General features: G+C 43.7%; 3 protein-coding genes across 5 annotated transcripts in view; 1 reads left to right on the top strand and 2 right to left on the bottom strand.

The window, feature by feature from the left end:
• Nucleotides 1-8795, bottom strand: part of LOC139552366 (pyrin domain-containing protein 1-like) — a 10973-nt gene extending 2178 nt beyond the window's left edge. The window contains exon 1 of one of the 2 annotated variants that reach the window (XM_071364031.1): nucleotides 8600-8795. The gene's annotated coding sequence lies outside the window, so the exon portion shown is untranslated. The remainder of the gene's footprint in view (nucleotides 1-8599) is intronic. The other variant, XM_071364030.1, reaches the window with a different exon arrangement.
• A 15873-nt stretch (nucleotides 8796-24668) lies between these two features.
• LOC139552363 (gelsolin-like) lies at nucleotides 24669-47239 on the top strand. Of its 2 annotated transcripts, XM_071364027.1 has the most exons (17): nucleotides 24736-24874; nucleotides 31448-31645; nucleotides 32110-32264; nucleotides 32671-32832; nucleotides 33205-33354; nucleotides 33539-33628; nucleotides 33783-33915; nucleotides 34286-34590; nucleotides 34938-35071; nucleotides 35154-35244; nucleotides 35443-35469; nucleotides 37103-37273; nucleotides 37394-37568; nucleotides 37669-37796; nucleotides 37873-37950; nucleotides 45478-45538; nucleotides 45736-47239. In XM_071364027.1, exons 2-17 carry the CDS (start codon nucleotides 31453-31455, stop codon nucleotides 45903-45905), a joined length of 2223 nt encoding a protein of 740 aa, XP_071220128.1. In that variant the 5' UTR covers nucleotides 24736-24874; nucleotides 31448-31452; the 3' UTR covers nucleotides 45906-47239. The 2 variants fall into 2 exon arrangements, with proteins under 2 accessions (XP_071220129.1, XP_071220128.1); XM_071364028.1 differs by lacking the exon at nucleotides 35443-35469 and having other exon boundaries at nucleotides 24669-24874.
• Nucleotides 47240-48747: 1508 nt separating this feature from the next.
• Nucleotides 48748-66313, bottom strand: LOC139552365 (stomatin-like). Its single transcript, XM_071364029.1, has 7 exons — nucleotides 66126-66313; nucleotides 56374-56483; nucleotides 55963-56035; nucleotides 52123-52205; nucleotides 51836-52039; nucleotides 50427-50561; nucleotides 48748-49819 (listed from the first exon to the last, which is right to left on the bottom strand). Exons 1-7 carry the CDS (start codon nucleotides 66184-66186, stop codon nucleotides 49628-49630), a joined length of 858 nt encoding a protein of 285 aa, XP_071220130.1. The 5' UTR covers nucleotides 66187-66313; the 3' UTR covers nucleotides 48748-49627.
• Between the last annotated feature and the right edge of the window lie 5776 nt (nucleotides 66314-72089).

Raw genomic sequence — 72089 nt, 5'->3', positions numbered from 1 at the left:
TATCTAAAACAAATCAATCAATGTAAATTATACATAATATACTAATTTACCTATAAAAAAAAGGGTGGGGTGGAAATGGCATCTGGGTAAAAAAAACACATGAAAATGTGTTTTTATTGCAAATATTTTGAACAACAACCATTGTTAAACATGTAATCAATATAAGACAAAGTAAGATTCCAAATGTAGCCAATGGGCAAAGCTCAAGGAAGTAGGCCAGTGTTTTTGAGAGATGGGCCCAGATAGCAGAGGGGTCATGCCGCATAGAAGAGCTCAGTGAGCAAAGTGAAACTGTATCATTTGTGGTATATCCATCACAAGTGTGGAGGGTCACCTGTTTGTGAGAATCACCAAAGTGAACTGCCTGGACTTTACTGGTATATTTACACAGATTGTTCTCTGCAAAGTAAATATGCACTATGATCTCCTCTTTCTGCAGATTCTCTTTTAATTCTCTCAGTTTGGAGTATTGGTTTCAAATGTTGTACACGTTTCCCCAACTTCTCTTTCAATCCTTTGGAGAAGTCCTCCAATAGAATCTGCAGTGTGACACACGCCTTTTCTTTTACTGTCAAATGTACAGTGAACTTCTCCACGTTTCCCTCTTTATTTTTCCTCTCTCTCGCCTCAGGTTTTTTTCCACTCAAACCATCATGTCTGCTCACCAGCATCAAAGTCAGATATTTAAGCTATTTTGTTTGGCGAAGGGAACTCCTCTGTACATGCACTCTTTCTTCAGGGCCTCACAGCACAACGACTCAACTAGGTTCTCATAGCACCTGCAGCCGATCACTTTGTGATGCTGTAGTTTGTCCGCCATGAACTGGAGGTTGGCGTGGGTTTTGCAGAGACGTGTCCCTATCCTGGACTGTTGGCTTGACAACCCTAAAAGGACATATTTTACAGAATTAAAAGTAGGACATTTTCATCTCTGAATATTCCCCTCTTAAACTTCTGATAAAGATTCTGAATTGTGCCATTCAAGAAGCTCTTCTGTTTTTTTGTTTGTGTGTCCTTTTTCCCTGTTGTTGCTCTGCTGTTCATAGAACGTTCATAGAATCTAGTGATTTTCTCTTCTGTGGCTGTGCTAATTCTGTTACACTGCCTTTTCCTGTGGAGTATTGAAGACTTGTTGGCCTGTTTTCATTTGCCCTCATTGCTTTTACCTGAAAATCCAAATACTCTGTTTGCGGCTTTGACCAAGCCATACTTTCTCAGGATTTTGCCTCTGGCGTTTTTGAAGCCGCTTGTTTGTCCTTGACACTGAGCATTTTTTGATACTTTTGCCTTAACTCTGCAATGATGGCATTTTGAAAGAATAAAATCCTTTTCACGTTCTTCGGAGTTCCCTTCATTTGCTGTTTTGTCTTTGGGGAATCTTGTCTCTCTATTTTCTTCATCAGTTGATCATACCTTTTTTTGTATTTCTCAGCTTTCCATAAAGTTTTATCAAGTTTGACATTTGTCATGCAAAGATCTCTGTATGTTTTTGAGCGACCTCTTCCAAACTTCTCATTCCCGTTGCAGATGATGAGAAAGGGGTATCAACGCGTGCATCTGGGGCAGGTAAGTTAGGGGCAGGTATGTGGCCTCATGTTCTGGCTGCAAGTCATCTGGTGGCTGAGGTGGTGTGTTGCCTGATAGTTAGGTCTCCATTGCAACTGTTCTCTTTAAAGTCTGTTTTGGTTGCATTTCCATTGTCTTCTCTTGTTTCTTTGTTCTGGCTTTGTAAGCTCAGAGATAGATTTCACTTCTCCCTTTTCTTTTTCTTCTAGTATCTCTCCCTGTCTTTTTGCAGATGTTCCTGGTATCATATAGGATCATTTTAAAATGTTGTTTCTATGTCTGTGACCTCTGTGCTGCTTATGTGCCATCTTCTAAAAACAAAGAAAAATACTACTTAAGTTTTCAACTTGTGCACACCTTGGAGCATTTTATAAACAAATTTAAAACATGATTAAATAAGTGTCACGCCCTGACCATAGAGAGCCTTTATATTCTCTATTTTGGTTAGGTCTGGGTGTGACTAGGGTGGGTAATCTAGGTTGTTTTATTTCTATGTTGACCTGGTATGGTTCCCAATCAGAGGCAGCTGTTTAGCGTTGTCTCTGATTGGGGATATATTAGGCAGCAATTTCCCCACAGTTTTTTTGTGGAATCTTGTTTTTGTGTAGTTGCCTGTGAGCACTCCAGAACGTCACGTTTCGTTTGTTCTTTATTGTTTTTGTGCGTTTCATTGAATAAACATGTGGAATCCATATCGCGCTGCGCTTTGGTCCGAGTATGCTTACGACAACGATCGTGACAGAAGATCCCACCACACCTGGACCAAGCAGCGTGCCCAGGAGGAGAAGGTATCCTGGGCTTGGGAGGAGAAGATATCCTGGACTTGGGAGGAAATAATGGGAGGACACGAAAGCCTTCCTTGGAAGCAGACGCAAGGAGAGAAGGGAAGACAGCGACGGCACCGGGGTTCCTGGCCACAACGAAAGCCCAAAGAACAGCCCCAATAAATTTTTTTTGGGGGGAACACGGGGTGGTCGGCGGAGCCGAGGAGTGAACCAGAGCCAATCTGGGAGAAGATGGAGAAATTGGAGGAGAGTGAACGGAGAGTCAGAGACCGTCAGTGAGCTGATGGAAAAATTGGAGGAGAGAGAAATGAGAGAGTTGTTGTGTTTGTGTATGATGCACAACATTCGCCCTAAGGAGCATGTCATCAGTTTGATGCCACCTGAGTCAGCTCTCCGTACTCGTCCTGAGGAGCATTCTAGCAGTCTGGTAAAAACTGTGCCGGCTCCACGCACCAGGTCTCCAGTACGCCTCCACAGCCCAGTACGTCCTGTGCCAGCTCTCCGCACTCGCCTTGAGGAGTGTGTCATCTGTCCGGTACCATGTGTGCCGGCTCTACGCACCAAGTCTCCAGTACCCCTTCACAGCCCAGTACGTCCTGTGCCAGCTCCCCGCCCTCGCCGTGCGAAGTGTGTCATCGTTCCGGTACAATTTGTGCCGGTTCTACGCACTAGGTCTCCAGTGCGCCTCCACAGGCCAGTACGTCCTGTGCCAGCTCCACGCACTAGGCCTCCGGTGCGCCTTCCCAGTTCGGTACGTCCTATGTCTCCTCCTCGCACTCGCCCTGAAGTGCGTGTCACCAGTCCGGTACCACTTGTGCCGGCTCCACGCACTAGGCCTCCAGTGTGCCTCCCCAGTCCGGTATGTCCTGTGCTTGCTCCTCGCGCTCGCCCTGAGGTGCGTGTCACCAGTCCGGTGCCACCTGTGCCGGCTCCACGCACCAGGCTTCCGGCGACGGTCCCCAGTCCAGAACCTCCTACGACGGTCCACAGTCAGGAACCTCCTGCGACGGTACACGGTCCGAAAATCCTCTGCGCCGATGCCCAGTCCAGGCACGGCGTTCAGTTCAGCTCCAAGGCCGGAGCCTTCCTCTACGTCGGGGCCCAGTCCGGGCACAGCGTCCAGTCCAGCTCCAAGGCCGGAGCCTTCCTCTGCGCCGATGTCCAGTCTAGGCACGGCGTCCAGTCCTGCTCCATGGCCGGAGCCTTCTTCTGCGCCGATGCCCAGTCCAGGCACGGCGTCCAGTCCAGCTCCAAGGCCGGAGCCTTCCTCTGCACCGAAGTCCAGGTCAGGTCCGGTGTCCAGTCCCGCTCCATGGCAGGAGCCTTCCTCTGCGCCAATGTTCAGTCCAGGCACGGTGTCCAGTCCCGCTCCATGGCAGGAGCCTTCCTCTGCGCCAATGTTCAGTCCAGGCACGGCGTCCAGTCCAGCTCCATGGCAGGAGCCTTCCTCTGCGCCGATGCCCAGTCCAGGCACGGCGTCCTGTCCCGCTCCATGGCAGGAGACTTCTTCGGCGCCGATGTCTAGTTCAGGCACGGCGTCCAGTCCCGCTCCATGACAAGAGCTTTCCTCTGCGCCGGTGCCCAGTCCAGGCACGGCGTCCAGTCCCGCTCCATGGCAGGAGCCTTCCTCTGCGCTGATGCCCAGTCCAGGCACGGTGTCCAGTCCCGCTCCATAGCAGGAGCCTTCCTCTGCGCCGGTGCCCAGTCCAGGCACGGCGTCCAGTCCAGCTCCATGGCAAGATCCTTCCTCTGCGCCGGTGCCCAGTCCAGGCACGGTGTCCAGTCCCGCTCCATGGCAGGAGCCTTCCTCTGCGCCAATGTCCAGTCCAGGCACGGCGTCCAGTCCCGCTCCAAGGCCGGAGCCTTCCTCTGCGCTGGTGCCCAGTCCAGGCACGGCGGCCAACTCAGCTCCATGGCCGGAGCCTTCCTCGGCAACGGTGCCCAGTCCGGGTGCTGCGTTCAACCCAGCTCCATGGCTGGGGCCCTCCTCTGCGCCGAGGCCCAGTCCGGGCACGGCGTTCTACCCGGCTCCCCCGGGCGGGGGCAAAGTCCCGCACCAGAGCCGCCACCGATGCTGGATCCGCGGGATGAGCGGGTTCTTCGTCCCGCACCAGAGCCTCCACCGATGCTGGCGGATCCACTTCGCCCCACACCGGAGCCGCCATGGACGCTAGATGCCCACCCAGACCCTCCCCTATAGAGTCAGGTTTTGCGACCGGAGTCCGCACCTTTGGGGGGGAGGGGTACTGTCACGCCCTTACCATAGAGAGCCTTTTTATTCTCTATTTTGGTTAGGTCGGGGTGTGACTAGGGTGGGTAATCTAGGTTGTTTCATTTCTATGTTGGCCTGGTATGGTTCCCAATCAGAGGCAGCTGTTTAGCGTTGTCTCTGATTGGTGATCATATTTAGGCACCCATTTCCCCACTGTTTTTTTGTGTGATCTTGTTTTTGTGTAGTTGCCTGTGAGCACTCCAGAACGTCACGTTTCGTTTGTTCTTTATTGTTTTTGTGCGTTTCATTGAATAAACATGTGGAACCCATATCGCGCTGCGCTTTGGTCCGAGTATGCTTACGACGATCGTGACAATAAGCCTAAAGTTTAAAAAAAGTTAGAACTAATAATATCATGGATTTTTGTCATTTCCACCACGTTCTGTCATTTCCAACACAGTTAATTTTGTGATGAAAATGACTGTGATGGAAATTATGTTTTGGAGAAACATGACAGGCTGCTTAGCATATAGTTTACACTAAAAACATAAAATATATACATTTATTTTCTATTCTACCACAAATTAAAGAAATTATAGCCTGTTTGGAAATGACTGACAATAAAAATATTCTCTACACAAGCAATATTTACCTAGATTTTACTTCAGCTTCTGCACATCACATCTGGAACAACTGTCTGCTGCAGCCATGTGCTTCAGTGTCACAATATGTTTCCATGGTAAATAACATTCTCTTGAAAAAAGGATATTAATGAGGAATGTACCATCCTCCTTCCTTACCTCTTCAATTAATATCTCATAGGCCTCTACATTATGGACAAGGTATGTGTATGAAAACCAGTATCAAAACTGTTATTTTCATTCACCACAAAAACCAAGTTACGAATACTGTTGTGTGCATATTTTGTTAATCATCTTTATAATTACTATTTTTTGGATTCACAGACTTCACCCTCCCTACACCTCTGATGAATAAAACAGGAAACCTGTTAGATCACCATGCACTGCAAAATCATTCTGGCTATGGATACAGAAAACATCAACACATTAACATCAACACGCCAGAGGATATACCCATTGGACTTGGGGCTCTGCTTGGAGTTTACATCATAGTTCAATTTTTTATTCTGCTTTGCCACTAAAATCATAATAAACACTGAGAACTAAAATATTGTGTTATTGTTGTTATTGTTATGTCTTGCCTGCTCCCGCTCTCTCCCCCTGGCGCCCTCAAGCTGCCCAGCACTGTGCACTCCTGCCACCATCATTATGCACACCTGCTTACCTCGTCACGCACATCAGCCATTATTGGACTCACCTGGACTCATTCACCTGTTTTATTACCTCCCCTATATTTGCCAGTTCCCCAGCTCTGTTCCCCGCTGCTGCATTAACTGTTGTATGTCCTTATGTTACCCGGTGCTGACGCCGTTCCTGTCCTGTTCTATGTCCGTTCCAAATGAAATGTTGACTCCCCGTACCTGCTTCTCATCTCCAGCGTTGGTCCTTACAGAATGCAGCAGCAATCAAATTAAGCATCGGTGAGGGCTGGCTTATCGGTTGGTGGTGACATCGGGTCCGGGGGCTAACGCCGATGGAACCGGGGGTGCCTTAGCTGGATCGTCGGGCTTCCTTGCCCTAGCCGGCTCGAGAGGTTTCCTTGCCCCAGTTGGCTCGGCAGGCCTCGGGTGCATCCCACAGGCGCATCCCACATCAGGCCTCAGCCGGAACGTCAGGTTTTTACGCCTCAGCTGGCTCACAAGGCTTCCATGTCCCAGTGGGATCGTCAGGCTGTCACACCTCAACCGGATCGTCAGGCACCCACGCCTCAGCCAGTTCGCCAGGCTCCCACGCCTCAGCCAGTTCGCCAGGCTCCCACGCCTCAGCCAGTTCGTCGGGCTCCCACGCCTCAGCCAGTTCGCCGGGCTCCCACGCCTCAGCCAGTTCGCCAGGCTCCCACGCCTCAGCCAGTTCGCCAGGCTCCCACGCCTCAGCCAGTTCGCCGGGCTCCCACGCCTCAGCCAGTTCGTCGGGCTTCTAAGCCCCAGCTGGCTGGTCCAGCGCAAAGGCCTCGGCCGGCCCATCAGGCTCGTCCAGGTAGGACGCCAGGTGGCCACCCCGGCGCTCGACGGCGCCAGGCTGCCCAGCACTGCGCACTCCTGCCACCATTATTACGTGTAATTATGTGTAATTATTACATTATTACACCTGCTTCCCTCGTCACACGCATCAGCACCTGGACTCATTCACCTGTTTTATTACCTCCCCTATATTTGCCAGTTCCCCAGCTCTGTTCCCCGCTGCTGCATTAACTGTTGTATGTCCTTATGTTACCCGGTGCTGACGCCGTTCCTGTCCTGTTCTATGTCCGTTCCAAATGAAATGTTGACTCCCCGTACCTGCTTCTCATCTCCAGCGTTGGTCCTTACAGAATGCAGCAGCAATCAAATTAAGCATCGGTGAGGGCTGGCTTATCGGTTGGTGGTGACATCGGGTCCGGGGGCTACCGCCGATGGAACCGGGGGTGCCTTAGCTGGATCGTCGGGCTTCCTTGCCCTAGCCGGCTCGAGAGGTTTCCTTGCCCCAGTTGGCTCGGCAGGCCTCGGGTGCATCCCACAGGCGCATCCCACATCAGGCCTCAGCCGGAACGTCAGGTTTTTACGCCTCAGCTGGCTCACAAGGCTTCCACGTCCCAGTGGGATCGTCAGGCTGTCACACCTCAACCGGATCGTCAGGCACCCACGCCTCAGCCAGTTCGCCAGGCTCCCACGCCTCAGCCAGTTCGCCAGGCTCCCACGCCTCAGCCAGTTCGTCGGGCTCCCACGCCTCAGCCAGTTCGCCGGGCTCCCACGCCTCAGCCAGTTCGCCGGGCTCCCACGCCTCAGCCAGTTCGCCGGGCTCCCACGCCTCAGCCAGTTCGCCGGGCTCCCACGCCTCAGCCAGTTCGTCGGGCTCCCATGCCTCAGCCAGTTCGCCGGGCTTCTAAGCCCCAGCTGGCTGGTCCAGCGCAAAGGCCTCGGCCGGCCCATCAGGCTCGTCCAGGTAGGACGCCAGGTGGCCACCCCGGCGCTCGACGGCGCCAGGCTGCCCAGCACTGCGCACTCCTGCCACCATTATTACGTGTAATTATGTGTAATTATTACATTATTACACCTGCTTCCCTCGTCACACGCATCAGCACCTGGACTCATTCACCTGTTTTATTACCTTCCCTATATTTGCCAGTTCCCCAGCTCTGTTACCCGCTGCTGCATTAACTGTTGTATGTCCTTATGTTACCCGGTGCTGACGCCGTTCCTGTCCTGTTCTATGTCCGTTCCAAATTAAATGTTGACTCCCCGTACCTGCTTCTCATCTTCAGCGTCAGTCCTCACAGTTGTGTATTATTATTATTATATAAGGACATAGGACATAGAAGGGCCCGTAGTTGCAGAATCACCCAAATATACATGTAAGGTAGTCTGCAATCCAGGTCTGTTTATGCTTAGGTTCCACTCCTTGTACTCCGTGTCATACGCCAAAGATGAGGGATTACAAGGAATGGCAAGCAGTGAAAGGATAGCCCAAACAGACTGATACCCAGGCTACATGTAAGGCAGGTATCTTACAACGACAGTTGAAGAGAAAATTATTCGAATAGAGGGGCATATTGTAGGTGCTTTTTATTTCAAATTACGAACTGATTACTGATTACTAATCATGGCGCATGGCTTACGCGCAGGAAAAAGCCATCGAACACCTTCACTCAAGACTTTTGCGTGATTATAGACTATCCATAACGAATTCATATCGCACTCTAAGCAACACCGAACAAACATTTTAAGAATATCCCAAACATTCGTTGACGTCCTCTCTCAGAATGTGTAGACAACCTTTATCTGTCTGAAATGGTAACTTAGTCTTCCCATCAAAAGTTACAAACTTGTCTATATCATACAAAATACTATTTTCACTTTCGCTTTATGATGCGTATCACCTATAGACAACAGGCACGTGCAAATAAGAGCTCTGCTTACCTTCCGAAGTGGGCTTTTGGGTCGCCAAAAATGTTTGTTTTAAATATATATATAAATTTTATTGTTGTTCGGGACCCACTGTCTGCCGCAAATCGTTGTGACGTCGTCAAATTCGCCACCCCGTCCGTTAGTTGCCTCTGCTAATTTGCGCTGTAGGCTACAGACCTCCTGCGCGTCCTGTTGCGCCCCTTTTTATTAAAAAAAATAAATAAATAAATTATAATGTAGAATAGTCTGTTTACATACAAGAAGTACAAAAATAGACAATGATAACATATGCTAGGGGGTACAACAAATTACAGATTATACAAATACCTTAAAAGAAACACACATATTGATTGCTTTAACAGCTTTCTTATTAGAATAATGTTGAATGGTCTTAATGTACTGCTGTTTTTTTATTAGTGAATTTACATTTATGAATATGACATTTTTCCATCAGCACAATTAGATTTATGAGGTAAAATTGTTTTTCTTTATCGTTATTATGGTTAAGGAAACCGAGCAACACATTCTCCCATAAAAAAACAAGTCATCAAGAATATGAACAATTATAAAACTGTGAATATCTTTCCATAATTGTTTTACATGTAGACAATGCCAAAATAAATGCACCTGTTGCGCCATTTTCCTCTGTGCACCCGATTAGACTGCGTCATCAGCCGAGTTTGTGTAGCTACCTATATATACTGAACAAAAAACTATATACGGACATGCAACATTTTCAAATATTTTACTGAGTTACAGTTCATATAAGGAAATCAGTCAATTGAAATAAATAAATTAGGTCCTAAATTCAGGGGTCCACCCACTGGTGAGCCAGGCCCAGCCAATCAGAATGTGTTTTTCTCCCACAAAAAGTGCTTTATTACAGACACCATACCCCCCCCCCCCCCCCTTCAGACGATACTGCGAGTGAAGAAGCAGGATGTGGAGGTCCTGAGCTGGCTGGTTACACGTGGTCTGTGGTTTTGAGGCCGGTTGGATGATCTGCTAAATTCTCTAAAACGTTGTTGGAGGCAGCTCGTGGTAGAAAAATGAACATTCAATTATCTGGCAACAGCTCTGGTAGACATTCCTGCAGCCAGCATGCCAATTGCATGCTCCCTCAGAACTTGAGACATCTGAAGCATTGTGTTGTGTGACAAAACTGCACATTGTAAAGAGGCATTTTATTGTCCCCAGCATAATCAATCAATCAATGAAATGTATTTATAATGTATTTTCCGATGTCAATCGTATGTTTAGGAGGCACTGTAACTAGCTTGCTAACCATTTGTGATGATGAGTGACTGAGTGTGTTGTTACAGAAATCCGGTACAGAAGCATTTGGTATTGTAACGAGACTGTTCAGCCACCGAAACTCACACATACAGGTTGTTTGTGAAAGAGATTCTTCTGTACTTTTGTATGCTTTTTATCCAGTAGGCTTAAAAGTAGATCTCACGAGCCAAAAGTAGTCCCAGAAAAGTGAGTACTACACCAGTCACATATGTGCAAATATGTGCACCACATCATTGCTCTCGCTCGGGACATACTCTTTTCACAGCACTTTGATACAGCTACGGCCAGAAGTGATTTTCGTAGCAGGTTAAGACAGCATTTTTCGCTAACCATAACCCTTTTCCTAATCTTAACCTCAGTCTCCTAATCTGCTATGTTAATTATCCAAACCTGCTGCTTAAATTATTTTAACCTGCTACGAAAAAGACGAAAAAGCCACTTCCGGTCTTAGCAGTATCGAAGTGGTGAGAATAGAGTGTTCCTCCTCTCGCTCTGCTATGTGTGAATCTTGCTAGCTGTCAATCAAATGGCGAGGGGCTGAAACTCATTGGCTAGAACTCAAATTGCTAGGGGGCTGGCTCATGTGGAGGGAAATGTATAAACTACTCATTGACACATCCAGCCCAAAGCGGGAGGTTACAACAATAATTAGTAGTCACTAAAGTTACGGAGCATGTCTTTAACTAGCAGAAACAGTCCAGCATAAAGATTATTGTCCCCCAAGATGAAATCGGGATCTGTCTCTGTCTGTCCATCTGTTTGTACGTTACACGGAACCCAAACCGGCTGCGTGTGTGCGCCATCGTGCATACATTTATTTTGTCCCCCCACACCAAACGCGATCACGACACGCAGGTTAAAATATCAAAACAAACTCTGAACCAATTACATTGATTTGAGGACAGGTCAAAAAGCATTAAACATTTAAGGCAATTTAGCTAGCTAGCTTGCACTTGCTAACTAATTTGTCCCATTTAGATAGCTTGCTGTTGCTAGCTAATTTGTCCTGGGATATAAACATTGAGTTGTTATTTTACCTGAAATGCACAAGGTCCTCTACTCTGACAATTAATCCACACATAAAACGGTCAACCGAATCGTTTCTAGTCATCTTTCCTCCTTCCAGCCTTTTTCTTCTCTGGACTTTATATTGCGATTGTCAACTTTCATAAATTAGGTGCATTACCGCCACCAACCTCGTTCGTCTGTCAGTCACCCACGTGGTTATAACCAATGAGGAAATGACATGTGGGTACCTGCTTCTATAAACCAATGAGGAGATGGGAGAGGCAGGACTTGCAACTCGATCTGTGTCACAAATAGAACTGACTTCTATTTTAGCCGTTGGCAACGCAGACGCTCATTGGCACTCGCGAGCAGTGTGGGTGCAATAATTGAATAATATAGATTTCTACATTTATTTTGCAACGCTCGCGCACGCGACACGAGCGGTGTAGTCAGCCTGTTAGTCACACGCGATATCTCAGACAGCACTGGCCCGATTTTAACAAAACATGGGTGAATGATGCGTTTTGCCATAGAGATCCGGCATTTACAAAATTACACTGATTGACCCAAGGTGGGAGCTATAGTAATTAACTGAAATGTGTTAGTCACACGCTATATCTCAGTTGGCCCAAGGGGGGGGGGCTGCATCATTTGTGGGCGACGACATTTTTACCGTTGCCTTGTTTCCCATTAAATAATCAAGTTGTCATTTATTTGGATGAACATACCCTTGCAAAAAAAACATGTCAAATTTGCAGTTTCCCATGTAAATATCAAATTTTCAAATGTGAAATAGCTGTTTTCACATGTTGAACTTGAATTTCCCACGTGAAACCATCTTTCACATTTATTACATTTAGAGTTTGCATGTTAACACTACCTTTTCACATGCTATGAAACCACACACTTTTGTAGAGACATTGATATTACCGGCAACAATTGATATGTTGAAAACAATGTGTGGGGAGGCAGAGGCACAGAAACTCACATTAATACCTTTGTCCGATAACTGTGAAACTAAGAATTGATGCTATAGTTAGCAATCAAGAGGAAACTCTGACTGAACGACTTAAAAACTCCCCACCTTATGCTCTCCAAATGGATGTTAGCTGTGAGGGCCGAGATGCATTGACTTTTGTTCGCTACATGTTGGGGGATGTTATTCACAAGGACATATTGTTCTCTCTCACGATTCCCAAGCATGAAACGGAAAAGGGGATGTTCAGCTATATTGGCAAAAAACAGATTCCAGGATCGAATGGTGGACTTTTGCACAGATGGGGCTCCATCTATCACAGGACTGCGGGCAGGCCTCTGCACTCTAGTTATGAATGTGTCTCCCTCTGCCATATGGAGGCATTGCATGTTACATCCACTGAGCTATAATGGATACACCGAGAGCATCTGGTGGCAAAAGAGCTGAGCCAGAATTCTGAGATATGCAGCAGGTAACTTTGAATGTAAACTACATCGCGCACGCCTGTTTGCAAAACTATGTAGAGATATGGGATCAGAGCATGACAATGTTCTATTTCATACCAAGGCTTGGTGGTTATCGAGGGGGAGTGTTGGAAAGATTTTTCAAATTGATAGAGGAACTGTTGTCATTCACAATGGATGTAAAAAACAGACTTTGTTGACTTTCTGTGTAATGAAAAGAAAATGTGTCTCCTTACTTAAGTAACAGACATACAGTTTTTGGGAAACCGAACAAACTGAACGCAAGCATGCAGGGGAAATATAAAAACACAGATGCAGGGGACACTACAGATGAGTGACTGAATCAGCTAAATCTGTTTGACTGTGATCCTGGCTGTCTCGGTTGACATGCTGGTAACTGAAATCGAACAGCTGATTGAGCTGTCACACGACCGAAGCATTCATGAGTCACTCTGCAGGAGTTTTGGTTTCTGACTCAAAGGGAATACTGGGCTGCCTCCCTCCAAGCATTAAAACTTATCGTACGCTGATTCAGTTTTCTCGTCTCCATTAAAAACAAATTTCAATCCAGGTTGGATGTGACAGGAGAAATGAGGGGCGCACTGTCGACCACACCCGCTGACTTTGAGAAGCTCCGACGTGACATGCATCAAGCACACCCATCTCATTAGTGTTGGTGAGAAAAGACAAATTATGTCAGACCAATTTGCAATTGACTGTCATAGCCCCACATTAAAAGTATATGATAGTGAGTTGAGAATACAATCAAAAATACTGTTTGAATGTTTTGCAGTTGACTGCCATAGCCGCAATAAAAAAGTTACAATTGGCTGTTTATTACATAATTTTTTTTCACATGGTTTCACGATCATTTTCAGATATCAAAATGGGGTCGTGGGCCAAAAAGGTTTGGGAACCCACGCCTTAGCTGCTACATTCATTTTTGGACTGTAGGACTATAAATTAATAATATGTACCCATTAATTCTTGAAGAATATAACGTATAAATGCCTCATAAGCTTAATTCAACTGTCATACCCCATCAGAACCCAAAATATAAGCTTGTACTACTCCAATGTTTGTAAACAAAGTAAATGTAAACAACCAATGTATAGCCGAAAAACATAGATAAAACTATAATTTGTATATAATGGATGGTCAGTCTTTGCATCCATAGCATAGTGTATGGATTTGATAGTAGTTGCATTTCTCAAGCCCCATCCTTCAGCTTTTTACTGAAACTGTAGCGAGGAAAACACTTTGTTAATGTTTTAGGCCTTTGTTCAATCAGATCGCTTTAGATCACTTTACCATTCACATATCAGTTATTTTGCGGTGTCGGATGTGGGACTGCATTAGAGCTGTCCAATCCAGAAGTGGCTCCAGGCATTATACATAAAGCAGACATTTCCATTCACGGAGTCACATGAACAGAAATCCCATGCAGCCTTGTTTACAAGTTTGAACACTGGAATGTGAGATGTAATCTACACTTTGATTAGTATAATATAAATCCTAATTATTTTGTTTGATGATTTTTCAATTTGAGCGTGATTATTTCTATATATCCTGTACCTTCTCATTCTGAACTTCTAATGCAAGTTGTGGTAGGTGTGGCTTCCTGACAATGATCTCAAGAACAGTTGCTCACTGATTTGATGGCTCCAACGCAGTTCCACCTCCTACACAGTCAAAACTTCCGCTATGCGTGTGTCTGCTGTCACCAGTTAATGCTTGATCTGATTGAATCTAGGCCTTAATTAAGGATTACTGATTTAAACACTTTTAATAATATTTAAATAATGTTTACATTTTTAACTTGAATAATGCTTACATACTGTTTTACTCACTTCTTATGTATATATTGTATTATAATCAAGGCTCACACCTTTTCTATCCATATGCTGTCCACATACTGTCCACATACTGTCCATATACTGTCCACATACTGCCCATATACTGCCCATATACTGTCCACATACTGTCCACATACTGTCCATATACTGTCCATATACTGTCCACACACTGTCCACATATTGTCCATATACTGTCCACATACTGTCCACATATTGTCTATATACTGTGACGTCAATAAGGGATCCTAGCTTTCATCTGGATTCACTTAGTTAGTCTATGTCATGGAAAAAGCAGGTGTTCTTAATGTTTTATAAACTCAGTGTATGATGGTGTGGACAGTATATGGACTGTATATGGACAGTATATGGACAGTATGTGGACAGTATATGGACAGTTAAATCCACTTTAATCAGTGTAGATGAAGGGGAGACAAGTTAAAGAAGGATTTTTAAGCCTTGAGACAATTGAAACATGGTTTGTGTATGTCTCCATTCAGAGGTTGAATGATACCATACCCCATTCCTTTGAATGGGTTATGGTACATCACCAAGCTTAGGACCCTGGGACTGAACACCTCCCTCTGCAACTGGATCCGGCACTTCCTGACGGGCCTCCCCCAGGTGGTGAAGGTTAGCAACAACACATCCACCACACTGACCCTCAACACTAAGTCCCCTCCTGTACTTCCTGTTCACCCATGACTGTGTGGCCACACACGACTACAGCACCATCATTAAGTTTGCTGACATCACAACAATGGTTGGCCTGATCACCGACGACGATGAGGCAGCCTATAGGGAGGAGATCAGTGAGGTGGTGTGGTGCCAGGACAAAAACCTCTACCTCAATGTCAGCAAGACAATGGAGCTGATCGTGGACTACAGGAAACGGAGGTTGACGGGGCTGTCGTGGTGCGGGTCAAGAGCTTCATGTTCCTCATCACTAAGGAATTATCGTGGTCCACACACCAACACAGTCGTGAAGCAGGCACAACAACGTCTCTTCGCCCTCAGGAGGCTGAAAAGATTCGGAATGGGCCCTCAGATCCTCAAAAAGTTCTACAGCTGCACCATTGAGAGCATCTTGACTGGCTGCATCACCACTTGGTATGGCAACTGCTTGGCATTCGACTGCAAAGCGCTACATAGGGTAGTGCGTATACGACCCAATACATCACTTGGGCCGTGCTCCCTACCATACCAGGCGGTGTCAGAGGAAGTCATAGACGGTTCTCTCTGCTGCCGCAGGGCAAGCGGTACAGATAGGACCCTGAACAGCTTCTACCCCCAAGCCATAAGACTGCTAAATAGTTAACCAATAGCTACCCGGACTATCTGCATTGAACTCTTTTGACTCATCACATTCGCTGCTGCTACTGTTTAATATCTATCATGTTGCCTAGTCACTGTAACCCTACAGTACCTATATGTACATATCTACCTCGATTACCTCGTACCCCTACATATCGACTCAGTACTGGTACCCCATATATATAGCCAAGTTATTGTTACTCATTGTGTATTTATTCCTCGTGTTATTATTGTTCTATTATAAAAAAAAATTCCCTTTGCATTGTTGGGAAGGGCCGATAAGTAAGCACCTGTTGTTGACGAAGCATGTGACAAATTACATTTGATTTGATGTGTCCGAAAACAACGTGTTTTTTTCACAATTAATTTGTTCATGTTTTTTTGTAAGGGTAGTGCACACCAGCACCAATCCAACGTACAAAAGCGCCTCTCGAAACTGAAAGACCCAGCATGCCCCAGCATCATCACATACAGCAACTAATTTGCGTGATAGACTGAGAGACACTGAAATATACACACACGTTACATGACCCCCTTCTTAGACTGAAACACACTCTGTGTTACATAGCCTGGATAAACACAACCTCTGAGACATTGTACAGTAACATATACATGTACAATGCATTGAGAGTGTTGAGAGTGTTTAACACAAAACCCTATTGGCAAATTGGCATCCTAAGTTATTTGGGGTCTACCCCCATGACCCATGTGACCTTCTGCTGCAATTGACTCAGGTGCCCGACCCATCTCACATCAGACACTGGTTATGAGTCTCTGTGTCTTCGACTGAGATTTTAGTCCTGACAGTGTCGGATTCCCTTTCATCCGTTGGAGCCCAGTGTCACATTGCCGTCCACCCTTCTGCTGAAGGGTAATCTAGGCTACACTGGTTGCTTTATCCTCGGAGCACCCTGTTTCCTTGAGGAGTTGTATGTCTGACTAGGCACAAATGAGTCAGTGCTCAACTCATTCTCTTGTTCCGTACCAGTGTCATCTTGCTCTGAAACAACCCCAGAGTAAGGTTTGAGCCTGTTGTAGTCTACAATGGCCTGATAAGGCCCATTACACTGTACTACTTCATACAGCACATCTGACAGTTTCTTTAGAATTTTTAAAGGACCCTTGAATTTCTTTCTCAACTTCCTCTGGTAGTCTCTGAGCCACACATTTTCATTTTCCTCATTCCTCTAGAGTGTCACCTTTAGATCTAAATATTGCGTTTGTTTACCTGTAGCTTTTAGGTGATTTCTCTTCGCAGCTTCCCTTAGAATGTTTTTTATTTTGAGCACCTGCCCCCTGAAAGGTCTGTACACGGGCCTGCTAGCAGATGTTCCTGTATAGTTCTTGATAAGAATGCAGAAACGAAATGTGCATTCAATTTTAAGCCTAAATTGCATGCCCTTTATAATCACCATAATGAACTAACCTAATTTGTTGTCACCATTGTCACGCTCGTCTGAATGAATGGACCAAGGTGCAGCGTACTTAGAGTTCCACATGTTTAAAAAATATTAAACTCACCAAAAACAATACAGAAGAAAACAAAACGTGACGTTCTGGGCTGCTCACAGGCAGCTACACAAAAACAAGATGCCACAAACAACAGGTGGGAAAAGGCTGCCTAAATATGATCCCCAATCAGAGACATTGATAGACAGCTGCCTCTGATTGGGAACCATACCAACAAAGAAATAGAAAACATAGATTGCCCACCCTAGTCACACCCTGACCTAACCAAATAGAGAATTAAAAGGATCTCTAAGGTCAGGGCGTGACAACCACGGTAAGGAAATCATCCTTTTCATCATCCACCTCCATTGAAGAGGGGGGCCTGGGGAGCTGGGATGGTACAGCCAAAGGGCCTCCAAGAAGAGAGAAGAGGACACATTGCACAATATATATTACCAACTGATAGATGAAGTGGAGATCATGTTGCTGTCCTACACACATGCCGGTGTGATTGGGATGTGTGAGTGAATTAGTGATATAGCAATATTTGTAAATAGAAAAAAATTGAAAAATGTATTAATAATAATGTTTAAGTCTAAAACTATGCCCCCATACACATTCCCCTTTCTAATGGTTTACATTGTTCTGCCAGCCTTAAAAACAACTCAGTAAATAAGTGCGGTAAGAGAATCAGATCAAAAGTAGAGATTGTAACATGGTTTTAGACAGGGAACACACACTCTACACATCTTCAAATGTATTATTTAGCCTCTGAGCGAGATTGTTTTGGCTCATCCTTTTAAGTATCTCCAGTGTGATCTTCACAGTGCCTGGTCCATGTAAGCTGCTATCATCTTATCCACGGTGGTGTCATGAGTGTCATCATTCTCTACCTGGCCCTTTGGGATGGAGCGAAAGCCTTCCAACGCCTCCTGCGTCAGGTGTCACTTAAATCTCTTCAGCTCTTTTAAGACCAGCTCATCCAGAATTCCCACCAGCAGATTCGGAACAGATGCCATTGTAGGTCACTAGGCAAAAAATATTTGAATAGAAGGGGAAATCGTTTGATGAAGACACAATGGACATGCATTGGTTTAACTTTACATTACAGTGACCTTATTACTTTGTCATTATTCTTGTAATTACAATGTAGCAAGTACTGTCATTACTCATTGCTACAATGTTACTGTAGGCTACTTAAAGTTACTTAGGGTTACGGTTACGGCTTGGGTTACGGGTTAAGGATAGGGGAGGTTATGATTACTTTTGCAAACATTGTAACTCTTTTCAACAATGAGTAATTACAATACTTGTTACACTGTAATTACACCCAAAGGTAGCGTTTCTGGTGGGCAGAGACTTTAATGCGGGGAGACTTAAAACCGTCCTACCTCACTTCTACCAACATGTCTCCTGGGCCAATAGGGGCGCTAGAACTAGACCACTTTTATTCTACCCACAGAAATGCATACAAGGCCCTCCCTCGTCTCCCTTGGGCAAATCTGACCACGACTCCATTCTCCTGCATCCTGTTTACAACAAAAGCTCAAACAGGAAGTACCAGTGATGTGCTCAATCTCTCCTTATCCCAGTCTGTAATTTCAACATGGTTCAAGCTGCCACCATTGTCCCTGTTCCCAAGAGCTCCAAGGTAACCTGCTTAATGACTACCGTCCTGTAGCACTCACATCTGTAATTATGAAGTGGTTTGAAAGGCTGGTCATGACACACATCAACACCATCATCCCAGATACCCTACACCCACACCAATTTGCATATGGCTCAACAGATCCACAGACGACGCAATCTAAATTACACTTCATACTGCCCTCTCCCACCTAAACAACAAGGGAAATAACTGTGTGAGAATGCTATTCATAGACTACAGCTCAACACCATAGTCCCCTCCAAGCTCATCACCAAATTAGGGACCCCGGATACAACACCTCCGCCATGTTGACTTTCAACCCGGGGGCCCCTCTGGGGTGTGTGCTTAGTCCCCTCCTGTACTCATGACTGACACTCACGACCGAGTTCCAAACTGCCTCTGGAAGCAACATCAGCACAAGATCTGTTTGTCAGGAGATTCATGAAATGGGTTTCCATGGCTGAGCAGCCGCACACAAGCCTAAGATCCCCATGGGCAATGCCAAGCATCGGCTGGAGTGGTGTAAAGCTCGCCGCCATTGGACTCTGAAGCAGTGGAAATGCGTTCTCTGGAGTGAGGAATCACGCTTCACCATCTGGCAGTCCGACGGACGAATCTGTGTTTGGCGGATGCCAGGAGAACGCTACCTGCCCCAATGCATAGTGCTAACTGTAAAGTTTGGTGGTGGAGGAGGAATAATGGTCTGGGGCTGTTTTTCATGGTTCGGGCTAGGCCCCTTAGTTCCAGTGAAGGGAACTCTTAACGCTACAGCATACAATGACATTCTAGATGATTCTGTGCTCCCAACTTTGTGGCAACAGTTTTGGGAAGGCCCTTTCCTGTTCAGCATGACAATGCCCCCGTGCACAAAGCGAGGTCCATACAGAAATGCTTTGTCGAGATTGGTGTTGAAGAACTTGACTGGCTTGCACAGAGCCCTGACCTCAACCCTATCGAACACCCCTTTGGGATGAATTGGAACGCCGAATGCCAGGCCTAATCGCCCAACATCAGTGCCCGACCTCAATAATGCTCTTGTGGCTAAATGGAAGCAAGTCCCCGCAGCAACGTTCCAACATCTAGTAGAAAGCCTTCCCAGAAGAGTGGAGGCTGTTATTGCAGCAAAGGGGGGACCAACTCCATATTAATGCTCATGATTTTGGAATGAGATTTTCGACGAGCCGGTATCCACATACTTTTGGTCATGTAGTGTACACTGGAGTTGCTTACCAAGATGACATTAAATGTTCCTGAGTGGCCTAGTTACAGTTATGACTTTAATCGGCTTGAATATCTATTGCAAGACTTTAAAATGGTTGTCTAGCGATGATCAACAACCGACTTCATTTTCAATACATTTCTAAAAACATGCTTTCACTTTGTCATTATGGGGTATTGTGTGTAGATGGGGGAGAATTTCAGACTGTAACACAACAAAATGTGGAATAAGTCAAGGGGTATGCATACTTTCTGATGGCACTGTACCATGTACACATTCACTCACACACACTACATTGACACTCCCACACACATTCACATACATTTCATACGCACACACACACACACACACAGTACGTATACCGCCCCAACACAAACACACATACATAAACATTACTCACACAGTTTTACACTCATGATTTCTGCTGCTTCTTTGTTCTATATTTTACTCTTATTATTATCTATCCTGATGCTTAGTCACTTTACCCTGCCTTCATGTATCTACCTTGTACCTCTGCACATTGGTCTGGTACTGGTACTCCCTGTATATATCTCCACATTGATCTGGTACTGGTACTCCCTGTATATAGCTCCACATTGATCTGGTACTGGTACTCCCTGTATATAGCTCCACATTGATCTGGTACTGGTACTCCCTGTATATAGCTCCACATTGATCTGGTACTGGTACTCCCTGTATATAGCTCCACATTGATCTGGTACTGGTACTCCCTGTATATAGCTCCACATTGATCTGGTACTGGTACTCCCTGTATATAGCTCCACATTGATCTGGTACTGGTACTCCCTGTATATAGCTCCACATTGATCTGGTACTGGTACTCCCTGTATATAGCTCCACATTGATCTGGTACTGGTACTCCCTGTATATAGCTCCACATTGATCTGGTACTGGTACTCCCTGTATATAGCTCCACATTGATCTGGTACTGGTACTCCCTGTATATATCTCCACATTGATCTGGTACTGGTACTCCCTGTATATATCTCCACATTGATCTGGTACTGGTACTCCCTGTATATAGCTCCACATTGATCTGGTACTGGTACTCCCTGTATATAGCTCCACATTGATCTGATACTGGTACTCCCTGTATATAGCTCCACATTGATCTGGTACTGGTACTCCCTGTATATAGCTCCACATTGATCTGGTACTGGTACTCCCTGTATATAGCTCCACATTGATCTGATACTGGTACTCCCTGTATATAGCTCCACATTGATCTGGTACTGGTACTCCCTGTATATAGCTCCACATTGATCTGGTACTGGTACTCCCTGTATATAGCTCCACATTGATCTGGTACTGGTACTCCCTGTATATAGCTCCACATTGATCTGGTACTGGTACTCCCTGTATATAGCTCCACATTGATCTGGTACTGGTACTCCCTGTATATAGCTCCACATTGATCTGGTACTGGTACTCCCTGTATATAGCTCCACATTGATCTGGTACTGGTACTCCCTGTATATAGCTCCACATTGATCTGGTACTGGTACTCCCTGTATATAGCTCCACGTTTATCTGGTACTGGTACTTCCTGTATATAGCTCCACATTGATCTGGTACTCATTGTATATAGCTCCACATTGATCTGATACTGGTACTCCCTGTATATAGCTCCTCATTGATCTGGTACTGGTACTCCCTGTATATAGCTCCACATTGATCTGGTACTGGTACTCCCTGTATATAGCTCCACATTGATCTGGTACTGGTACTCCCTGTATATAGCTCCACATTGATCTGGTACTGGTACTCCCTGTATATAGCTCCACATTGATCTGGTACTGGTACTCCCTGTATATAGCTCCACATTGGTCTGGTACTGGTACTCCCTGTATATAGCTCCACATTGGTCTGGTACTGGTACTCCCTGTATATAGCTCCACATTAATCTGGTACTGGTACTCCCTGTATTTAGCTCCACATTGGTCTGGTACTGGTACTTCCTGTATTTAGCTCCATTCTTGAGTATTATATTTTATTCCTCGTGTTACAATTCATTTTCTTGTCTTATTCTTTTTAAACTGCATCGTTGGGAAGGGCTCGTAAGCAAGAACTTCACAGTGAAGTCTACACCAGCTGTATTCGGTGCATGTGACAAATAGAATGTGATTTGATTTGATAAGAGGGCACTGTAATGTAGTGCTACCCATTAATGCCATGGTGGAAATGATCAATGCATACAGATGGGGACACAGCAACAGCATACACACAGTTTGAGTCACTGCTGATTTGCTCTACAAACATAAAAAGATGACAATATCGTATTGATTGTACCTAACTTCCTTTAACTGGAGAGATGGATGTTAAGCATACCAGGGATCATGGGCATGAAGGTCGGGGGGGCCAGGGGCACATGCCCTGAATGCCCGTTAGGGAAACCGGCAGTGTTTGCATAACTGCACCACGTTGGGGAGGCTATTGGAGCTCGACAATGTCATTTAGAACAAAAAAATACAGGTAGTCTAATGCGAGTCGAAATCAAGGTCATGTCAACAGACACCTATTTAACTACAAGGGGGCATACTTTAGGGTTTTGGTTACTTTTAATGAAACATTTCACACTGTTCATCATGGCGCACTGCCGGTTTACAAGTGCATAAAGACCATCAAACTCCTTCAAAGACTTTTGAGGCTACTGATTATATATAGTATATTCATATAAGAATTCAAATCGCAAACAAATACCACCAAAACTGAGCCTAAACCTATAGTAATATCTCAAACACCCTTTTACCTGACTTGGCGTTCTAGCTGCTGTCTGGAATGGTAGTCTTCCAAAGTTACAACTTTCCTTCTAGTTTATCCTAAATGAAGCTACTTGTACAGTCGTGGCCAAAAGTTTTGAAAATGACACAAATATTAATTTTCACAAAGTTTGCTGCTTCAGTGTCTTTAGATATTTTTGTCAGATGTTACTATGGAATACTGAAGTATAATTACAAGCATTTCATAAGTGTCAAAGGCTTTTATTGACAATTACATGAAGTTGATGCAAAGAGTCAATATTTGCAGTGTTGACCCTTCTTTTTCAAGACCTGTCTGCTGTCAATTAACTTCTGGCCCACATCCTGACTGATGGCAGCCCATTCTTGCATAATCAATGCTTGGAGTTATTCAGAATTTGTGGGTTTTTGTTTGTCCACCCGCCTCTTGAGGATTGACCACAAGTTCTCAATGGGATTAAGGTCCGGGGAGTTTCCTGGCCATGAACCCAAAATATCAATGTTTTGTTCCCCGAGCCACTTAGTTATCACTTTTGCCTTATGGCAAGGTGCTCCATCATGCTGGAAAAGGCATTGTCCGTCACCAAACTGTTCCTGGATGGTTGGGAGAAGTTGCTCTCGGAGGATGTGTTGGTACCATTCTTTATTCATGGCTGTGTTCTTAGGCAAAATTTTGAGTGAGCCCACTCCCTTGGCTGAGAAGCAACCCCACACATGAATGGTCTCAGGATGCTTTACTGTTGGCATGACACAGGACTGATGGTAGCGCTCACCTTGTCTTCTCCGGACAAGCTTTTTTCCGGGTGAACCAAACAATCGGAAAGGGGATTCATCAGAGAAAATGACTTTACCCCAGTCCTCAGCAGTCCAATCCCTGTACCTTTTGCAGAATATCAGTCTGTCCCTGATGTTTTTCCTGGAGAGAAGTGGCTTCTTGGCTGCCCTTCTTGACACCAGGCTATCCTCCAAAAGTCTTCGCCTCACTGTGCGTGCAGATGCACTCACACCTGCCAGCTGCCATTCCTGAGCAAGCTCTGTACTGGTGGTGCCTTTAGGAGACGGTCCTGGCGCTTGCCTGACCTTCTTGGGCGCCCTGAAGCCTTCTTCACAACAATTGAACCGCTCTCCTTGAAGTTCTTGATGATCCAATAAATTTTTGATTTAGGTGCAGTCTTACTGGCAGCAATATCCTTGCCTGTGAAGCCCTTTTTGTGCAAAGCAATAATGATGGCACGTGTTTCCTTGCAGTTAACCATGGTTGACAGAGGAAGAACAATGATTCCAAGCACCACCCTCCTTTTGAAGCTTCCAGTCTGTTATTCGAACTCAATCAGCATGACAGAGTGATCTCCAGCCTTGTCCTCGTCAACACTCACACCTGTGTTAACGAGAGAATCACTGACATGATGTCAGCTGGTCCTTTTGTGGCAGGGCTGGAATGCAGTGGAAATGTTTTTTGGGGATTCAGTTCATTTGCATGGCAAAGAGGGACTTTGCAATTAATTGCAATTCATCTGATCACTCTTCATAACTTTCTGGAGTATATGCAAATTGCCATCATACAAACTGAGGCAGCAGACTTTGTGAAAATTCATATTTGTGTTATTCTCAAAACTTTTGGCCACGACTGTACTTTCGTTTTCTGAGTCTACTTTAGTCTTACCAGCAGATGGTGCCATGGTCTCTCCAACAGGCAGACTTCACTGGCCTTCATAATGACTCTCCAACAGTGAAGAGGTATTTTATTTTATTTTAATTTATTGTGCCTTTATGTAACTAGGCAAGTCAGTTAAGAACAATTTCTTAATTCTTATTTACAATGACGGCCTAGGTCAATCAAAAGGGGATATTTGATCTTTTTTATCAAAGTGTTGTCAAAATAAACTGCAACATAAGCTAATCGTTGTTCAGTGTTTTATGGGCACGTTTGAATGCATGACACTGAGAAAAAGCGGAGTCATTTTTATTATGTGCTTTCAAACAATCCATTAAAAACAGAATCTGCAAGACGCAGCTGTAGGCCTACTCCATCCAATTCATGCAAAATTGGTGGGCTGTAATAGTCAACCATCATGCTGCGTTGTCATCTGTCGTTGTCATCCAGACAGGGCGGGGTTAAATGCCAGGTTACTCCACTTGTAGGTGGGGGAGGCCCTGTTAATGACATAGACGGGAGTTGCCCGGGCCAGACCAGACGCACCCTTCCAAGCAACACAATCCTGTCGAATTAAACCCTCTCCTGTCCCGCATCACCAAAATACCCGCCGCGGCCTAGAAAACGTCTAAATCAGACAGCATAAGGTAAGAAATGCCATTTTGTATGTTAGACATTGTGGAGCGCCACTCCGGTGCCTTTGTTACAATGACACATCAAGTCATTGCAGCAATGTATAAGCCATTTAAAGCTCTGATTTAACCAGAACCGGACCGCTATATTCTTTCTATTATCATTATAGGCTACGTAGACATTGTGGACCGCCCTCCGGTGCCTTTGTTACAATGACGCATCAAAGCAATGCAGAAATGTAGAAGCCATTTAAAGCTTTGATTTAACCAGAACCGGACCGTTATATTCTTTCGATTATCATTATAGGCTACGAGATATATTCTGAAAACGACATTTGCAGTCAGTTCTATACTACCTGGGATGTTTCGTTGGTTGGACACTATTTGCAGCAACTTTAAGTGGGGGGGGTCGAGTATTTCCCTCCCCCTTCTGTTTATGGGTCCCCTATTTCGTCAATGTTGCTTTGTTGTTCGTAAATGTGCGTAATTGGAGTAAAACAGCCATCGTTATGAATTACCAAATGTTAACATAGACACAATGATTTAAATTGAGCTATGCCACATCATGATATCTGAGGATGCCATATATGGACAGAGACGAGAACGTGGATTAAATCATAGGAAAAGCAATGACATTTGCCAATAAAAGAGAACAAAAAGAAAAGCACGTCAAACTGAGGTCGGATTATATTTCCACGCACAATATATTTGATAACACCATTATTATATTAAGTATGTTATACTTTCATGCTGCCCCTGTAGTGTAAAGTAAACTATATTTTAAGAAACAGTAAATATTTTTTTTCAACATTATTTACATTTGTAAAGACATTTTATATGTACAAACTCTAGAAAGATTTTCTTCTTACATTATTTCTGGTCACTTTTCATTTTGGAATATCAAAATATTCCTCTTGTTAATGTATATTGTTGGAAAGGCTGAGAAAGGGTGTGTCACACATTGCCCATTTGTTTAGGCCTACTGGGCATATCCCATCAACAGCTGGGCATTCTCTTATCTTTAAATGGACTTCGTAGACACCATAGTAGCACTCACAACTCTAACAACTGGTTTTGCGTGTGTGAGACAGAGTACTCTGGCACTCAGTCAGCAGGGGAATTGTTGTGTCTAAATCTTACACACACAGCTGTGAGAGGGCCCAGACCAAGGCCAGCTGTCTGACACCACAGATTTCAGCACAGCTAATCCCCATGTGACTCACTTTATCAAACTTTATCCACTGTTAGCTGGAACAATAACCAATCATTAGTGTGTGTGTTGATCTATGTGTGTGTGTCGATTCTTTAATCCGAGAGAGAGAGACCAGTATGTGTAGCATGAATGTGTGTGTGTGGATGAGTGGATATCTGAGGGAGAGGCCTGAGGGAGGAGCCTGAGTGGAGAAAATGAGTCACCCCTGAATCCTCCACTAAGTGCTGAGAAATTTCTCTTGCAAACAGAATTTTAGATTATCAATGCATTATGCATTGATTTGATTTTAAGACGTAACACTTGAACTCTAAGATCTGATCGATGAGCAAAAATTAGGGAACATCCAAGCAGAAAAATTCTAAAACATCCTCTCCTCATTTGTTTAATGTAATCAGTCACACGATTGGTTTATAGAAACAGCTATTAGTCCAATGCAGTGGATCAAATACAGCATCCCCACTTCCCAGTTTGAAGGCTTTGCAGCAGCCAACCCAGAAGACATCCCAAGCTTTTCTTCAGTTCATCTGATACTGAGGAAAGGGCTGGTTCACGGGGGAGGGGTGCACCGTGCATGCCAGCAGCAAGCCTCTGGGGGTGAGAATCCTGGAATGACTGACTCACTTTTACGTGGTTGTGGAGAAGAGGGAGGGGTTATGACTTGCTGAGGTCCTGAGATTTTGCATGGAGTAACTCAGTCTCTTTTTCCCATGTGCCAATGAGGCTGGGACCAGCAGTCACATGACCTGTTCTATTTATACTCCCTCCTGTGGAGTGTGGAGTCTACTAAACTACCCCCTCTGGGTCTCTGGCCAGTACACAGAGCAGATTATCATTAAAAAAGTGACTGAGTGTAGTTTGTGTTGAAACATAACATGCACATAGTAACCTCTGCTAGTATAGCCTAGCTAGCAGTGGCATAGTTACTTCAATTCTTTAATCATATGTTGCACAACAGTAATTCAAATATTTTTGCAGAATATTGACAATCTTAAGGGGGTTAGCCATCAGTGACGGAGTTGAGAAGCCACTGACAGAGTTGATAACATAACATGCACATAGTCTATACCTCTGCTAGTATAGCCTAGCTAGCAGTGGCATAGTTACTTCAATTCTTTAATCATATGTTGCACAACAGTAATTCAAATATTTTTTTCAGAATATTGACAATCTTAAGGGGGTTAGCCATCAGTGACGGAGTTGAGAAGCCACTGACAGAGTTGATAACATACTCAAAACAGCCCCAGACCATTATTCCTCCTCCACCAAACTTTACAGTTGGCACTATGCATTGGGGCAGATAGGGTTCTCCTGGCATCCGCCAAACCCAGATTCGTCCATCAGACTGCCAGATGGTGAAGCATGATTCATCACTCCAGAGAACACGTTTCCACAGCTCCAGAATCCAATGGGGGCGAGCTTTACACCACTCCAGCCAACGCTTGGTATTGCCCACGGTGATCTTAGGCTTGTGTACGGCTGCTCGGCCGTGGAAACCCGTTTCACGAAGCTCCTGACGAACAGTTCTTGTGCTGATGTTGCTTCCAGAGGCAGTTTGGAAATCTGTACTGAGTGTTGCAAGCGAGAACAGATGATTTTTATGCGCTACGTGCTTCGCGGTCCCGCACTTGGCGGTCCCGTTCTGTGAGCTTGTCCACCACTTTGATGACGTTTCCACATCACAATAACAGCACATACAGTTAACCGGGGCAGCTCTAGCAGGGCAGAAATTTGATTAACTGACTTGTTGGTGGCATCCTATGATGGTGCTACACTGAGCTCTTCAGTAAGGCCATTCTACTGCCAATGTTTGTCTGTGGAGATTGCATGGCTGTGTGCTCAATTATTATTATTTTTGCATTTAACCCTCGATCTTATCGCTGCGAAGGTCATCGCTGCGAAGGTCGAGTCATGCGTCCTCCGAAACATGACCCGCCAAACCCCGGTTCTTAACACCCGCCCACTTAACCCGAAAACCAGCCGCACCAATGTGTCAGAGTAAACACCGTTCAACTGACGAACCGAGGTCAGCCTGCAGGCGCCCAGCCCTCCACAAGGAGTCGCTAGAGGGCGATGAGCCAAGTCAAACCCTCCCCTAAACCGGATGACGCTGGGCCAATTGTGCGCCACCCTATGGGACTCCGGATCACGGTGGGTTGTGATATAGCCCGGGATCGAACCTGGGTTTGTAGTCATGCCTCTAGCACTGCGATGCAGTGCCTTAGACCACTGCGCCACTCGGGAGACCCTTGTGTGCTCGATTTTTATACACCTGTCAGCAACGGGTGTGGCTGAAATAGCCAAATCCACTCATTTGCAGGGGTGTCCACATACCTTTGTGTATTTTTGCTTCTAAAAATAAAAGTTCAATATAAACAGTATGGAAAATTATTATTTTAAAAATCTCCAATAAAAACAACCATTCTATGAGATCTTTCAGCTCTCTAACAGAGTCAACTCTGTTGACGTTAGAAAGAAATCTGACGGAGTCAGCAAAATGTAACCTATTTGAACCAAAATGTATATTCTATTGTAATCTATCAGGCAGATGGAATTGACATTTTATGGTTGTGACCATGGTGATTCCAATATTGTTTGTTTAAATCTATCAAAGGTAGAGAACTTTATAGACCATGAGTGGTCTTGTTGCACTACATGTAATGAGGATATGAATAAGGGGTCCTTATGGTATAGATGACCTTGCTCATTCCTTATTCATTTAGGATTTTAGACAAGTCTTTTAGGAATCCCAGTTTTTAGAGAAATATTGTTTAAAGCCACAGAGGGCTATTGCAAGAAACTACATCAAATCATTTTTAAGTTAATATCCATTATTTCCAGTTTTTAGAATTTTAAACAGTTTTTTGGAGTTTGAAATTGGCATCCTTTGCTCCGGACAAAGGCATTTCCAGGCATAGTGTCTACACGTAAAATTAATAATATTGAAAGTATTTAGAAAATTCCCCAAAAAAATCTTTTCCTCATAAGATTCCCCTTAATGTAAATGTTAAGCTCAAATAATGCAATTTTTTTTAATCTACTATAAAAACAAAGTTTCCCTGCTGAACAAGGATTGTCCCAACTTTCAAGAATCCCTGAGCTAATTTCCTGCTTTTCTACACATTTTGCCATGAGGAATTTCCCGCAATGCAAATAGATGGAGGCATGGAAACACAGTGAGCTGCAGCTGTTGTTCTCTCTATCTGAGACATGATAATGCTTGTGGTGTTGGACAGAGTTTCAGCTAACAGCTGTTGTTCTCTCTATCTGAGACATGATAATGCTTGTGGTGTTGGACAGAGTTTCAGCTAACAGCTGTTGTTCTCTCTATCTGAGACATGATAATGCTTGTGGTGTTGGACAGAGTTTCAGCTAACAGCTGTTGTTCTCTCTACCTGAGACATGATAATGCTTGTGGTGTTGGACAGAGTTTCAGCTAACAGCTGTTGTTCTCTCTATCTGAGACATGATAATGCTTGTGGTGTTGGACAGAGTTTCAGGTAACAGCTGTTGTTCTCTCTATCTGAGACATGATAATGCTTGTGGTGTTGGACAGAGTTTCAGGTAACAGCTGAGTTGGGCTGATCTGTCAATATAGATCACTGTGCGCTTGCTGTAAATCTGACTTTATGATCTGGTGTTTATGAAATGGTTATATATTAAACTGAAACAGGAATGTATATGTTGTTTATGATCCAGGGTGTGTTCCCTGTTTGCTCTCCACAGTGGCAAAAAGTGTAAAAGGACAGATACACGTGTGAACGAAAACAACATCAATATTACATTTTTAGATGATCATGATGGTTAAGAGACTTACTACCATGTCTTCATGTCAGAAAAGAGGGTAGAAATAATGTGTGGCTGTTTGTGAAATAAGTCAAAGGTTTAAAAGAGGAGACCGATGAAAAAGGAACCCCAGATTCTTTGGGTCAGGGTTGCATGAATTTTGAACCAACGACTTCTGTCTCCCAAAAAAGGTCACGAGCGGATTCTTTCCATGGTTGTGGCCAGTGGGCTGCCAAGAAGAATGGCAAGGCCTGCTCTGATGCTGACGGTTAGTCATACAAACTGAGAAGGAGCCTGCTCAAACCGCAGTCTTTTTCTAAATAAATGACTTGGAGTCTAGAGTCGACAGGCACGCAGATTGGCCGCGGTGCAGAAAACGCAGTGTTTTTACTCTCTAGAACACAGCCTTATTTAGGTGCACAGAACAGCCTGTGTAAGCTGTCTGGAACGTTAAGTGTGGATCTAATTGATTCAGGGTGTGTTATGCTGTACGTATGTGGGCCTACAGTAATTGTCATTTTATGTATTATTATTTGAACTGTTGTGTTTTAGAAAATGGATGAAGTCACCACTTATCTTGATTAGTCACTACTTACAAAAGCTGAAAAAATATAGATGTCTGACACTTTCCTCTGTGGGCAACAACTTACGGGTCTGGGTGCTGTGGAAACAATGTGTGGCAGGGCTACTGTACAGGAACCAACTGAGGCATGATTGCCTGGCAGCTAGACAACTGGCAGACATTTTGGAAATGCTTTTCTATGGTCATTATAGTGACCTGCAAAGAGGATAGGAGGAAGGAGTTGTCTGCCAGTTAGACATTAACAGGATATGCTGCTAATGTCTTCAAAATCAAAAAAATGTCCACATGCCAAAATTACCTCAAGTACAGTAGGTGGTAATCTCACTGAGCGTAGGCACCCACTTGAATCTTTTAATAGAGCTCCTCTTGGCTTTTTGTTTTTTGATATGAATGAAGTATGATATTTGTGGACCTGTCTCATTGGGCTGTGTGTGTGCACTGTGCTGTAGTTCATCTTTGGTCTCTCCCGGGGAGTCTCCCCTCTCTTCTCTACACACACTCATCCTGCAGTGGAGGCTGCTGAGGGGAGGATGGCTCATAATAATGTTTGATACCATCCCACTAATTCTGCTCCAGCCATTACCACAAGCCCGTCCTCCCCAATTAAGGTGCCACCAACCTCCTATGTCGTCCTGTGGTAGCACCAGTGCTGGGGCTGTCTGTTCCAAACTGAGTCACAGCACTTCCTGTTCAGAGAGAGAAGGAAACACCCAGAGCACAGGGTGCCAATGAGTCATTACACCAACTGGACATTAATAACTCACTACTTGAAACATTATATCCATGGCAACATCTCTGAGTAAAGGGAGTGGCTCCCCTCTGCAAACTATACCCACAAACACTAAAGATTGACGTTTATTGTTTTTCACAAGATCGATTTTGAAAGAGTCCTCACGGAATAACCCATTTCTTAGCAGTAACTGTCTTATCCTAACTATAATTGGTTAACAACGATCTTCTATACATCATCCATACCTTCTAACCCAGTGTGTGTGATTTCTCCATGCAGGCAACATGGTGTACCATCCTGAGTTTGAGAAGGCTGGCCAACAGGCGGGCCTGCAGGTGTGGAGGATTGAGAAGTTTGACCTGGTGGCAGTGCCAGAGAACCTGTATGGAAGCTTCTACACGGGAGACGCCTACCTCGTCCTCAACACCATCAAGCAGCGCTCTGGGAACCTGCAGTATGACCTGCACTTCTGGCTGGGTGAGGACAGAACCAGGAGAAGGGTTGCATTACAAAGCCTGGTGGATATGATTGAGGTCATAGAAATATAATTACTAGAACGGGAATTTTTCTTGATGTCAATGTACTGCGATGGGTGGTCCGGCGGCCATATTGAGTGTAATTCTATCTCTATGATTGATGTACACAGGCAGAGTGCTGAGTCAGGCCCATTTTATTGTATTGATCATGCCTACTTTTAAGTAGCCTGTTAGATCGAACCTTGCAGAATGTTATGGGAAATGTACTGAGTGAGTGATGCCCAAACTAGGTTCATTCATTGTACCGGTATGTATCAATTGGGTTTTGCTTTAGGGAAATAGTAATCCGTGACATCTGTGAAATCTAGCAGACTAACCAGCCATTGGGGGTTGGGCCTCCATTGACAGACCAGAGAACAAAACGTTGTAATTCAGTGTATAACGTCCGTGGTTTCTCTGCTCCAGGCGATTTCTGCACCCAGGATGAGAGTGGAGCAGCAGCCATCTTCACAGTCCAGATGGATGACTATCTGGGGGGTAAACCCATCCAGTACCGTGAGGTCCAGGGACATGAGTCCAAAGTATTCCTGGGTTACTTCAAGGTTGGACTGAAGTACTTGGTGAGATATTATTTGAGATCATTTTCTTTTGGCATTATTGCTACAATCCTGTCCATGACACATGATATTGCTTTCATACCTCAGGCGGGGTTATTGCTATGCACTATGCAGTAGTCTATACCTGAATGGTTTTGGAGTAACTGACCTACTCAACCTTTTAATGGGAATAAAGTATAAAGTATTGTGTCCTAGAAATGTGAATGACTCCATTAAATGTGTTTATTTATTTAACCAGGCAAGTCAGTTAAGAACACATTCTTATTTACAATGACGACCTACAGGGGAACAGTGGGTTAACTGCCTTGTTCAGGTGCAGAACGAAAGATTCTTTCGGTTTCTGGCCCAACGCTCTAACCACTAAGCTACCTGCATAATAACTGTACCATATAATTTGTCACTGTTTTAGAAAGGAGGTGTGGCATCTGGGTTCAAACATGTGGTCACCAACGAGGTGGTTATGCAGCGGCTGCTGCAGGTCAAAGGTCGCCGTGTTGTCAGGGCAACGGAGGTGCCTGTCAGCTGGGACAGCTTCAACCAGGGAGACTGCTTCATCCTGGACCTAGGAAGCGTGAGTTACCATCAGCCTGAGGGAGACAGTGTACTTTTAAGTTTCATATAGGACATGGCGTCATCAAACATTGGCGTCACATTTCAATAATAAAACGGAGAAGCATGCCTGTCAGCTGGGACATGTTTTTACATCTTGCTTACAATAAAATATAAACATTTAATAGTACAAGTACCCTTAGAATTCTTGCAAACTAATTCCTGGTCGATGCTGACCACATAATAATAATATATCGGATTTTATGCGTCTTTCAAAAAAAACAAGAACACTGTACAGCAAAGAGTATAAAACAAAACAAGAATGATCAAATAAAATGAATAAACGCTCCTTAGCTTATTCCTGTCTTTGTGTTGTGTATCCCTCATCCCACAGGAGATCTACCAGTGGTGTGGCTCCCAGAGCAACCGCTTTGAGAAGCTGAAGGCCACCCAGGTTGCCAAGGGTATCCGTGACAACGAGCGCAGTGGGCGAGCCCGCGTGTACGTGTGTGACGAGGGGGCGGAGAGAGACAAGATGATAGAGGTGAGATCATAAACAACTAAAGAACAGGAGGGTCTTCCTACTCTCTTTATCTCTCTATATGTCTGTGATTTGTTGACGTCTATTATGGTGTTTAATGGATGTTTGAATGAACTCCAGCTGTGGTAAAATTATTGTTTTCTTTTCTGAAGTATATCTAAAAGGGATTTTCTCTGTGCATCTTCAGGTTCTGGGAGATAAATCAGACCTGCCTGAAGGATCCTCTGATGACATCAAAGCAGATGCCTCAAACAGGAAAATGGCCAAACTGTACAAGGTTGGAGAACAGTGAACAAACCACTGAAACAAACATCCAACTGGTCTAGTTGCATTATGAGGACTTTTCACATACACCTGTGCCTAACATAAGAAAAACACATCTCTGATCTCTCCTCTACAACTCTTCTTCTGTCTCTCCTCCTCTCCCCCAGGTGTCCAATGGCAGTGGAGACATGGCCATGTCCATGGTGGCAGCAGAGAACCCATTCTCCCAGAGTGCACTGGAGTCCAGTGACTGCTTCATCCTGGATCATGGCTCTGATGGCAAGATCTTCGTCTGGAAAGGTCTGTTGGGGTCACCCAATATCAAATATTATCATCAGCTGATTCAGCAAGTCAATTAAAGCACAATAGCTAGACTTGTTTTGGCATGGTATGGTTGCTTTCATGTCCATTTGGTAACACTTAAAGTGTAGCATTACAGACCACATTTAAAGAATGAGACATTGAACAGTGTCACATGATGAACTCCCACAGAGATAATGATGGAACTGGAAGGGGGTTCTTCTTTAAAAAGATAATGGTCCTCTGTTATCAACCATGCTGATAGTTATACATAGAAACTCTAAAGACTGAAAATCAACATCTAAGTGGTTTAATTAATTAAACCTATTTTTTTGTATTTCTCTTCCCTCTCCCGCGCACTCTCACCCAGGCAAAGAAGCCAACCTTGAGGAGCGTAAAGCAGCCATGAAAGCAGCAGATGAGTTCATCAAGAAGATGGGCTACCCAAAACACACCCAGGTGCAGATCCTGCCGGAGATGGGAGAGACGCCGCTCTTCAAGCAGTTCTTCAAGAACTGGCGTGACAAGGACCAGACAGAGGGCCTGGGCGTGGCCTACGTCTCCAACAGCATCGCCAAGATAGCGAAGGTGTCCTTCGATGCCGCCACGCTCCACGACTCCCCTGCCATGGCTGCCCAGCACGGCATGGTGGACGGCGGCAACGGAGAGAAGCAGGTGAGCGGACGAGAGGAAGGGCTGGAGGGGCTGGAGCATGTGTAGACAGCAAGCCTTCCCATTAATCTTTCTTAGAGTAACTATCATGAGTATTGCTATGAGTAACTATCAACTTTACATAGTAGGTCTATTATACAGTAATAGCATTCTGTGAGCTACTGTGAGACAGTCATGTGTGGGTTTCAGCCCAATGCAGTCAAAACAGGAAGGATATTAAATAGTAAAACATATCGCAATCAAATGAGTGGGACATGATTATGCATGATACACGCTGTATTTACATATACAGCTTTGTTTCAGTAGCCTGCCACAACTAGGGGTTACATCATGTGTATGTTTATGTACAGATCTGGCGTATTGAGGGATCAGACAAGGTGGAAGTGGACCCCTCCACACACGGACAATTCTATGGGGGAGACAGTTACATCATCCTCTACAACTATCACCATGGAGGACGCCAAGGGCACATTATCTACATGTGGTAAGATAGACATTAAAGTAGAAAATAAACAGTAGAAACTATCATAAGAGATATTTTGCATACTAACTGGAGTCTTTCTCAGGCAGGGAAGTGATTCTTCCCAGGACGAAATTGGTGCTTCAGCCATCTTGGGTGCCCAGTTGGACGATGAGCTGGGTGGTGGGCCTGTGCAGGTAATGAGTGGGTTTGTGTATGGAAGTGGCTTTCTTTTCCCATTGCATATTCCTTTTTTTCTATACTTTCCTCTTGGCCTCATCTGTATTCAGCCCAGTAACCTCCTTCCTTACCAGTGTGTCCGCTCATTCTCCCTTTTCCTCCTCTCCCTCCTCCGCTCATTGCTTCCTGTCATTTCCTGACTCTGTTTTTTCCAGGTTGCTGGGGCTCCTATTACCACCCAGGTACTCCCCTGTCAGGGCTGCATGACTCAGTACATAGCCCAGGCATGGGGGACTTAGAATCTGTGTATTTAACTGATATGGCTCAATGTGTTTACAGAGAAATCAAACAGGACATTCCAAAGCCATGTTTATGAGGGAGTTCCCTTTGACCTCACTAATTCTGTTGCATTATCTATTTAACTAGGCAAGTCAGTTAGGAACAAATTCTTATTTACAATGATGGCCTACCCCAGCCAAATCCTCCCCCAATCCTGACGACACTGGGCCAATTGTGCGATCACGATCGAACACAGGCCTGAAATGATGCCTCTAGCACTGCGATGCAGTGCCTTAGACCGCTGCGCCACTCACGATCACTCTGACACATAATACTGTTCCCAGACCAGCCTATTTTCTGGCCTGCAGTGGGGGGAGAGAGCTCTCTTGCTTGTCCTTAAGAACTTAGTTCTACTCAAGCAAGGACCATTGCATGGGTTATCTAGAGGCCACCAGCGATTCTAGGTTGTCTTGTATGCTGCAGTTCTTTATGATTTAACTAGATCATGCCTTGGCTCTGTATAAGGTTTGATGCTCTGGGAATGTCTGTGACCATCTCTTGCTGTGTGTCTGTCTGTGTGTGTCTGTCTATGCCTGTCAGTGTCTCACCCTCCTGTCTATATACACTGTGAAAATGTTTGCCGTGCACTGCGTAGTTATGTTATTGATGTGTTTTAATGCATGACTAACAGTGATCCTAAGTTTGTGTAGAAGCCCACCAGGGTGGAAACTTCCATCACAAACCTGTTTATGTTCCAAGCAACTGTCCATGAAGTCGAAACGCTGATGACACAGGTCATCTCCCATACATTTGTAACAGTATAATTCATAGTCATGCAAAATAAACAGCATTTAGACTAACTTAATGCATGGAAATAAGTCGGCACAATAAACATGGAACCTTGCCTCAAGTTCTCAGTACAGAGGCTCCTTATTTCACTCAATATGCACCTAATATCTCTCTAACCCTTCGTCCAGCAGTCTCCAATTTTGGGAGAAAAAATCTGAAACTAGGCTTTGTGCAGGCCCACGCAGGTCCCAAACTTTCAGGAATGGTGTTGAGAGGAGAATAAACACACTCTTGAGTGACTGAAAAGTGAGATAGCCACACAGTCCATCAGCCTGGGAGGGGGAGAGAAGGCCACCATTGTGCTGGGGGATGACGAGGCAAGCTGGCTGCATCCAGCAAACAGGACGCCCTGCTGTCAGACAGCTAGACATACAGACAGGCGCACAGCATGCTGGGAGATTAGGGTAGGGAGCGCCATGGAACACTTAACTCTGTCAGAGTTTTCCTACCCTGTTGTTGTTCAGAGCTCACTGCTGCCACCCTGTGGGATATTATTGTAGACACATGCAAGGCTGCGTCACAAATATGTCCATAGATTTCCAGGTTGATGTAATTCAATACAATTATATTCTTCCAAAGATCCACTGCTTCCTGATTTTCTCTGCATTTGGTCTCAGAATTTGTTATTGCACAGATAATTATTTTTGTGAAATTATACAGCATGAATCACCATGATTAACAATGTGTCCAACTACTGTACATCACAACAGTATAGATGTTTGTTAACTAGTTTGCTCTGTGGTCCAGGTGAGAGTAGTCCAGGGCAAGGAGCCAGCTCACCTCATGAGCCTGTTCAGGGGGCAGCCCATGGTGGTATACAAGGGAGGTACGTCCAGAGACGGGGGTCAGTCCGCTCCTGCAGAAACACGACTGTTCCAGGTGCGCTCCAACTCTGCAGGGTGCACAAGAGCTGTGGAGGTGAGTAACATGGGGATAGTGCCCTGTTTTTATGAAATTAGCTACTCAACTGCACTATATTTAAATACATGACACTCGTGGTCATTTTCCACACACCATGTTTCATCCATCCACCTCTAGGTTGATGCTGTGTCCTCCAACCTGAACTCCAACGACACCTTCCTCCTGGTGACCCCAGCAGCCTCGTTCATGTGGGTGGGCCAGGGGGCCAGTGACACTGAGAAAAATGGCACCCAGCAGCTCTGTGACATTCTGGGGGTGACCTCCTCAGAACTGTCTGAGGGTGGAGAGACTGGTATGTACTGTACATTGTGGCAATGAACTTAGGCTTTTCTTTGCTCTGTGGCTGTCTGTAGCATGTCCTAACCAACTGCCTGCTGTGTGTCTCTGTGCAGATGACTACTGGGAGGCTCTGGGAGGGAAGGCAGCGTACCGCACCTCCTCCAGACTCAGAAGCAAGGACAAGATGGACGCCCATCCACCCAGGCTCTTTGCCTGCTCCAACAAGACCGGAAACTTCATTGTGAGTCCCATATTATTACTTTCAGCCGTGCGTGGTTAACCTGGTCTTTCTAATGCTCCTGGTTTCCTCCACCCAGATTGAGGAGGTACCTGGGGAGATGACCCAAGAGGATCTGGCTACCGATGATGTCATGCTCATGGACACATGGGATCAGGTAGATACAACACATGTGGATATGATTAAGTGTGGAGATGTATTAACAGTAACACAGTGGATAACAGATGAATTTTAATGTCACTTTGATAATGTTCTCATACTGTTTTACCCACTTCATATGTATATTCTGTATTCTAGTCAAGGTTCATCCTATATAACTACTGCTGTACACACCTTTTCTATTCATATAGTGTCCATCATTTCTATACATATCATATACATGCATGTGTTTTAATTTTATTTCACCTTTATTTAACCAGGTAGGCCAGTTGAGAACAAGTTCTCATTTACAACTGCGACCTGGCCAAGATAAAGCAAAGCAGTGCGACAAAAAACAAAAACACAGAGTTACACATGGGATAAACAAACGTACAGTCAATAACAATAGAAAAATCTATATACAGTGTGTGCAAATGGAGTAAGGAGGTAAGGCAATAAATAGGACATAGTAGCGAAGTAATTACAATTGAGCAAATTAACACTGGAGTGATAGATGAGCAAGTAGAAATACTAGTGTGCAAAAGAGCAAAAAAAGTAAATAAAAACAATATGGGGATGAGGTAGGTAGTTGGATGGGCTATAACTCAGTTTGCTGAGTAGAGTGTTGGAGGCTATATTGTAAATGACATCGCCGAAGTTGAGGATCGGTAGGATAGTCAGTTTTACGAGGGTATGTTTGGCAGCATGAGTGAAGGAGGCTTTGTTGTGAAATAGGAAGCCAATTGTGATTTAATTTTGGATTGGAGATGCTTAAAATGAGTCGAAGGAGAATACAGTCTAGCCAGACACCTAGGTATTTGTAGTTGTCCACATATTCTAAGTCAGAACCGTCCAGAGTAGTGATGCTATTCGGGCGGGCAGCGATCAGTTGAAGAGCATGCATTTCGTTTTACTAGCGTTTAAGAGCAGTTGGAGGCCACGGAAGGAGTGTTGTATGGCATTGAAGCTTGTTTGGAGGTTTGTTAACAGTGTCCAAAGAAGGGCCAGATGTATACAGAATGGTGTTGTCTGCGTAGAGGTGGATCAAGGAATCACCCGCAGCAAGAGCGACATCATTGAAATATACAGAGAAGAGTCCGCCCGAGAATTGAACCCTGTGGTACCCCATAGAGACTGCCAGAGGTCCGGACAACAGGCCCTCCGATTTGACACACTGAACTCTATCTAAGTAGTAGTTGGTAAACCAGGCGAGGCAGTCATTTGAGAAACCAAGGCTATTGAGTCTGCCGATAAGAATACGGGGATTGACAGAGTCGAAAGCCTTGGCCAGGTCGATGAAGACGGCTGCACAGTACTATCTTTTTATCGATGGCAGTTATGATATCGTTTAGTACCTTGAGCGTGGCTGAGGTGCACCTGTGACCAGCTCGGAAACCAGATTGCACAGCGGAGAAGGTACGGTGGGATTCGAAATGGTCAGTGATCTGTTTGTTACCTTGGCTTTCGAAGACTTTGGAAAGGCAGGGCAGGATGGATATAGGTCTGTAACAGTTTGGGTCTAGAGTGTCACCCCCTTTGAAAAGGGGAATGACCGCGGCAGCTTTCCAATCTTTAGGAATCTCGGACGATATACGAGAGGTTGAACAGACTAGTAATAGGGATTGCAACAATGGAGGCAGATAATTTTAGAAAGAGGGTCCAGATTGTCTAGCCCAGCTGATTTGTACAGGTCCAGGTTTTGCAGCTCTTTCAGAACATCTGCTATCGGGATTTGGGTGAAGGAGAAGCTGGGGAGGCTTGGGCAAGTAGCTGCGAGGGGTGCGGAGCTGTTGGCCGGGGTTGGGGTAGCCAGGAGGAAAGCATGGCCAGCCGTAGAGAAATGCTTATTGAAATTCTCGATTATCGTGGATTTATTGGTGGTGACAGTGTTTCCTAGCCTCAGTGCAATGGGGAGCTGGGAGGAGGTGCTCTCATTCTCCATGGACTTTAGTGTCCCAGAACTTTTTTGAGTTAGAGCTGCAGGATAAATATTTATGTTTGAAAAAGCTAGCCTTTGCTCTCCTAGCTCACTGTGTGTATTGGTTCCTGACTTCCCTGAAAGGTTGCATATCGCGGGGACTATTCGATGCTAGTGCAGTACGCCACAGGATGTTTTTGTGCTGGTCGAAGGCAGTCAGGTCTGGAGTGAACCAAGGGCTATATCTGTTCTTAGTTCTACATTTTTTGAAAGGGGCATGCTTATTTAAGATGGTGAGGAAATTACTTTTAAAGAACAACCATGCATCCTCTACTGACGGGATGAGGTCAATATCCTTCCAGGATACCCGGGCCAGGTCGATTAGAAAGGCCTGTTCGCGGAAGTGTTTTAGGGAGCGTTTGACAGTGAGGGGTGGTCGTTTGACCGCGGACCCATAACGGATGCAGGGAATGAGGCAGTGATCGCTGAGATCCTGATTGAAAACAGCAGAGGTGAATTTGGAGGGCAGGTTGGTCAGAATAATATCTATGAGGGTGCCTATGTTTACGGATTTAGGGTTGTACCTGGTGGTTTCCTTGATAATGTGTGAGATTGAGGGCATCTAGCTTAGATTGTAGGATGGCCGGGGTGTTAAGCATATCCCAGTTTAGGTCACCTAGCAGAACGAACTCTGAAGATAGATGGGGGGCAATCAATTCACATATGGTGTCCAGGGCACAGCTGGGAGCTGAGGGGTGGTCTATAACAGGCGACAACAGTAAGAGACTTATTTCTGGAAAGATTCATTTTAAAAATTAGAAGCTCGGACTGTTTGGGCATAGACCTGGAAAGTATGACAGAACTCTGCAGGCTAACTCCTCCCCCTTTGGCAGTTCTATCTTGACAGAAGATAGATGGAATGGGATGGAAATCTCAGAATTTTTGGTGGCCTTTCTAAGCCAGGATTCAGACACGGCAAGGACATCAGGGTTGGCGGAGTGTGCTAAAGCAGTGAGTAAAACAAACTTAGGGAGGAGGCTTCTGATGTTAACTTCTTGCCGGATCCCTTTAGCGGGATCATTTTCGTAAACAACCGCTGAATTAGAGCGCCAAATTAAAAAAAAAAAATACTAAAAATATTTCGAATCATGAAATCACAAGTGAAATATACCAAAACACAGCTTAGTTTGTTGTTAATCCACCTATCGTGTCAGATTTTGAAAATATGCTTTACAGCGAAAGCAATCCAAGCGTTTGTGAGTTTATCAATCACTAGACAAAACAGTAAGAACAGCTAGCCTCAAATTAGCTTGGTCAGAAAAGCAATAAAATTAATCACTTATCTTTGATAATCTTCGGATGTTTGCACTCACGAGACTCCCAGTTACACAATAAATGTTATTTTTGTTCGATAAAGATTCGTTTTATAACCAAAAACCGCCATTTGGTTTGCGCATTATGTTCAGAAAACCACAGGCTTGTTCCGGTCCTGAAAGGCAGACAAATTCCAAAAAGTATCCGTAATGTTCGTAGAAACATGTCAAACTTTTTTTTATAATCAATCCTCGGGTTGTTTTTAACATACATAATCGATAATATTTCAACCGGACGGTAACCTATTCAATACTACAGAGAAAGAAAATGTCGAGCTACATCTCTCGCGTGCAGGAACTAATCAAAAGACACCTGACGCGTTTTGAAAAATCTCACTCATTTTTCAAAATAAAAGCTTGAAACTATGTCTAAAGCCTGGTCACAGCCTGAGGAAGCCATTGGGGAAGGAATCTGGTTGATACCCCTTTAAATGGAGGGGCAGGCAACGGAACAGGGATTTTTCCAAATAAAAGGCACTTCCGGGTTGGATTTCCTCAGGTTTTCGCCTGAAAAATCAGTTCTGTTATACTCAAAGACAATATTTTGACAGTTTTGGAAAGTGTTAGAGTGTTAGAGTGTTTTCTATCCTAATCTGTCAATTATATGCATATTCTAGCATCTGGACCTGAGAAATAGTCTGTTTACCTTGGGAACGTTATTTTCCCAAACATAAAATTTCTGCCCCCTAGCTGAAAGAAGTTAACATGCGTGAAACCAAGGCTTTTACAGTTACATAAGTCAACAAATGAGTGCGCATGGGGACACACAGGGCCTGGGTTAACCTCTACATCACCCGAGGAACAGAGGAAGAGTAGGATGAGGGTACGGCTAAAAGCTATCAAAACTGGTCGTCTAGTGCATTGGGAACAGAGAATAAAAGGAGCAGATTTCTGGGCATGGTAGAATAGATTCAGGGTATAATGTACAGACAGGGGTAGGGTGCGGGTACAGTGGAGGTAAACCTAGGTGACGATGAGAGAGGTTGCATCTCTGGAGGCACTAGTTATGCTAGGTGAGGTCACCGCATGTGTGGGATGTAGGACAAAAGAGGTATCTGAGGCATGTTGAGTGGGGCTAGGGGCTCCGCAGTAAAATAAAACAATGATAACTACACTAAACAACAGTATACAAGGCATATTGACATTAGAGAGAGACATACAGCGAGCCATAAAGCAATCACAGGTGTTGATTGGGACAGCTAGCTAAGACAACAACGGGTAAGACAACAGCAGCTAATCAGCTAAGACAACAACAGGTAAAATGGCGATGAATGGGCAGAGAGGGTCAGTTAACTACACACAGGGCCTGAGTTCGAGGCTGGGGCCGACAGATAAACAAAATATACAAAATGGAGTACTGTGATTAATGAACAGTCCAGCAGGCATCAGCTATGTAGCCAGGTGATCATAGGGTCCAGTGAACAGCAATAGATGAAACAGGGAAGCCGTTAGGTAGTCGTTACTACGCTAGCAAGCAGGAGACACGGCATTCAAAAAGATAGCAGGCCGGGGCTAGCAGAAGCGTCTTCACCGACGTCCGGCAGATGCCGGTTGAGGGCACAACGGACGGAATTACGTCGGCACACCAGTCGTGATGGATCGGCGGGGCTTCGTGTCGACAAAAGGTCCAGGCCAATTGGCAAAAGAGATATTGTAGCTGGAGTAATTTCGTTTGCTAGCCGGGCTCGAGGCTAACTGGTGCTAGCTTCGGTACAAGGGCGTTAGCCACTATTGCCACTCGGTAGCAGCTAGCTAGCTGCGATGATCCGATGCAAAGGTCAAGAGCTTATGGCAGGAATCCGGTGATGTAGTGGAAAAAAGCAGTCTGGTATGCTCAGGGTTGATATCGCTCTGTGCAGACTGGTGGGTATTATCCAGGCTAAAAGTGGCTGGTGTCTGAGCTAAAGGTAAAGGTCACTAGCAGTGGCTAACAATGACTAAATAGCTAGTAGCTAATTAGCTGGTTAGCATCTGATGGCTAGCTTCTGATGAGGTTCTAGCTATAAGGTCTAAAAATAGCAGATTCCTATCACATTGGGTGAGGTGGGTTGCCGGAAGGTATATTTAATTTAAAAATGGAAAAAGAGATTGAAATATATACAAAAAAGACTAAAACATTTTTACACGGGACAATGACAAACACGTCTGCACTGCTACGCCATCTTGGATCAAGTGCATTCGGAAAGTATTCAGACCTTCTCTTTTTCCACATTTTGTTACGTTACAGCCTTATATGCCCAGGGTCCCTGTGAACGTGCCTTAGGCATGCTGCAAGGAGGCATGAGGACTGCAGATGTTGCCAGGGCAATAAATTGCGATGTCCATACTGTGAGACGCCTAAGACAGCGCTACAGGGAGACAGGATGGACAGCTGATCGTCCTTGCAGTGTCAGACCACGTAACAACACCTGCATAGGATCGGTACATCCGAACATCACACCTGCGGGACAGGTACAGGATGGCAACAAAAACTGCCCGAGTTACACCAGGAACGCACAATCGATCCATCAGTGCTCAGACTGTCCGCAATAGGCTGAGAGAGGCTGGACTGAGGGTTTGAGGACAACAAAGTCAAGGTATTGGAGTGGCCATCACAAAGCCCTGACCTCAATCTCATTGAAAATTTGTGGGCAGAACTGAAAAAGCGTGTGCGATCAAGGAAGCCTACTAACCTGACTGGTGATCCTAAGTGACCTAAGAAAGATTATTTTTACTAGGATTAAATGTCAGGAATTGTGAAAAACTGAGTTTAAATGTATTTGGCTAAGGTGTATGTAAACTTTCGACTTCAACTGTAGTTTACTGTGTGGCCAGGCTCGTCTCGAGGGCCCACTGATAGCATCGACTCTTCTTGACCCGGGCAATTCCATGCGAGGTGTCTCCGGGAGCCACACTCAAAACACCTCCTTTGGTCTTCATCCACCTGGAGTCGTCGGCGGCGGGTCGACTCTTCCCCGGCTGTCTCTCCGCGGGTCTGCAGTCCTTTAGCCCGGCTGACTGTCAGATTAGGGAGTACGGTGGTGGGGTCATCCATCCGTCCCCTCCGACGGCTCCCGGACTCAGCCTGCGTCTTGTTCAGCAAGGCCTCAGTATTCTGTTGCGTCTCCACGTTTCCCGAGAGGTCCTCCAAGGTCAGTGGCGCGCATAGGTGCCCTCTTCATGTCATGAGATAACGCCCGTAAGAAGTGATCCATGAACACTTTGCTGATAACGGGGAGGTTGTACCCGTAGCGGCTGAGCTGCCTTTTTGGTCTTTGAGGTCATAATATGCCTTTTGGGCGTCTCCGGACAGGAATGGTGCCAGCAGACTCACCCACTTTGCCTTGGGCCATCCCTCCCGAAGTGCTGTCCATTCAAACGTGCAGAGGTAGGTCTCGATGTCGTCATCTTCCATTAGCTTGATTAAAAACTGACTGATTGGGATGCAATTCGGTCTGCATTTCTCCTCGCAGCTTCCTGACTTCCTCAAGCTGTCTTCTGTAGACACTGTTCTTCCAGCGTTCGTTCTTGTCTGTACTGTTGCGCTTGTTGGGCCCGAACTAACTGAGCTATCAACTCGTCCATGCTGATACTGCGTAAACGTCAACCCTGGTCTGACCACGTTGTCAGACTTGCCCGCATTCTCAAACACTTGTGGCAGACCAAGGGGTTTGATCAAGACTTTTACACAGATCAGGCACGGACATAAATGAAACTGATGTAACTGATGTATTTAAAACAATAAAGGAAAAGAAAAGAAGCCAGTCTCCTCCAGGAGACCTCTTCTGGGTTACCACCTTCTGGGCTCTGGGGAATGCTGTCTACTCTGGTGTAGAACACAGAGCCCCTCGGTTCTAGAAGACCGTGAGCACGTCTATCCGGTAGCAACCTCTCACTACCTCCAACCCTCCCGTTTGCTGCCCTCCTGGTAGCTTTATGGGCCCCGTATGGCTGGTGAGCAATCAGCCCCTTGGTTACTCACCAGCTTCAATCAGACCCAATTAGTCTTGGCCGGAGGACCCGTCGAGATCTGGCACATCCAGAATAGGGAGCCACCGCTGCGTGATGAAGACTCTCTGTCACCAGGCCTCGATGAGTCTCCCCCTGGTGGCTTGTCCGCGGTACGCCACAGTATTGTTAGGTATTACTGTTGGAACTAGGAACATAAGCATTTCACTACATCCGTGACAACATCTGCAAAATATATGTACACGACCAATGAAATTGATTTGAATTGCTGTATGTAGTCTAATGTAGGTTGAATACCCTCTTCTAGGTGTTTGTCTGGATCGGGAATGAAGCCCATGAAGAGGAGAAGACTGAGGCTATGGCCTCCGGTAAGTGAATATGGAAAACTGTTGCTGAATTTAATTATTCATTCATTATCATCTAGACTGTTTTCCATAGAGAATGTACATGGCATGCTGCCTTTTGAGTGCATTACTCATGTCATGACCAAAATCATTTGGTTGAGAAGTTTACCACTGGGAAAACTGCCCTCTACAGAACCCTAATTTAATCCCCTCCTCCCTAGCTGTGCGTTACATTGAGTCAGACCCTGCCAACCGTGACCACAGGACGCCCATCGTGAAGATCAAGCAAGGGTTCGAGCCGCCCACGTTCACCGGCTGGTTCCTGGGCTGGGACCATGAGTACTGGACCAGCGACCCCCTGGAGCGTGCCATGGCTGAGCTGGAGCTCTGAACCCTCACCTTTAACCCTGCTGCCTGACTCTACCACACACACTGAGCAGCTCCAGTCATGAGACTTTCAATGGTTGAACCCTTTATGCCCTGCCAACCTCCTTACTTCTGAGTGCCAGAGGGAGAAGGATGCTTTTTGTAAAAATAAAAAAAGATATATCGAGAGAGTAGAACAGGCTTTCATACACCTGTTGAGCTGACACAGAGCACTGGTGCACTATATTAATCTCTCCTGGTAATACTTTATTAGCTTTTATACATATGCAAATAAGCATGTAAGTGACCAATAATAAGGGCTTAAATAGAACCGCAGGCTTAGATAAGGGAATCTGCATGGATATTTAAATATATTTTATGTGTGAGATATGCTATAAACTTATTTCTACGATGTCAACAGTAGACTGTTTCTCGCTATTCAGAATCTCACAATTTCAACATGAAGAACCTAGCATATTACATTGAACAAAAATATGAACGCAACATTTAAAGTGTTGGTCCAATGTTTCATGAGAATGAAATAAAAGATACCAGAAATGTTCCATTCGCACAAAAAGCTGAGGAGTATTTCTGTCTGTAATAAAGCCCTTTTGTGGGGGAAAACTAATTCTGATTGGCTGGGCCTGGCTCCCAAGTGGGTGGGCCTAAGCCCTCCCAGGCTCACCCATGGCTGCACCCCTGCCCAGAAATCCATAGGTTAGGGCCTAATGAATTTATTTAAATTGACTTTCCTTATGTGAACTGTAACTCAGTAAAATCTTTGAAATTGTTGCATGTTGCGTTTATATTTTTGTTCAGTATACAATCCTCTGAACCAGAGGCAGGGAGTAATGCAGAAAAACACACTGCCAGACATAACCCCACCCAAGTAATAAAAACATTATAGCCTTAATCTATAATACTTCATGTTCAGTATGAAGTTACTCGTCAATGCAGTGGTTCTCTGCCATAATGGAAAGGAATGCAGGGGAGAGGGACTGAACCAGGCCAGTTTTGTTTTTATTTGGTGTGTCACAACAGGAGCACCCTTCATTTCTTTAATTGTTTTATTTATTTAACCTTTAACTAGGCAAGTCAGTTAAAAACAAATTATTATTTACAATGACGGCCTACCCACAGCTGTCAATGGTTTTCCCAGGCCTTAGTGCTTCTATTCTAGGTGTCTCACTCCTCTCCTCACTGGTCAGTGCATGTTGGCCTGTCTCTGTCTACAGCCTTACAATGTGGTTCTTCATCGGGAACCCAAAGCTTTGCTGCTATAACTCTCATTAGCCACCACATCACACCTGTCAATTGTTTTCCCCAATTGTTTCAATAAAAAACCCTATGTCAATGACACTAGATGTGTTGAGAGTTGTCTACATCGTATACCATTTCAAGTGTGTATATACTTTTTATTTAAAGGTTGAATCATAGTGGAAAGAACATGCTACAGCTTTGAAGGTAACACTAACATACAAGTTCATGTTTTGTAGTACAGGTTAATGATGTGGATATGAAAATATTAACTTGATATAGGGCTGTGCGATATGGCCTAAAAGTAATATCTACATTTTTTTCAGAGGTTTGGACAATTCACAATATATATCTTGTTTTTCTCTAAACAAATTTAAAAAAAGGCCAAGACATAATTCTTAACTGAATTTTCTTCATTAAAAGAAAAAATATATACAAGGCCTATTTGTGCAGAACAAATGAAGACACCCACACGTCTATTCTATTGTTTAGGAATGGTTGACCACTAGCTGTTTGAATATTTAATTTATATAATTAATTTAGTTCATTTGTAATAATTAAAACAGCCTATGGTTATTTGTTATTGGATTGGCAGAATGACAACTACTAACACATTAATTAGCCTACAGCTGGCCTGAACACTTTTTTGAATGCGCTTTAATTATCCAATGTCACACTTACCGATGGCGAGCCTGTGTCCAAAACACTGCAAGCCGGTCCAGTTGTTCAAGCGCAATGCTTTTATCATGTTGCTCCTGCTGTCAGTTGTCATGTACACCTGTTGTTCTTCGTTCATCTTCCACGATGCCAGAGTCTTTGAGACCCTGGGCCATTACTTCACCCGTATGATCATCCGGGAAGTAATCTACGGCTTGGCAGCTGATATTTGTGGTAAACTGTACTGATCAGTTATAAAGCCTGACTTTTCTACTGTAAAGACTGGAACCATATCTTTTGCCATGTACTAGGCCAATGCATCCGTTCTCCTTCCACCTCAAACGTTTCTTGTCATAAGGGATTACGTTTGAAAAGGAAGCGGCTATGGTAGCTTGTCTTTTAGCAGACGTTTTGGGAATAAGGCGACTGGAATCGGATTGCGTAGTCTCACGTATTCCTCCCATTCCACCGCGTTTCAGTTGCAGGTGATGGAAGGGGTTGGTTGTGCTGCTCCTTTTCGTAGCGATTCTCTTTTGACACATTTTGCACAGGACATTCGTTTGCTTAACATCAGACCTCTTAAACCGGAACCCCTTCCATATGACAGAAAAAATATTGATTTCATGCTCACGAGAGTGAGCTAGCTTCCTCACTTTCCATGTTGGTGGAACTCTTACCGCCGCTACACTTCTCCGGCGTAGTTACAACTTGTAAAAGGCTGTCTAGGGTTGTGATTGGTGGATAACCTCTGTGCACGTGTTGTCACGCAATTGGGACATGATTCGACATTGGGCTGACAGAAGAGACAGTGAGATGCTGCATTTGTAAAACGTTACAACGTTATAACAGAACCTCGATTCTTGCGATACAGGCATTTTCCATATCGTGCTAAAACAACTCAAATATATCGGCCAGCCCTAACTTGCTAATAAATCATTTCAATATGATGAAAATAGGCTACAACAGAGCAGTTTAGTAACATAATAATGGAACAATGTCCTTTACACAAACAGCAGAGTAAACATAAAACACATACCAGGTTTTTATACAGTAAAGTAATTTATACTGTATAGGATCTGATCACAGTGCTTTTCTGATTCAAAGACATCTTTGATCTGGATGGAACCGATCACTAAACTCTCGGTGCCAATACAAGCACTGATCACGACTCTCCAAAGATGATATTTATTAAACATAGCAATACATGAGTATGCTATCAGAAAATGGAGGACCAATTTCCAAATCCCATACAAATTACATTTAGCTTCTTTCACACTCAAGAGTGTGGTTATAAAATACTGCTATTTGAAAATATTCAAATGCATTTCCAATTTCCATCCAGATATGCATAGAAACAACATGAAATGAGAACACTGACCCCATAGCAATGACTTAAGGCTTGAGCGGTTTAACATGGCTATAGTAAAGAGGTTTCTTCCCATAGAGACAGACAAACAGGGTCCCTAGTACATCCTGGTCTCAGACTCATAGCAGTGCAGGAAACACCACACCTCAGTAGAGCTGGTGACTCAGTTTCCTTTGGTTTTGTTCAAACCCTGTTTCTCTGTTCACTTCAATTGCGTTAACACACACATAAAATGTTTACATTAAGTTCTTTGACGCATAAGCTTAGGCAAGCTCTCTAACTATCCTCCTCTGCACCAGCTGGCATTGACCTAAGAACATTTGGCACAAGGGAAATGGTTCACTCAATCACAGCCACTACATTTCTACAGCAGATTCGCAAAGCAACACACTATGATATATGTGTGAACGTTTGTTTCTTGAGTGTGTGTGTGTAATAGCAATTACAAAGCACCCATCAGGCTCTCCTCAGTCTCTCTTCATGAAGGCCTGCATCATGTCCATTGGCAGGGGGAAGATGATGGTGGAGTTCTTCTCAGCAGCAATGGTGTTGAGCGTCTGCAGGTAGCGCAGCTGTAGGCCAGACGGAGACTCAGCGATTACCAGGGAGGCCTCCTTCAGAGCCCGTGATGCGTTCACCTCCCCCTCCGCTGCGATCACCTACACACACAGGGCCCAGGGGACAGCAGGAAGGGAGGAGGGGGACAGATACAGAGAGAAAGGGAGAGATGGGGGGAAAAGAGGGACCATTAGTTAATGAAGAGAGATGATAGCGAGAGAGAGAGAGAGAGAGAATTCCACAGTATGCACAGAACAAGTGAATGTGAGTATATAGAGAGAAACCAGAGAGAGAGTGGATGATTAAATAAATAAAATAAATCAATCCCAGAGACCTCATATTTAACCAGCAGATTCAACATGTGAAGATAGTATCCAGTCAGTGTAATGGCCGATGGGAGGAGACTCGATTAGAGGTTCCCCAGCTTGTGACCTGCTTTGCTCTCACTATCTATTCTAGCTTAATGGAAGGGTTTTTACAGCAAGACCACTGGTTGCTAAGGAACAAGGCAGATGACATCTTGACCCTACACAAAAACATTTTCATCTGGATGATATATTTTGAGATTAAATCAAGCCAAGAAATAACAAAACTGAGAAGACAACTGGAATTTTCACTCAGAGGAAAAGGATTTACCTCAAAAATAGACTAAATGCCTGTATGTCACAGCGTGTGTGTTACCCTGGTCTGTATGTGTCAGTGCTGTACCTTAGCCCTGGCCTCGCGGCTAGCCTCGGCCTCTGCTGCCATGGCCCTCTGGAGCTGCTGGGGCAGTTTGACGTCCTTTATCTCCACCCGCTCCACCTTGATACCCCAGTCATCTGTAGCATCATCCAGGGTGGACTGGGAACAACACGGGTGGTAAAACATTCAGCTCCGCATCCAATAGGTAACTGTTATGGGATTTTCTATGAATAATGACTAAATGATGTATACATTTAACGTAGAACTATAACTAATATAATTCTACCCTGTCACTGTATGATTGTATGAAATTGATTAGAATCATAAAACTATAATCTGATGATGTGTGTAGTTTTAGTCAGGACCAGAACAAGAACTTTTGTTCCTTTTTAGTATGAAAGCAGGGTGCAAGTGTGAGACAATGTATGAGATAAGAGGAGCTATCGACAGACAAGCTCTACTACTGTGTTCCTTTCAGGACATTCTGTCCCCACCCAGGGAGGGGAGAGACCTTGGGCTTGTAGTAGATTGTATAACAGGTGGCAGACAATGTATGAGAAGAAGACTTGTGAACTATATTGTCATTGTTTCTGAGAGGAGGAGGGACATTTATGACGAAATGTGAGGTATATAGACCAATGTACAGGAAATGATAGGCAGAGCGCTCTCGTAAATACATTTTCTGACTATTGTGGCTGGGCCTCCGTCTGATTCATTTCAACCAGTTTCTTACAAATTCTGGGTTTCAGGCTGAGTAAGTATTTCAATTGGGTATTATGAACACTGAGAACAAAATTCTCGTGACAGTAACCTCAGGTCATAATAGGCCCAGAACACCCCTTCCTTACACAGCATCTCTTTGAAGACTAGATGACATATCAATCTGACATACAGGTACCCTAGGGGTTAGAGCATTGGGTCAGTAACCGAAAGGTCGCTAGTTCAGATACCCGAGCCAACAATGTGAAAAATATGTTGATGTGCCCCTGAGCAAGGCACTTAACCCTAATTTGAACCAGCGGCGCCATACTTCTATGGCTGTCCCTGTAAAACAACACATTTCACTGCACCTATCCAGTATCTGTGAAAACAATACATCTTTATATTAAACTGATAGAGATCCAAATGTTACTGCAGCAGTACGTCTGGAGGATGAAATGTCTTGAGAGACCAGGTTAAAAACAATAAGAAAGGCCATAACCGGAAGATCAATGAATGAGTTTTCTCCAATCCTAACCTTACCCATTACAGTGTACATTCTAAAAACAGAGCCATTCAGTGAACTCTCGCAAACTCTATGGCAATTATGACTTGCTGTTCAACACTAAATGAAGAACTATAATCTACACAGTCCCCTAGTACATGCATGATGTGGAGTTGTGCATGTCAGCATATGATCAGTACAGTCATTAGTGGTCGATGTGGTTCAGTACCTGCATGCTGTGGGCGATCTCATTACGATCAGATAGGATCTCCGCCAGGTTCTTGGTTCCCAGGACGTTTCTCAGGGTGGTTTGTGCCAGGAGGCGGGTGGCAGCGTCAGCGTTGGTGATGTTGGCCACAGCCAGGGTGGCATTCTGAACACGGTAGTATACCACACCATCGACACTGACCGTCACTGAGTCCTTAGTCAGAACCTGATGAGGGGGGAACAATCAGTTACACTGACAACACTATGTATTACATGACAGGCTAATCATGGTAATACGGGGGGGCTCACCTCTTGTGGGGGGATGTCGAAGGTGATGGTGCGCATGTCCACATTGATGAAGCTATCTGTGCAGGGTAGGATGAAGAACAGGCCTGTGGGGTGTGACACACACACACGCACACACAAATTTAACAGCAAAGCTTAAAGCTACTCAATATCACAAAAGCTGAGAAAATGTCATTGTCAGTAAGGGAAGCATAAATCATTTAAAATACAGTACAGTAGAATTGAGTAAATGTCTGGCATAAGACTACATTCAAGCCTGAGTTCCATTAGTCACACGACTGCTGTTGGTCATGACTCTATACATTTGCTAAATTCATGAACACCTATTTGTTTGCACACCCTCAGGTTCAGCATGGTACAATATAGTACAGTACAAACACAGAGTGCTGGGCATGATGGTGTGTAAGAAAGAGTCTTAACAGAGACATATAAAACTTCACTTGTGTATACATTTCCTTCTCATTCTATAATAATTTTTCTAGCTGGGACTTTAGCCCAATACCAGCTGGCCCTGGTAATACTGCAATGTAGGAGTATGCTCTAAATTTGCTATGAAAAGCATCATGGGATATGATGGAAAATTCCATGGATTCCCACCCTAAAAATGGCAACAACTTGGTTAAGGCTAATGCAGAGCAAGACCAATGCATAAAGCATCAGGGAAAGATCTAGCATAAAAAGTGACTACTGACTAGCCTATAGTCTGACCTATAACAGTTGATCCTGTTAAAGATCTTATTCGGCAGTTGGACAAGACTTGCTGCGGAGGGCGAGGGAGAGAGCGTGGAGATGAGCAGAGTTTACTTGGGGAAACCAAATACTAAACTAAACGTTGGTGTTTATGCCTGGGCTCTTAGGGCAGATGAGGAACGTGAAGGTCCCTCCGTGATAGATGGAGAGGGTCTATTATTACCCCAGGCTGCTATCATGTGGCTGTTCCAGAATCCCGCAAGATCATGTTTCATCCATGGAGAGCATAACAGAAGGCTTCCCACAAACATAAAACAGACTTGAGAGTTTGAGGTCCATAGCATGGCTATGGTAGATTAGATAGACCACTGTGGCCACTTTACAGTTACAGTAACATTAGTACCACCCCTGCACAAGTAATGCCATGTCACCTGAAATCACTGGAGGTTGGAGATTTGTGTAATAATAGCGTATCTTCCACATTGTTAAAGGGATAGTGCGAGATTTTGGCAGTTAAGCCCTTTTCTACTTACCCAGTCAGTAAAAGTGAAGAATTCATTTGGCTCCCTGACCTGCATACTGTTACTATTGCTTTTTTTTAGCTATAGACAACAATTATCTGCAAATAAGTTAATAACATTCTCTAAAGATGGCAATTCCTCACAGAAGGAACCATTTAAAACAACCTAAAGGTTGCAAGATTGAATCCTCGAGCTGACAAGGTAAAAATCTGTTGTTCTGCCCCTGAATAAGGCAGTTAACCCACTGTTCCTAGGCCGTCATTGAAAATAATAATTTGTTCTTAACTGACTTGCCTAGTTAAATAAAGGTAAAACAAATAAATAAATACATTTAGTGAGGAGAGAGAACCTCATTCTGTTCCCTGCAAATGTTTTCAGTGTTCAATGACTTTACTTAAATGTGTAGGCCCTCTAATAATTTGTTCAGGTAATAATTAAAATAGGCTCCGGTCAGCAATCTTGCCGACAAACTTGACCCAGTTTTGACGGTGCAACTACTTATTTGAAGTCTGATATGCCAGTTGTGTCTTTGAAAATAAATGAGGCCAGCATTTTTGTAGGCATTTTCATGTATGCTATGTCCTGGATAGAGTTTATAGAAAGTCATACAAAATGAGAAAAGGTTCTATTGAAATGCCCCTTGACTCAAGTACACTAAATAGACAAGTATGTGGACACCCCTTCAAATGAATGGATTTGGCTATTTCAGCCACACCCGTTGCTGACAGGTGTATAAAATTGAGCACACTGCCATGCAATCTCCATAGACAAACATTGGCAGTAGCTGCCCCGATGAACTGTAAGTGCTGTTATTGTGATGTGGAAACGTCTTGGAGCAACAACGTCTCAGCCGCGATGTGGTAGGCCACACAAGCTCACAGAACGGGACCACTGAGTGCTGAACCGCGTAAAAATCATCTGTTCTCAGTTGCAACACTCACTACCGAGTTCCAAACTGCTTCAAGAAATGGGTTTCCATGGCCGAGCAGCCGTACACAAGCCTAAGAACAACATGCCAATTGTAAAGTTTGGTGGAGAAGGAATAATGTTCTGGGACTGTTTTTCATGGTTCGGGCTAGGCCCCTTAGTTCCAGTGAAATCTTAACGCTACAGCATACAAGGACATTCTAAATGATTCTGTGCTTCCAACTCTGTGTCAACAGTTTGGGCAAGGCCCTTTCCTGTTTCAGCATGACATTGTTCCATTGAAATTTCCCTTGTGCCCCTGTGTACAAAGCGAGGTCCGTACAGAAATTATTTGTCGAGATCGGTGTGGAAGAACTTGACTGGCCTGCACAGAGCCCTGACCTCAACCCCCTTCGAACACCTTTGGAATGAATTGGAACGCCGACTGCAAGCCAGGCCTAATCGCCCAACATCAGTGCCCAATCTCACTAATGCTCTTGTGGCTGAATGGAAGGAAGTCCCCGCAGCAATTTTCCAACATACCCCCGGACCACCACAAAATCTCACACTAGTATAAATACAGCTAATTAATCAGCCATCTTAAGAATAACACTATATACTGAGGGAAAACTGTCAACAAAACCCTCAGCATCACTCTTCCACTCCAACTACAAAGAGAGAGGAGAGGCATGCCCTCTGCTCAGCACATCCGTTACAGAAATTAGGAAAGAGAATGCAACCACCCATTGCAAATACCCATTACAACATCATGGCAACGCATGTCAAGTAGGGATAGGGTTAGCATCAATCAAAGGGTAATATCATCAGGGCGAATGGACAACACACAAACAAAAAATACAAAAGTAAGATGAGAGAGAGCAGAGGGCTGAAGAGGGATGTGGGTGTTTATTCTGCACTACCAATCCAGCACCATGACTAGGCCCACTGCTGCTCATCAAGATGTCAATCTGTAGACAGGATAGCAGTAAAGCTCTCAGATCACTTTAATTCAGACAAGAGCTTTAGTTTAAGCCTCTTAAGAGCATTAGTTAATTGATTGCAATTGGTGCCAAATTCTGTAGTGACCGTATTTGTTGAATAATGACCTCTTTAAAAGTTCTGCTAAAGTATTCTATGAAGATTTGCAGGGAACATATTTGCATATTCAGTTCATCATACCAGACACACCTGACATATTTTACAGTGTAACCAAGGCAAACATCTTACCACACAAACTATGCTTAATGAAAGAAAGTGTGCTTGCTGAAAGCATGTGTGAACCCTGGAATTATGTGTACATTCTGGAATTATTAACACATAAGTTACTACAGGACAGGAGAGGTTAAACTAGGACACAGGATGTGCAGAACTGACCCGTTGCAGTGCACCCCTGCACAATGGAAGTAGTAGTGCAGCAGCCCACCATAATGTAAAACAAATAGGTCAAAACAGATGTACCCCTAACCACATTAACACTGAGAAGAGGCTTGACTCCTCCTAACATATTTTCACAGTTAAGGTGGTTTTAAGACAGGCCCACATACTGTTTATTGCCATTTTCATCCATCTCATACTGTCTGTGATCATAATATGTTCAATCAAGGGTTTTGGTACCTTTTTGGTAAAGTAAGTATGGGACCTTGAGAAAATCATAGCAAATATGTACAGTGAAATTTTCTCCAGGGACAGTGCATGTGACGGTGGTGATGGGGAGAATATCTATTACCTGGCCCTTTGGCTCCTCCTCGTACGATCCGCCCCAGGCGAAAGATGATGGCCCTCTCATACTCCTTCACAATCTGGGAGAGAAAGAAACACAGGCTTAATTAGTTGTCCCCTAGCCCTTGTTTGACATTTCTCACTCTACCTTCACTGACCAGTGAATATTGAAATACCACTGATTGGGTATCAACACCCCCCCCCCCCTTTTTTTTACTTTAAAGTGAGTATATATCTAACAATACAACTCTGGCAGCTGGTGTAGCATTAAGAGGAGAAAGCCAATTTCCATGGGAATAAAGGTATACTGGTAAGTGATCAATTCATAGAATAAATAGACTCACACAAATGACACCACTAACCAGTTCTCAGTTCACGCATCATCTATCTTGTGTGGATGTATAGGTAATAACTGTACCTTAATACACATCCATATGGAGAGAGGCAGAGTTGCAAGCATCAGAAGGATGGATAAGCCGACTATGATCCAACCACATAGGCCATTGTCAGTATCTGAGCTCTCCAAAGCTGAAAGACAATACAAAAACATACAAACGAAGTAAAATACAACCGGAGACAGAAAATAAACCTTTTCACATCCCAGCCATTACAAGAGCAGCCCCTTCAACATCATGCATTTCTGGGAACTTCTTTACTCTTTATTTTTCATTTGGATTCTTCTGTGAATTGCCAAGTGAAAGAGGAAGGGGGACACCTAGTCAGTTGTACAACTGAATGCCTTCAACTGAAATGTGTCTTCCACATTTAACCCAACTTTTTTTTTTTTGACAGGCAATTCTGATATTTTTCCCAATAATTGGTCTTTGACCAACCAGATCAGCTCTGAAAAAGAGCTGATGTGGTAAGACCTGATGTGATTGGTCAAAAGACCAATTATGTAAAAAATATCAGAATTGGGCTGCCTGTGTAAACGCAACCTTAATAACCTAAATTGTGCGTCAGATACATAGGCTACAAACAATTAGGCTGAAATTTGTTTTAGAACTACCGGTAATACCCAGAAACAGTGTGCATGTGTCTCATGTCAGCAACCAGCGGAAGCATCCCATCCAGGTAACTGGGACATCACACTAACCTTTCCCTAGATTCACACCCTGAACCACCCACCCACCACACCAACCAATCGGATTAGAAGGAAAATAAACAGCCTAGAAGAGATTCAACTTCTCCACTGGGACTTTTTAAATTAAATTTGGCAAATGCAAACCCCTAAAGTTTTACTCATTGAATTAAACCTATAGGCTACATAGCTAACTATCTAACAAGCATCTATCCCTTCAAGGAGACTACCTGTATCAGAATCAGCAAGCAAACCTCTTGAGCCTACAGAGAAATGTCATACAAAGCATTCACAACAGTAACATTGCAAGCCTTGAATGAGGGGGATACACTCATATAATAGCCCAGTTAGCAAAACTATTCTGGTGCATTCTAGGGCTAATAGTTACTAATACTAACTGACACTAAACTAAGTTATGGATTTTATCTGGCAAATTTACATTGGGCAAATAACCTTACTATACTACTACCTAGCAGGGCTATCGCCCTACCCGAGCTCAAGACCAAAAATGCAAAAGTAGGCTACAAAAAAAGTAGATTCAAATCAGTCCAAACCCAATTAAAATGCGATGGCAGTTTAGCATATTGGTTGGCTGGCTTTAAGACCAAGCGGAGAATCTCTCTGAGAGAAGCTGCCAGCCTGCCCGCCATTCTCTCAGAGAGTGCCAGACAGTTTACTTTGCCGATCAGCCACATTGTTTGTTGAATTGCAGCGGTCAGTGAAAAGCAGTTAAATATTTAAAAACACAATCGTATGAAAAACAGTTTAGAAAGCAAATGGCTTTTGCTGAAAAGAGAAGAAAGAGAGTAAACTGTCTCAACTCCCAATTGAGTGAACAGTAGCCTATCCATCTTATTGGCACCAGTGGAGAGCATTGGCCATATCTCCAGTGAGTGTGCGCATATTCACTTTCTTTATCATTGGATCACTACCACTGGAACGTGTTTTTGGGGGCAATAATTTCCTCCTCCAGGCTAGATGGATGTCATACTGTACAATTTGCTTCTCCCCTTTTCGTAGACCTAGATTAGATGGTTGATCTGCTTGTCTGTGTCAGCAGAGTAGGCTACTAATATGTGTCATTAAAAAAAAGATGCTTATGTCTCCAGTCATATAAAGTTTAGTAGAATTGCATGAAATGTGTTTATAAAAAAGGCCACATTTTTCCTATGCAACGAAATGAGAAGAAACGTGCTCAGGCATGCATTGTTCAGAACTGTCTATTTTGCTAACAGTGATTGAGATATATTATTAGCCAAAATGATGACTATGCAATCGTCTCACATTAGGAATAGTAGCATAACATGTTCGCGTAGCGTGCGGTACATGTTATTCAATCACTGCACCTCAGCGAGCGTCTGCGTTGCCAGGCGCTAAAATAGAAATAGGTTCTATTTGTGACCCTCAACACACTGCAAGTCCGGCCTATCCCATCTCCTCATTGGTTTGTAAGAGCATATACCCATGTTCCATCTCCTCATTGGTGTTTAGGAGCATATACCCACATGGGTGATTGAAAGATGAACTGACATCCACACTCCAGTCGGTTGTAGTAATGCACCGTAACGTTGGTTGCCAACCGCCATATAAAGTCCAAAGAAGTAAAAAAGAAGCCTGAGGAAGGAGGAGAGATGACGAGAAAGGAATTCGGTTTACCGTTTTATCTGTGGATTAATTGTTGCAGTAAAGGAACCTTGTGCATTTCAGGTCAAATAACAACCCAATGTTTATATCCCAGGACAAATTAGCTAGCAACAGCAAGCTAGCTAGCTAAATTGCCAGAAATGTTTAATGCTTTTCGACCTGTCCCCAAATTAATATAATTGGTTCAGAGTTTGTTTTGATATTTCAACCTGCGTGTCCTGATCGTGTCTGGTGTGGGGGTACAAAATCAACATGCGCGCGTCCAGTTTTGTCAGCATTTAACTGACATTAGTCTGCAAATGTAATGATCCCCATTGCCTTTAGAAATCATTCACACCCCTTGACTTTTTCTAAATGTTGCTGTGTTACAGCCTATATAATTGTTTTATTAAATGTGGATTTATTTTGTCACTGGCCTACACACAATACCCCATAATGTCAAGGTGGAATGATGTTTTTAGAAATTTGCAATAATGCCGCGTTCAAAACAACTGAGAACTTGGAAAAATACAAGGTGAAATCAGGACGTCAGTGATCTTCAGGTCGGAAAGTCGGAGCTCTAGAAAGAGGCTCGAGTTCCCGAGTTGGAATTGTTTTTTTCCCAGTCAGAGATAGTTTTTTTCAGATTTACCAGTTGTTTTGAACGCTCGGAAGTCGGAGATTTACGAGTTCACAGTTGTTTAACGTGGCATTAGATAGAGCCCGTTAAGATCCTAATTGCGGTCTAAAGCTAGCAGTGGCATGTATTCATGGATGCCAGGCTTCCCCCAAAGAAAAATGACCAAGAAAAAAAGAATACAGAAAATAATGTATCTTTCGTGTTTCATACTTTTTCTTAAATTTGCACGAGGCTGAATGTACAGTATATCACTGGAGAAAGCATCCAAGTGAGTGAAACAGCGCCCCTCTGTCTCTATATGTACAGACCATCTATCTGATAATGTCTGGTCATAAAGAGTATGACATCGTTGCCGCCCGTAGCATTGAATGCAAGGAAAGCCAGCGAGCATTTGGCCTTCCTTGATAAAAAAAATATATAATATGGCGTTCGAGCTAAAATGAGTGAGCTCAACTGTGAATGGTCCTGGCGCACTAAAAAAAAAGTGTCATGGGAAGCCAGTTTGGATTTGGCGTCACTCCTATCAAATCGCATTGACAGCATACATAAATGACAGAAACAACTTGAATTGTTACATCTCGCTGTGTTGTTGTCCCCTGGAGGCTAGCTAGCTAAAATTGCCCTTTCCTAAACTAACCATGGATGGAGATAGGGATTTGGACTTCTGGTTTTAACTAGTTCTCCTTACTGGTCAATGATTATAATGGCAACTCTGATCCAACCATTAGTTCATACATTGTGCCCCTGGCCTGATGGGATGGAAGTTCAATATGTAGCTAGATGTAGAAGGCTAATGTTAACTAGCTAATGTTGCCCATGCAAGGAAGTTAGGCTAGTGAGCAAGAATTTTAACCAGGTAGCCTAGGACAACAACAAATAAAAGTGTGTACTTTATGACAGAGTGACAGACCATTTTGTCAACATGAAAGAGAGAAGGATGGCATTGGCATTTCTCTACAAGTAGGGTGAGTCAACATGTTTTTCTACTTGCAGAAACACACACACATATCAGAATCATGGACAGCCACATCATATTTAACCAGTGGCGACCCGTCATTCATGGAAGGTGGGGCTGAGCAAAAAATAAATAAATAAACTACATTTGCCAAAATACGAAGTATACAAACAGCAGACACTTTCAGTGCTTTTAGGGCCCATAAATGCAATTCTTTGGAAAATGGGGGTGGATTCACATCGTTTTCGGATTTGAAGAAAATGGCAGAAAATATGCAGCCGAAGTCCAACGAGAGTGGATAGAAAATAATTGCTTTAACTAATTATGACAAATGTTAAAATGTTGAGCAATGTAATAAAGTAATGACTTTTCAAATAAGTTACCTTACACGTTATGTTGGCTGACAATTTGTTAGCTACGCTATCATTATGAACCACATAGCATATCATTACAGCAGTATGTACCGGTATGTTAGCTAGTTACCTAATGTTAGTTGGCTACTAATACATCAAACATGCCAGTATATTAACTATATCCTAACTACCCAACGTTTATTGACCTGATTATTCCCGTCATTCTTAACTAAGTGGTATAGTTGTTGTGTGTTCTCAATGGACAATCAGGTGCCTTCGTAAAAATTTGCTCTGGCTATCTACTCCGATTTCAGAGCACTCTACCAGAGAGCATAATAACTGATAAATTTACGAACGCTCAACACCCGTTGAATATGTCCGGCTTCAGTAAACGTCAGCAAAAAAGCGTAATTAAATTGTTGCCAGCAGCAACGCTCTGGATAACATGAAAACTGCCTAACCAGCTCTGCTAGGGCGAGTAAAATGGTCAGAGTGAGGTGTCTCTCATTTGTGTCTGGAAGTAGCTAGCAAGTTGGACAGTTAGATTGGGTGCTTGACTGCCGTTGTAAGTTCACATCGCTCAAATCAACCCTACTCCTGGGGCCAGAGCGTCAAGTGTGCGCTCTGAACGCTCCCAGAGCGAAATGCTCTGAATTTACAAACGGACAATGCTCTCAATTTACAAATGCCCAGAGTGCACTCTGGCACTCTAGACTGAATTTAAGAACACATCCGAAGTCGTAAAAAGTCTAGCTAGTAATTTGTTATGCTAACAAGCTAGCAAAGGGTTGAATAGCAACAGCATCAACTTCCAGTAGACAGGCGAAGAGCTAGTACGCTCAACTGAAAAGATACTGTTCGTTTACAGTATACTAAAATGAACTACTAGTATATACTCATTAAGTATGTAGTATACCGCATGTTTGTATGGGTATTCGAACAGAGCTATGGTCCATTTTGTGCTTTCCTGAGTAAGGCAGCTCCAAACTACAGGTGTTTCAACCTAGCTCAGTGATTTCTGTGGTGGTGGGGCAGCCAGTGGAAAATATGGCACGTAGGGGTTGGTAATGTTCTCCAGTTGCGCCGTGATTGGCCTAGTGTTCTGTCACTCATGGGGACACTATGTCACTGCCAAATCTAAGGGTAGAGCTCGAAAATTCAAGCCCCTTGGGTGCTGCCATAGGCTGCAGTCTAAACACGTTATTTTTACCCCCTCAGCCCTTGCACTAGCCACTTTCCTTCTGTGGAATCCCAGTCAAACCGGAAGCAGTTTGATTGCCATCTGAAGTGGAGGTCCAATTCACTGTTGCCCCCTCTGCCCTCGATTTAGCTCGAAGGAGCGAGTGAACAACTTTGGTCACTTGCAGGGTTGATATGACCCACAATTCAATGCAAACTGTAGTCACGTCAAATTCTGGTGGCCGCTAAGTGTCAAATTTAATAAACAAGGCTGCATTTTTGACATGTCAGAAAAAAGTATGAAGCTAGCTTGCTAAAATATATATAGACATTGATTTTAGTGTTTGCAAATTGGCTTAGTCTCGTAGTAAGGAGCCTATAAAATGTAGATGGATTAATTTAAGGTATACTTGGATGTGGCAATGTAAAACGTAATTCAAGGGCTGAGGGTTTAGGGCTGAGGGCTGTCTACTTTGAGTTTGAAACGCAGCCATAGAGCTACATTAGAAGTGCCCATCTAAGAAGGCTCAAGGTCATTGATCACCGATAAAATGACCTCAAATCACGTTATACAGTTGAAGTTGGAAGTTTACATACACCTTAGCCAAATACATTCAAACTCAGTTTTTCACAATTTCTGACATTTAATCCTAGTAAAAAATCCCTGTTTTAAGTCAGTTAGGATCACCACTTTATTTTAAGAATGTGAAATGTCAGAATAATAGTAGAGAAAATGATTTATTTCAGCTTTTATTTCTTTCATCACATTCCCAGTGGGTCAGCAGATTACATACACTCAATTAGTATTTGGTAGCATTGCCTTTAAATTGTTTAACTTGGGTCAAACGTTTCGGGTAGCCTTTCACAAGCTTCCCCCAATGAGTTGGGTGAATTTTGGCCCATTCCGCCATACAGAGCTGGTGTAACTGAGTCAGGTTTGTAGGCCTCCTTGCTCGCACACACTTTTTCAGTTCTATAGGATTGAGGTAAGGTTTTGTGATGGCCTCTCCAATACCTTGACTTTGTTGCCCTTAAGCCATTTTGCCACAACTTTGGAAGTATGCTTGGGATCATTGTCCATTTGGAAGACCCATTTGCGGCCAAGCTTTAACTTCCTGACTGAAGTCTTGAGATGTTGCTTGAATATATCCACATAATTTTCCATCCTCATGATGCCATCTATTTTGTGAAGTGCACCAGTCCCTCCTGCAAAAAAGCACCCCCACAACATGATGCTGCCACCCCCGTGCTTCACGGTTGGGATGGTGTTCTTCGGCTTGCAAGCTTCCCCCTTTTTCCTCCAAACATAACGATGGTCATTATGGCCAAACAGTTCTATTTTTGTTTCATCAGACCAGAGGACATTTCTCCAAAAAAGTACAATCTTTGTGCAGTTGCAAACCGTAGTCTGTTTTTTTTATGGCGGTTTTAGAGCAGTGGCTTCTTCCTTGCTGAGCGGCCTTTCAGGTTATGTCGATATGGGACTCGTTTTACTGTGGATATAGATACTCCTGTACCTGTTTCCTCCAGCATCTTCACAAGGTCCTTTGCTATTGTTCTGGGATTGGTTTGTACTTTTCGCACCAAAGTACGTTCATCTCTAGGAGACAGAACGCTTCTCCTTCCTGAGTGGTATGATGGCCATGGTGTTTATACTTGCGTACTATTGTTTGTACAGATGAACGTGGTACCTTCAGGCGTTTGGAAATTGCTCCCAAGGATGAACCAGACTTGTGGAGGTATACAATTTTTTTCTGAGGTCTTGGCTGATTTCTTTTGATTTTCCCATGATGTCAAGCAAAGAGACACAGCGTTTGAAGGTAGGCCTTGAAATACATCCACAGGTACCCCTTCCAATTGACTCAAATGATGTCAATTAGCCGATCAGAAGCTTCTAAAGCCATGACATCATTTTCTGGAATTTCCCAAGCTGTTAAAAGGCACAGTCAACTTAGTGTATGTAACCTTCTGACCCACTGGAATTGTGATACAGTGAATTATAAGTGAAATAATCTGTCTGTAAACAATTGTTGGAAAAATGACTTGTGTCATGCACAAAGTAGATGTCCTGACCAATTTGCCAAAACTATAGTTTGTTAACAAGAAATTTGTGGAGTGGTTGAAAAACAAGTTATAATGACTCCAACTTAAGTGTATGTAAACTTCCAACTTCAACTGTATCTACGGTAGCTTTGATTGAACTGATCATGTCAACATACTTTCAAAATCTTAGCTAGCAGTCATCATGCATTCATGAATCAAGTCGACAATCTACTGGCACATCATTTTTAATCCATGTCATTTGAAGAGAAATAATGAAGAGAAATTATAGAATAAACATATCGGTACTCATTAGCCATTGGACATATAATTACACAAGTTGGAAATTGCAAATTCAACAATGAGTGGTTTGGAAAGAATCTGTGGCTAACTGCAAGGATTGCGAAGCAATCACTAGCCGGTTATTCAGTGGAGTGAGTGTGTGGTCCCAATTCTCGGTTTAAGGTTCTCTTTTCCGAGCTTAAAATGATTGACAGCATGATTTGTGCCGCGCTCAAAACAACTTAACTCAGAACTGGGAAATCTAACTTCAGTGAGTTCAAGACAACTGGGAACTCAGGAAAAATATCTCTGACTGGGAAAATATGTTTGGAACGGTCATCCAACTCGGAATTGTAAGTCGGGAACTCGGGCCTCTTTCTAGAGCTACGACATGAAGATCACTGATGTCATCATTATTCAACCATATTTTTTCAGAGTTCCCAGTTCTCTTGAAAGCACCATAAATCCAGAGAATGCCAGACTTTGATGACAAAGTTTGATGACAAAATTTGCCCACGAAGGACCGCCGTGCCACCTTCCTGTTCAAGTGAGCACAGCACAACAAGGTGAGTCCAAAAATGTCTTGTATGCTGCTGCATAAATGACGTAAAATGCCAGGGAAATATGTATACTGTAGCTAAGAAAGTAATACTAAGTATGTTGAGTAGTAAGCTGTTAGTAGCCCATGTGCCTCATCCTAATAATTTGGTATATTTTCCCCTCATAATTTCACCTACTGTTCTGACTTGGTGGTGCACAGGCCTATAACTGGTTTTTGAGAAATGTAATCATTAAATATTGTAAAAGCTTTCATTTTCTGCTTATATGCCCCCTTTATTTATCCTACAGTTCTGACTTGGTGTACAGGGAGAACACTAAGAACGGCCCACAAATAGTTAATGACTACAACCGTCCTAGCTCGCTCATTAATGTCTTAATCAATTTTACGTATTGCCTCTTATGTATTGTCTTCCCCTTATGCTGCTTATTGTCAGTAGAAAGCACATTTGTTTAAGCAAGTCAGCTATGTTTTTTAGTAGGCAGTAATTGAGGCTGAATGAACTGTATCGCTGCCAGACAAGGCTCCGCTGATAGCCAGGTGTAGCAGTGGTAAGGTGTTGGGACAACTTTATGTAGTTTGTGTGCACCGTTTGTCACCATTTATAGTGCAAGTAATGTATTTTGCCCTATAGTCCAAGTAAATAATTTGCCCTACCAAGATTTACATGCTAAAATCGCCAATCTATGTAGCTTACGTTGATTGGACTAAATTGTTTTTGGTATATTTTAGTTGTCACTGTATTAGACTAAGCATATGTGATATGATGATGCTGAAATGGTGCTGGAATAGTGGAGGCAAGCTCCTGTTTTCTTTGTGATTTGCATAACTCTCGTGGTTCTAAATCAATAGGCTAGTTGTTTAGTGGTCCGAAAATATCGGGAAACATTAACTTGCTTGATCGTGCTGTAGGTCAATTAACTGTTTGTTGACATGCAATATGCTTTGTGGACTTCACCGGATAGAGGTTGCTCTCCGATTTGGTGATCCAACAAAGGGGTGGTTGAATTTATTCTGCCACTTTGTCTTCTTATTGTCTCGGCCTTTAGGCCTATATAATCACGGTCGCAATGCATATGAAATAACAGGTTCTAGCGCAAACAACTCAATTATCACAACACAGGTTGTAATATGGCTATTTTTCAGACTTTCCCCTGGTGATTTTATCCACGCACCGCTACTGGAAGCTAGTAGCTTCTGCACAACACTGTAGGCAAAATGTGTTCAATGCAACAATGTAATTGTAATCTCAAACCGTAACTGTTAAATCAGCAAGTCTGCTACATTGTGGCAAAAATGCGTGGGTCTCTGGACTTGCGTGACACAGCCGTGTTTTGTAGGGCGTGTCCCTGTCCCACTACTTTCTTTGGTCATGTGTTGTCTAAAGAGACGCAAATGTGGCCATTTTGTCTCTAAATATAAACATATCCGCCGGCTTTAGTAAATAAACCGGATTACCTGCTTGACGTTCCCGTCTTTTACTCTCCCTCGACTGGGTTTCTTTGCCGTATTCTTCCATTGTAAAATACAGTTCAGTCACTGATCTCAGAGCTGTGGCTTGAGGTTAGTATGTTTGTTGCTGAAAACCAGCTTGTGTTTGAGTCACATTATAGTAGGCTACCTCTCCCGATGACGTTTAAATATATTTTTTCTTAATTTTCATGCACTTTGTCACCCCCTACTGGGTATAATAGGTCAACCACTACAATGAAATGTGTCCATTGAGATACATGGAGGACTCGAGTGCCAGATAGCTCGTATTACGTTTTAGCATGGGCAGCACCATTGAGGACTTTCACCATTTTGTAGTAGTCAACTGGGTGGACTTCCTATAGGTTAAGGAAGTATCACATAATTCCACCCAGATCATAAGGAGGGATCAGACAATTATTTATACTTGTAAGCAAACATTCCATAACTACAGGTGGCATAAATCGCCAACCTTGGTTTTCTACCTGTTCAAAAAGCACAGTCCAGGTGGCAGTAGTAGAAGAAGAAAATTGACCACTTCAAAATGGAGATGGCCTCAATTACACTAACCATGCTCTCATAGATGCCATGATGGGACAGATAAGATGTTGCATCCTCTAACTATCTCTATGAATGTGCCTTTATCCCAATAGTGGGGTGGTGTATCTGATAAATTGTTAACTTTTTGATAAAAGCCCCAAATTTGGCAATGATGTAGATTTATGTACCCTGAAAATATTTAGATATGGAGCCACCCCAGATTTGGCCTATGGGGGGTGTCGCAGCCATTTTTTGAAAAATGGCCCCTGACTGTAATACTATTTTACAAATCAGAAGGACTGCTTTGAGGTCAAGGGACCAAATTTGTCATAGAGCTTGATTTATGGACCCTGAAAATATATTTAAATATGGAGCCACCACAGATTTGGCCCCTGGGGGCCGTAGCGGCTATCATTTGGACTATCATTATTTTGTTGTTGAGACAAACACACCAAATTTGTCACAAAGCTAGATTTATGTCACAAGAAAACAATTAGATATGGAGCCACCGCAGATTTGGCCCCGTGGGAGTCGTGGGGCAGGCATTTTACTAAATGGCCGCAGACTATACCACTATTTTACAAACCTTTAATCTACAAAACGTGGCCTGTACTTCTTGCCCTGGATCTCCTGAAAACCAAAAGGTTTAAAGGCCCAGTGCAGTCAAAACCATGATTTTTCTGTGTTTTAGATACAATCAGTGGCCAGTTTATTAGGTACACTACCTCACAGACAGTGAGTCACGTGGCCGTGGCTTGCAGACAGGCATTGAGGCATTCAGTTGCTGTTCGATTGAATGTTAGAACAGGAAAAACGAGTGACCTAAGCGACTTTGAGTATGGTATGATCATCTGTGCTAGGCGTGCCGGTTTCAGTACTTTAGAAACAGTCGGCCTCCTGGGCTTTTCACACATGACAGTGTTTATGTACCGAGAATGGTGCGACAAACAAAAAACATCCAGTCAGCGGCAGTCCTGTGTGCGAAAACAGCTCGTTGATGAGAAGCCGAGGAGAATGGCAAGAATCGTGCAAGCTAACAGGCGGGCCACAAACAGGCAAATAATGGCACAGTACAACAGTGGTGTGCAGAACGGCATCTCGGAATGCACAACTTGTCGGTCCTTATCACACATGGGTTATTGCAGCAGACGACCACACCGGTTTCCACTCCTATCAACTTAAAACAAGATGTGGCTCCAGTGGGCACGTGATCACAAACACTGGACAATTGAGGAGTGGAAAAACATTGCCTGGTCTGATGAATTCAGAGTCAGGATTTGGCGTAAGCAGCATGAGTCCACGGCCCTCTCCTGTCTGGTGTAATTGGTACGGGCTGGTGGCAGTGGTGTAATGGTGTTGGGAATGTTTTCCTGGCAGACATTAGGTCCCTTGATACCAATTGAGAAACGTTTCCTTGCTCCGAAGAATTCAGGCGGTTCTGGAGGCACAGTGTGGTCCGACCCGGAACTAGATGGGTGTACCTAATAAACTGGACACTGAGTGTATATTTCCACTGTGAGGTTAGAATAATGCTTTGAAATTACGAAAGTAATTTAGTGTTAGAGCTGTTTGAAAAGACCGGCTGAAATTTCAGCCTGTTGTGGTGGGAAGTGTTTTTGCCTGCCTGGTGACATCACCAGGCGGTAAATGAGTTAATAGAGCAATAACAAAAATAATTTGAAACCTCTCTGCCAATAGCAGCTAGTTTTTAGTTTTACCCTCCCCACTAAGACCACTCGGCTTGAGAAATTGCTCTTCGCTAAGAAGCTATTTTTGTTTCTTTTTGACCATTTTAATTGAAAACGATCATAGTAAGGTACTACTAGCCTTTTACTGAGGTGGGCTAAATCAGGGTGTTTCTTGGTAGTCTTCAACCAATCTACTTTGAAACAAAAGTATACACCTCACACATATGGTTATGGGCTTAATGCAATGATTAACTGATAATTAACAGAATTATCAAAAACAAATAGGCCTACCTGCTTGCATTTGTGCAGGCTGTGTATCCACTGCATTGTTGTTCTTCTAAACTGGTAAAAAAGGTAAACGCAACATGTAAAGTGTTGGTCCCATGTTTCATGAGCTGAAGTAAAAAAATCCCAGACATTTTCCATAAGCACAAAAAGTATATTCTCTAAAATATTGTGCACAAATTTGTTTACATTCATGTTAGTGAGCATTTCTCCATTGCCTACATAATCCATCCACCTGACAGGTGTGGCATATCAAGAAGCTGATTAAACAGCATGATCATTACACAGGTGCACCTTGTGCTGGTGACAATAAAAGTCCACTTTAAAATGTGCAGTTTTGTCAAGCAACACAATGCCACAGATGTCTCAGGTTTTTAGGGAGCGCGCAGTTGGCATGCTGACTTGCAGGAATGTCCACTAGAGCTGTTGCCAGAGAATGTAATGTTCATTTTTCCACCATAAGCTGCCTCCAACGTCATTTTAGAGAATTTGGCAGTACGTCCAAATGGCCTCACAACCACAGACCACATATAACCACGGCAGCCGAAGACCTCCACATCGGCATCTTCAACTGCAGGATCGTCTGAGGGGTGGTGGGGGTAGCTGAGGAGTATTTCTGTCTGTAATAAAGACCTTTTGTGAGGAAAAACTCATTCTGATTGGCTGGGCCTGGCTCCCCAGTGCTGGCTCCCCTCCCATGGCTGCTCTCTTGCCCAGTCATGTGAAATCCATAGATTAGGGCCTCTTTTATTTATTTCAGTTGACTGATTTCCTTATATGAACTGTAACTCAGTATAATATTTGAAATTGTTGCATTTACTTTGTTGTTCAGGATATTTCTCCGGTTAGGCCTTTCACGTGAGCTAGGCTATCCAGGGAAGCCTTGGCAACGTGTTGTATTCTCACGTGCAGAGAACTTGGCCAGGCTCTGCGCTTGGACAAATTAGAACATTTTTGCGAGAGCCGGGAGAGTTCCCGGCTCCACACACTCTCAATGCGTGCATGGCTGCTGTGTCTGCCTCGCTGAGCACAGAATGGAATTTGCAAAAAAACACAACACAAGTAGCTCCTCGGTGTTTAAAAAGTGTATTAGGCCTATCTTGATTAAAATGTTTCCGACACGCAATGTAATTGTTCTGAACTGAGAGCCGACACAGGGGTTGAAATAATGCTTTCATTCCACCCGCCAGCGTCTAACCCATGGGTATCCGACCCGAAGCAGGACTAACGATTAGCCCAATAAGGTAAATGCAGATAGGCAACCCCATGCCTCAGCCTATTTATTTATAATCGCCGCTATGCTGCATCTGTTGGGCTAAAGGTGATAATGCTTATTGCTAATAGCATACCTGATAATAGGGACCATGCATAGGCTATATAATTTAAATACAGTTGAAGTCGGAAGTTTACATACACCTTAGCCAAATACATTTAAACTCAGTTTTTCAAAATTCCAGACATTTAATCCTAGTAAAAATTCCCTGTCTTAGGTCAGTTAGGATCACCACTTTCTTTTAAGACTATGAAATGTCAGAATAATAGTAGAGAGAATGATTTATTTCAGTTTGTATTTGTTTCATCACATTCATTGTCAATTTGGAAGACCCATTTGCGACCAAGCTTTAACTTCCTGACTGATGTCTTGAGATGTTGCTTCAATATATCCACATAATTTTGCAGCCTCATGATGCCATCTATTTTGTGAAGTGCACCAGTCCCTCCTGCACCAAAGCACCCTCACAACATGATGCTACCACCCCCGTGCTTCACGGTTGGGATAGTTTTCTTCGGCTTGCAAGCATCCCCCTTTTTCATCCAAACATAATGATGGTCATTATGGCCAAACAGTTCTATTTTTGTTTCATCAGACCAGAGGACATTTCTCCAAAAAGTACAATCTTTGTCCCCATGTGCAGTTCCAAACCGTAGTCTGGATTTTTTATGGCGATTTTGGAGCAGTGGTTTCTTCCTTGCTGAGCGGCCTTTCAGGTTATGTTGATATAGGACTCATTTTACTGTGGATATAGATACTCCTGTACCTGTTTCCTCCAGGATCTTCAGAAGGTCTTTTGCTGTTGTTCTGAGATTGATTTGCACTTTTCGCACCAACGTACGTTCATCTCTAGGAGACAGAACGCTTCTCCTTCCTGAGCGGTATGACGGCAGCGTGGTCCCATGGTGTTTATACTTGCGTAGTATTGTTTGTACAGATGAATGTGGTACCTTCAGGTGTTTGTAAATTGCTCCCAAGGATGAACCAGACTTGTGGAGGCCTACATTTTTTTTCTGGGGTCTTGGCTGATTTCATTTGATTTTCCCATGATGTCAAGCAAAGAGCCACTGAGTTTGAAGTTAGGCCTTGAAATACATCCACAGGTACACCTCCAATTGACTCAAATGATGTCCATTAGCCTATCAGAAGCTTCTAAAGCCATGACATCGTTTTCTGGAATTATCCAAGCTGTTAAAAGGCACAGTCAACTTCGTGTATGTAAACTTCTGACCCGCTTGAATTGTGATACAGAGAGTTATAAGTGAAATAATCTGTCTGTAAACAATTTTTGGAAAAATGTGTCATGCACAAAGTAGATGTCCTTACCAACTTGCCAAAACTATAGTTTGTTAACAAGAAATTTGTGGAGTGGTTGAAGAACGAGTTTTAATGACTCCAACCTAAGTGTATGTAAACTTCCGACTTCAGCTGTATATAATTTTAACAAATAATTTTACCAATATGTTATTTGGCTAATTTCTGGAGGTGGAAATTATATTTTAGATGGTGTCAGTGTAACAGTTTAACTTTAGTCTGTCCTCTCGCCCCGACCCGGGCGCGAACCAGGGACCCTCTGCACACATCAACAACAGTCACCCATGAAGCATCGTTACCCATCGCTCCACAAAAGCCGCGGCCCTTGCAGAGCAAGGGGAACCACTACTTCAAGGTCTCAAAGCAAGTGACGTCACCGATTGAAACGCTATTAGCGCGCACCACCGCTAACTAGCTAGCCATTTCACATCGGTTACATCAGCATCATTTTATTTTAATTATTTTTGGAATAGAATGTCCTATTAAAAGTCACCAGAACTGAGCTTCTCAGTTGTTCTACATAAAACCCACAAGACAGGGGGGAGGGACACCCACTTTAACCATCCCAATATTACACTTTATATTCATCACAGAAGACTGAAATATAACAAATCCATTTGACATAGAAACATGTTTTTTTCGGCAGTTAAAAAAAATTATGTTTATTAATTATGAAATTATGAAAAATATTAATAACATTTCACACATGAGGCCACTAGAGGGCAATTTAGTCATTTGACTGCAGGAAAGGGGTTGTTACCCAGACATTATATGATATTTTCGGCAGTTTAGGCAGGTTACTTTAGTGCACAGGCACTATGGTGGTCTGCTTAAAACATGTTGGTATTACAG

Source organism: Salvelinus alpinus, chromosome 24, assembly GCF_045679555.1.
Source record: "Salvelinus alpinus chromosome 24, SLU_Salpinus.1, whole genome shotgun sequence".
NCBI classification, from domain to species: domain Eukaryota; kingdom Metazoa; phylum Chordata; class Actinopteri; order Salmoniformes; family Salmonidae; genus Salvelinus; species Salvelinus alpinus.
This window is presented reverse-complemented; position numbering and strand designations above follow the sequence as displayed.

Bases quoted from the DNA above. Each gene is read 5' to 3' on its own strand.
- LOC139552363 (XM_071364027.1), top strand. From the start codon at position 31,453: ATGGTGTACCATCCTGAGTTTGAGAAGGCTGGCCAACAGGCGGGCCTG. The intron at 33,916-34,285 runs GTCTGTTGGGGT...ACTCTCACCCAG, and splicing joins CAAGATCTTCGTCTGGAAAG to GCAAAGAAGCCAACCTTGAG. The intron at 34,591-34,937 runs GTGAGCGGACGA...GTTTATGTACAG, and splicing joins GCGGCAACGGAGAGAAGCAG to ATCTGGCGTATTGAGGGATC.
- LOC139552365 (XM_071364029.1), bottom strand. From the start codon at position 66,186: ATGGAAGAATACGGCAAAGAAACCCAGTCGAGGGAGAGTAAAAGACGG. The intron at 56,036-56,373 runs GTACAGTTATTA...TTTCTCTCCCAG, and splicing joins CCATATGGATGTGTATTAAG to ATTGTGAAGGAGTATGAGAG. The intron at 52,040-52,122 runs GTGAGCCCCCCC...CCCCCTCATCAG, and splicing joins TCGACATCCCCCCACAAGAG to GTTCTGACTAAGGACTCAGT.